This window comes from Vanessa atalanta, chromosome 22 (assembly GCF_905147765.1).
Source record: "Vanessa atalanta chromosome 22, ilVanAtal1.2, whole genome shotgun sequence".
NCBI lineage: Eukaryota > Metazoa > Arthropoda > Insecta > Lepidoptera > Nymphalidae > Vanessa > Vanessa atalanta.
The window spans coordinates 6562636-6623583 of record NC_061892.1 but is presented as its reverse complement, the minus strand read 5'-3'; the positions used below and the strand labels follow the sequence as shown (position 1 = coordinate 6623583).

The 60948-nt window shown below is 32.6% G+C and overlaps 1 protein-coding gene across 1 annotated transcript; it reads left to right on the top strand.

Annotated features, from left to right (window-relative positions):
• The first annotated feature begins 1289 nt into the window (after positions 1 to 1289).
• Positions 1290 to 45317, top strand: LOC125072602. The gene is made up of 8 exons (XM_047683234.1): positions 1290 to 1488; positions 40928 to 41206; positions 41366 to 41549; positions 41636 to 41692; positions 42140 to 42227; positions 42429 to 42551; positions 43742 to 43897; positions 45168 to 45317. Exons 1-8 carry the CDS (start codon positions 1290 to 1292, stop codon positions 45315 to 45317), a joined length of 1236 nt encoding a protein of 411 aa, XP_047539190.1.
• Positions 45318 to 60948: the final 15631 nt, after the last annotated feature.

Below are 60948 nucleotides of genomic sequence, written 5' to 3'. Positions count from 1 at the left end.
CGAAACACCCTCGAGAACATAAAGCTATGAGTTCATCCTTTAATTTTAGTGCAGACTTCAAATCTGCTGCTCCGCTCACGATGTCATCGACAAAGATATCGTTAACAAGAACCTTAGCAGCATTTGGATAATTGTGCCCTTCATCAGAGGCCAGCTGTTGCAAGGTCCGTATTGCGAGATACGGAGAAGAAGAGAGGCCATACGTGACCGTTCGAAGTCTATATTCACGAACCGAATCAAATGATGAATCTCGCCACAAAATTCGCTGATAGTCCCTATCATCTTCGCTTACCAATATTCCTCGAAACATTTGTTTTATGTCCGCTACAAAAACTATCTCATGTAACCTAAACCTCAAAAGAATAGTTTCAATATCCTTCTGAAGCTTAGGCCCCACCAACAAACATTCATTAAGCGACACGCCATTACCCGACTTCGCAGAACCATCGAAGACAACACGTAGTTTAGTCGTTGAACTAGACTCTTTTATAACACAATGATGTGGAATGTAGTTAGGCCTATAACGAACATCCAAATTATTTTTAACCAATTCCATGTGACCCGAATCCAAATAATCCTTCATAAAATTACTATACGCCCTTTTCAATAATTCATTTTTGTTGAACCTTCCTTCCAAAGCTAATAAACGCCGCAAAGCGATATCCCGCGAATTACCTAAGTCCGGTCGATCAGTTTTAAAAGGCAGTCTAATTCTATATCTCCCATTATTTTCACGAGAATGAGTTGAAACAAAATGATCTTCACAGCGCCTCTCCTCCAGACTTAAAAAAGAACCAACAACTGGTTCTGATTCAATCTCCCAGAACCTTTTCAAAATTGAATCGAGGTTTTCATCAGATATAAAATTAGACATAGATACCTTCTGCAGGTTCTTTATATTTTTATTTCTCACCTCTCCCATAACCAACCAACCAAACACACTGTTGATAGCATAGGGACCCCCACACGCACCTACGACACGACCGTCTCTTATGATAGAGGGAAACACCTCAGCGCCCAACAAAATATCAACCTTAGATGGAATATTAAATTTTGAATCGGCAAGCTTTAATGGTTTTAAATGATCCCACTGTTCAATAGGAACATAAACATTAGGTATAAAGTTCGTAATTTTATTTAACACTAAACATGACACAATCTGAGAATTATCATCACTATTCTCAGGTAGTATCTCACACGACACGACACCATTCGCCTTACACACATTAGACATACTGAGACCACACACTGGCACACACACCTGCCGAATCGGTAAGCCTAATCGACGAATGAAACTAGAGGTTACAAACGACGACTGTGAACCGGGATCCAACAACACGCGAGCCATCTCGCAGGAGCCGTCACGTCGCCTCACTCGAACCACGGCAGTGGACAACAAAACTGTTCCCGAGCTCGCACACACAGAGCCTTTAAGGGACACCACAGCCTGTTCTCCGCTGGCATTCACACACTCGCCAGACACTCGCCGTACACCACTTTCGTTTTCACGAACACGAGAACACTCTTTCTCATTCACACTATCTTGCTTAAAGTGCAAGAGTTTATTATGTGACATTACACACTTGTCACATTTAAAGTTTGATTTACACTCAGAGGCAACATGATTACCTGATAAACACAAAAAACACAATTTATTTCGCTTTACCACTTTCGATCTATTATACGGAGACAGATGTAAAAACTTAGGACATTTATACAACTCATGATTAGAATAACACATTACACACTTATTATTATTTTTAAATCCGGTTGTAAAAGAAGAAACATACTTATTCCCGCTACCACTCTTAACACTCAACACCCTACGCATCGAACCTTGACTCGACGCTTCACAAGCACGTATTTGCTTATCTAAAAAATCTAGAAGTTGAACATATGTCGGATATTCGCGATCATTTTCTAAGGACAATTCAAAGCGACGTCTCGACTCACTATCTAATTTTTTTAACACTAAGTGAAGCAACAAAAAACTCCATTCACCGGTAGGAAAACCTAAAGCCTTCAATGCACTTAAATGTTCTACCAAATTATTTCTTAAACGTTTCATACCTTCGACGTCTATGTCACTACGCAACGAAGTTAAATTCAACAATTCATCCATGTATTTATTTGCGATACGACGTTTATCGGAGTATCTTTCTACAAGGGAATTCCAGGCTACAGAAAAATTATCGGATGTTAATGATAAACATTTAATTAAATTGTATGCTTCACCTTTTAAACTTCCACGTAAATATTGAAACTTTTGTATGTCCGATAAACTATTATTACCGATTATGGTAGAATTGAAGAAATCAAAATAACTACACCATTCTGAATACTCACCGGAAAACGTTAACAACGGCAGCTTAGGTAACCTAACACTTGTATTCGGAACACTACACTTTCCACAATCAGATTTACGCTCAGAATTATTATCACTATCACTACGCTCAATAATTGACTTACGCTTTAAGAATTTATTATATTTCGCACGAATGTCGATCACTTTGTCCATAAAATTATCACGGATTTCCTCCTGTTCGGATTCTACAAATAATTTTTGAGATATTAAAGTTGATTCGATTTTAGTCTGTGTTTCTTCAAACTGAGAACGAAGTAAGTCTAAATCACCATAACTCGCGTCGAACTCATCAACTAAATCCGAACTTTCGTAATGCAACATACGGTCTAATTGCTTAACGAGAAATTTTCTATGAAATAATAATTGATTTAAATCCATATTTAACACAATACAATTATTATTTTACAAAACACGAGACTAGCTAAGGAATAAGATTTATATTCAATTCAAACTAAAAAACAAGTTGTCCTAAGTAAAGAAACACAATTATTATGACACTAAATAATATAATACTAAACTTTTGAACTCGACTGCGTTATAACACGACGCGTCCGGTCTATATTGTGCGGTTGCGCATCGACCGACAATATCACAAAATATGAAGGTACTTCGAAAAATAATCGACTAAATTATTTTTATGTAAAATTACACTTTTCTACAATGCAAATAATACGCAATTAATATAAATTACGTAATGTTGTAAAGCGAAATAAAAAATTAACACTATTTTAAATTACACATTAGCTCCTAACGAAAGTATTATCCGTTTCTCCATGGAATGATTTTGAAGTATTAACACGCGATTTAAAACACACAAAATCGCCGATTTACACTAAATTTTAAATCTCAAATTTGGCTACGAAGGACCAAAATGTACGCGCGAGAGAAAAGTGGACTGTATTTTTGGTATAAAAGGGTGTTACCTCAAAACTCTGGGCTCGGTGAAGACACGTTCTTCTTGGGAGCGCTCCCTTGGTCTTCATACACTCGAAGAACACAGCCAAAGGGATGGGTGATATTATAGGAGAAGGATAAGTCCGTTACACAAGCTAATTTCAAAAGCGCGGCGCACTCACATAACACACGTTACCGCGGCTCACACCAGAAGGGAAGAGAGAAAAAAAGTACGTCATACGTCAAATCATTCCATAGACAAAACATAGACGTTTCAACGTACGCATACACCTAAATACGCTACACAATATTATTTTACCTACAAAGTCTAAGAGTCTTTCGTTTCAAGTCTAAGAGTCTTTTGTATATAAAATAATCATCTCGTTACAGTAAAAACTTGCCACAGAAGCGTTCCCAAGTTGCACCGTGGCAGGCGCTTGGATACTAAACTTAACAATTAGACCGTTTTGCTGTTCCCTTTTGCTAGCTATGACAATCTCACTTCGCTGAGCATAAATTAAAATATAATCATATATAATATATTACAAGCGCCCTATTCATTTCATTTATATCAAACTATTAAATTTAAATAATCATTGATTAATTTTTAATTTTTATTGACTTCTTCTTTGGTCTAGTGGATAGCTCATACAGCAGACCTGAGTTTGAACACAGGACCTAGAGGTCCTGTGTTCAAACTCAGGTGAAGCTCGGTGAAAAGTGGGTTTATCAGTAAAAAGAAATTCAATAGAAGCCTGATGTCTGGAAGTTAGCAGAGATAATATTGCTGTGCCTCGGAAAGCACGTAAGGCCTGAGCTCGCTGCGGAGTGCTTACCCCTGTCGTCATCATTATCATGATGAAATAAAAAGTGCATCTGTATTTGCGCGCAAATATGTAATATCAGTTGCTTCGTTGGTTTTACTCAGTTGAGAATGGTCGACGTAACCGAAATCGGTCAGGAGAATACCATGATCTTTTATCGAATAATACTCCTTAATGTCGCAATAAATATGTAACATAATTAATTAAGAATATTTCTAAAATTATATTCCTTTGACATCCATGATTTTTCTTTATTTAAATAAGATTAATATTTAACTCATCACAATGCTTCATTGACAGATGTTTTCTTCAAGAGAACATCCACTCGATAATATGACGAGAAATATAAAAGAGTAAACAGGAAACGATTATTAAAAGTAAAAGGCATTTTTTCAACATATATAAAAGTAAATTGACAATCGTATTAAACTTATCTAGCTCAATTCAAACTTTTACACTCGGAGCGGAAAAGTTGAGTCGCCTCAAATAAAAACAATTCTGTCTGAATTCCACCTGAAATTCAATCAGTTCGAAGATTCGGTTTTGTTTAAAACTTTTAGTTTAGACGAGACGTAAATATTATTTCATTAAAAATAATTAAAACTAGTGGGTCACCCGCGAAACTTCGCGTATATTCAAAAGTTTTTTTTCAAGAATTTCGAAACCTATAACAGGTTTAATGTTGATTTCAGCTCTCTATAAATTCTCACAAAACACTCATCTACATTTATAGCCAAAATGTTGAAACCGTATTCAAATGAAATTTTTAATGTCAAATAGTATATATTATTTTTTTTACAGCCGTAGCACCGCTTTCTAACCGGTCAGTATTTTTTTTCCGCTCACTAAAATTATTTATTTGGTAAATTGTAACAAAATGGTAAATTGCAACCAAGAATCCTCTTTATTTTTCTGCTCATGCTGCACATGCATACTGGAGCCCTTCAAAATGAGACCATTATCGATATTTATGTGCAGCTATCATCCCATAATCACTGGCACAAAAGTCGGCTTACGCTATTAATATATAAGAAGATAAACACGTTACAAAAACCACAACTAGGATAAAACTTTTCCTTGAGGGTAAGACTTTTTAATCATAAGTTTTTTTATTGACTCGTTTTCTTGTTTATCTTTTGGTTGTTTGTCTGATCGATGTTGATTCGGTTGATTGTTATTAGATTGATTCAATTTTAAACTAACTTCCCGGTCCTATAGACTTAAAAATTTAATATTTAATAAGTAGTAAAATTGAAGTAAATAATAAATTTCATACACGAGACAAAAGGCTTAGGCAATATATTTGTTGTTTAGTCGTTCTTAAAGTTAATTGTGTCAACATTGACCATAATGCTAACGATATTTTACTTGGAGGTAGGGCTCTGTGTAAGATGGTCTGAGTAGGTTCCACCACATCAGATATTCCAGTTCCAAACAGCCATAGTAACGTAGTATTGTTGTGTTTTAATTTGAAGCATGAACGAACCAGTATATCTAAATAAACTAGGGTCATAATCTTTGCACCCAAGGTTGGTGGCGCATTGGCGTTGCGAAATATTAGTTGAGCCATTATTTATTGCCAGTGGTGAACACTTACCATCACTATATCATAAAAAAACACTCCCATGCACACATAGATATATGTCGTATATGCACAACGCATCCATATTTTATGTTAAAACGTCATTATAGCTCACTTATGCGAGCTGACTATATCAGAATTTTCGAGTGTAATATTATGTGCATAAAATTCGGAATGAATAATTCCTCATGGGTATAAGTATTAGAGTAATATCGTTTTAATAATATTAAGCGATAGTGCCACCCTGAGTTTATTTTTAATATAGACTTATATACAAATTAAAAAAAAAGGCGATTTAAAAAAAATACTAACGTCATTAATTTTTTTATTGTGTTATACAAAACTGTAGTAAGTAAATACTCCTTTCAGAGTTATAATCATCTGCTGTTTGATTTAATTAAAACAATTGGGACCGGAGATGTACAATACTAACTTGTATGAATACTTTGTTTCTGTTATGTTTCTGAACATGTGTGAAGAACACAAAAAGTGAACCCGTATAGACTTTTGAAATACAAATTTCAGTATGAGTAACTAGACGCTGATTGAGATCATTTAATAATTTGGCAAACTTTCGTTCTTTTTTAGTTTAATTGAATTTAACATTACATTTTCCTACTTTACATCAAGTAGGGTGACGTCAATCTCTTGGAGGCCTTGGGCAGCCAGGATATTAAAACAGTTCCTGGAAGGAAGGGAATAATGATTAAGAATTATAGTTAATTCCAATGGCAGGAGAAGTAAATAAATAAACGACTTTTACCTTGAATCGATATGACGTCATTGGTCGAGGTCATAATAATCCTGTGATTTTCATAAAACGTGGATAAATTTTGTTCCAAAAGTTCGCGAAGTGTTATCGGAATTTTGGAACTAAAATTGGGTTGGATATATGTTAGTTGTCAAGTGAAATAGGGTTGTATTATAAATAAATAATTTATATAATTATATTATTATATATTTAAAAATTGTTTGTATTGCAAAATAAAGCAAATCACATGAAATTTGTAAATTGTAGGTTTGTTCAATTTGACTCATTCTGCCATTGGAATAAACTTTACCTTGATGGTTTTTATGTAGGCTTTAGTTCTTAGAATTAAGTAGTACAAGCAGCGTGGCATTGATTGACGAATAGCTTTAACTTCTAGCCTGAGAAATGTAAATCTTTGAACGAATTTCAAATAAATGAAACGCAAAACTTCATGCCATCGAATCATATGTTAACATTTATACCTTAATACTGACTTTTAATTTGTTTAGTTATTATTAGAGACAGCGATTAAATGGGCCACCTGACGGTAAGTCCCACCCCCCAGTTATATTATGAGATGTAGATACATATAAAATTTTTTTACCATCAATACATACAATGTACACGGAAAGACAAAAGGGCAGATTATGTATTTTATTAAATCACTATTGAAATAAAGGAAAGCATTACAGAATTAAATTTTCGACAAAATATGCTAAAAGTTTCGACATAGTTCCTGTCGTTTGTTTATACAAAAGGCTAGGCAGTTTCCTATGGCTTTGTTCTCGTAATAAAAATATTTTTATTGGAATGAGCGAGTAATCTTAGATTTCCTATATAAATTTCTATCGTGAAACAGGTCACGCTTTTAGGCGCAATAAATGAAAGTAAAATTAAGGTTGAATCTGTTTACGTCAATGTCAATGTGTAATTGTTCATCATGTGAAATTTGTTATATGAATAGATTTTAATAGAAACTTTAATAGTATTGCACGAGAGATAGTCCAGAGGTTAGAATTTGTCACTTTTAACCGAAATTTTCAAGTCTCCATTTGTGTTTATAATCAGAAAATATCGTAAGAAAATCTGTATGAGTTGGATGTAAATCTGCAACTCACGATCCTGTATGTATGTATATATGTATGTATGTATAACCTGCATTGGCATATCATGGTAAATAATCTCCAAAACGTTCTCCTCAAAAGGAGAGGAGGTCTTAACCCAGCAGAGAATTTACAAACTGTTACTATTGCCTTGAACAAGAAGTCAAATTATCTTCAAAACAAATATCAGGAGTTTCACTGTTTACCCATTACGGACAGTCAGTCATTGTAATAGTTACTCTATGTATATAACGAGTTCAATGAATAGGAATAGATAATGCAACAAATACCCTGAAAGTCGCTATTTATGTATATCTGCTGAAATATTTACAAGGTTCGAACCCAGCTTCCGTCGTATACCAGAAATACGTAACGTTGCATAAATTTAAATAACATTAAAATATAACCGCTCCTCTATTATTTCTCTACGCTGTTGTAATGGTTCGAGATAATTTTCATAAATATTATACTTTGGACGAAGATAAATTATACTCGGGGTACACTTCGTTTATAATGAATAATATTATGTGTATTATAAACAAGCGAATCGCTTAGCAGGTAATTTTTTTATTTTTAATTTTATATATTTTTTCACGAAACGTTAGCGCAGTCTCAAAGCAAAAAAACAGGGGAGCAAAGCCCGGAAGAGGTTTCGGAAATAATACGTCAAATGGTTTTAGTGGGTAAGAATCCTATACAACCCGCTTCCGCCACAGAACTCGGCTATCATTACAAGTACAAATAGTTCAAGCGTGCGAACAATTATTCTTTAAAATAAGAATTTAGATAGAATACCTATATTAGATAAAAATCTCAGGTGCGAGAACAGACACGTTATTAAATAAATCTCATTTATAATAAACATTTTTATATAAGCAATTATAATTTTACGGATTAAATTATCAAAATCCCTAAAAATACCTCGGTTATGCAAAATTGAACCATGTCCAACACTACGTGACCTAAATAACGTGACAGAGAGTAATAAAAACACGAGGCAGTAACACGCAGACTTTCGCCGTGTTCTTTTACGTTAATAAATCTTTAAAGTAAGAAATTCCATATTATTTTAGATACCAGATAATTCTCATCGATACTCTGTATCGCTGTGTTCCGGCAACAGGAAGGTCTAGTAATTTTTTACAGACGAATAGTATCTTAGATTTTTCATCCAAGGTTTCTTAGCAATAATTCTGAGGAAAAATAAAAATATATTTTTGTTTAGTGGTCTAAGATTTGGAACGCTAAACGCCTATAGACGTCATAACAATTCAGCTGTGGTTTCTTGTGTGCTGTCCCTGAAAGTGACAATAAATTAAGCAAGTGTAAAATTAGCAGTGCTTGCCGGGATTTGAAGCTGAATTATTCAGTAATGATTCTAATCTAACCACTGCTGAATTTTGGCTCAGTGGAGTGTTGCTTGTTTTATATCGTTAAAATATTGAAGCTTAGCAGCGCTTTGATGATATAAGAATTGGTTTATATTGCTGGTTTTTTTTTGGCAGATATAATGATTTAAGTTTGCGAGTTAAATATCATGTTCTAATGGTCTTGGGCATGAACATAACCTATAGGAAATACCTATATTTCTATGTTGAGTTATGAAGCTCGAGAAAAACTAATAAATGTCACAAGGCACCTTAGGTCACATAGTTAGCAAAACACTTTTGCAGATTAAGGATTGATTTAAAATTCCAATTTTCATAGGCAAATTAGCACTTAACATCAAGGAGCTTATCGGATGTCCACCTTTCTGCTAAAAATACAAGGAATTTGTGCAATGTATTGAGAAAAGACACAATAAATGAACCATTGTTGGGAAAAAATCACCTTCCTTATTAAAAGAAAACCCGTTACACACAGTGCTGTATTTGATGTCCATAAGCTAGATGTCTTACAGAAAAACTATTCTCCCGATATTCAACTTTTCTCTTGACTGTCAGATGAATTGAAAATCAATTTGGAACTTGGAAAATGAATTACAGTCTGTCCAATTTGGACTTTCGATCTCCGTTCAATTGCGAAACATTTTATATTTACTGTGATATTTAAACTAAATCCGTTTTATTTCTTATTAAATGAGTTCCAGCAACGAAATAAGGATTTAAAATTATTTTCCGGTCATGATGCCCAGTTCAGGAGCCACCTACGCGGGATTTGTTATGCACGAGTGTGAGTGTTTGGGAACAGAAGTGCGTTTACTGTTGGCAAATTCGAAATTATATAAAATATTTAAAAAAAAAGGTCCAGAACATCGGAGTATTTGTCCTTACAAACTAACCACGAGGCAGGCAATTATTAGTCAAAGATTAATCCTTAATATAAGGTGATATTTTTATTTAAGAATAATAATATAATCAGACTAGCTAAACCTATGGCTTTACCCGCTCGAAATTTATAAAACACAAACTTCCAACCCCCGTTTTACCTCCTTAGGTACGAAACTCCATCCAGTTTCGTAAAATCCGTTCGTAGCAAATGTACAGACCCTATAAAGGTCTACCTGCCAAATTTCAAGTTTTTAGGTGATAGAGTTTCTGAGATTTCTTGATTAATCAGTTAGTTACTATATATATTTCGTTTCTATATATATAGATTATAAAAAAATGTTAATAGACAACAAAATTGGTATATTAGTAATAATCATTACACTAATCAAATACTCTGACCATGTGTTCATTTGCCGTATAAAAAAGGGATTTGAAAAATGGGACAAGTCGGTCTTTGTCTTCAGCTATGTTCCTATTTACTCGGCAAATATCAGACTACATTTCTTTACAGAGCCATTGTTTAGAGAAAAAGATAAATCTTTAATATGAATGTGGAAATTAATTAACGCATGAATGCAATTCACACAACATACCTAAGGCCTAGAATAGGCGTTGCAATTAAATATTTATGATGAGATAGTTGGGTATTTCACACTTCTGCTCAGTATGTGATTCGTTAATTTAAACGGCCTTAATTGCTGTCTCTATTTCTCCATTGGATTTTTGACATAAGCTACATGAAGTTTTATAATGACCTAAATATTTTTCCGTAATATGGGCCAATCGGGGCCGTCAGCTGCACGCGTTTGTTCTTGCCTGTATAATACATATATTATCGGTTTCATTCCAGTTTATTTGAATCTGACAATCCCTTCAAATTGATTCTGTGTCGATTCACCTTCGCCGGAGCGATTTAATTCCAAGTCACCCGAACTTAAGCTAACGCACACGAACCGCTTTTTCAGATCAAAGGTATGGCGATCAGTTCGGAGTTTAGAATACTGTGTGGATCTAGCTTAAGCCCCATTTAATTTATAACGGGAGATATGGGTTTACTACATTCGTAAATAAATTAATTTTGCTTAACATCTATGTAATAAGTATGAAAATCGTATGTTAAAAACGTATTTCTTTTTTCATAAGTAACAACTAATTCATGATTTTTTCAGCGTCTTTACTATTTACGTTAATAATTCTTAGTTATTTACTAATTAATTTTAAGTGGAAAAACGATAACGACATGGTTTATGTAGAGTTTATTTTATATTTTAATGCATGTAATATTTAACATTTTTACGCCTATCCCCTTAAAAGTGCGTGGAAATTTTCTATACAAAGTTTCGAGCTTGACCGAATTAAGGAGCTTACTGGTGGCTATGAAGAGTTCAATTATCCAGTTCTCAAGTTAAATATTCCAAATCATAATATTGATATTTAAATTACAAATACTTTCCAAGTATCCAGAGTTTCAAATCAATGTCACAAATAGTAATACGTTGAATAGTGACTTTATTAGACACAAGTGAAGCCTATAAAGTAACCATGTAACGAATAAACAGAAACAGACGGTGAATATATCGATGCATGGAAAAACATTATTCTCCCGTTAAGGACAGGGATTTGAAACTTTTTCCTTAATACAACGTACGAGCGGCTTTTCGATGCCGATACGATAATATGTCTTATTTTTTCCAAAATTTCGGCAACAATTCTGCAATGCATGATTGGCATTGAACCCTTCAATTATCACGTATTTAAACTACACATTTCTACATATTAAAAAAGGGTACTTCATAAATTTCCATGACTGAAATCGCTTTAATTAATGGCTAAGAAAATTACGCGTTCTCTTCTGATTCTAATTTTAAAGCATATTTAATTTACTCAGGAATAAACCTTTTAAAAGTATTCTTGAACTGAATCCACTGAAGCTCTTATTTCGTAGATGTAAGACTGATATTCCAATAAGAACTAGTTTTGACCTATCCTGCTATGTAAAACAATAGCGTCCATTAGCCTGAATTCTAGGAAAAAGATAGGAACAATAGTTCTACCAGACAGCACGCAGATTAGTAATTCGATAGTGCACTAGCTTTTTTCTTTGTTATGCTATTTAAAATGACTTCTGACTTCATGACTGATGTATAAATAAAAATACAGTGACAGCTAGTAATGGCATCATCCCCTTCAAGGCAAAGACATCTGAAGAGAAGGTTTCGAGCTGATTCCACTAGGCGCTGTCAGAATTTCATACGAGACAAGAGATTAGTTATAATCACAAATTAAGCATATGAAAATTCAGTGGTGCTTGGTTCGGAGCCGTAATCTTTGGTTTACATCCGTATTCTAAAAGTGATAAAAAAAATAAAATTTTTTGGCTTTCGAATTCAAGCAAGCCTCGCTGAATTTCAAGTGCTAAAGTGCTTAAAATGTGTCTGATCACCATTGTGAAGAAAAAAGACAAGTTTGGGAAACTCTGTGTCATATATGTTTAATCCGCAGTGAAGCAGTGTTTGTCGTAACAGGTCTTTGTCCGACGAGTGGACAGTTACAGGCTGTTAATTACTTTTATTTTAGTTAAATTTATTAGAGGTAGTTCTTCGTGCTTAAATCTTTTATTTATATAAAAAAATATGTCTGTCTCTAATTATTTTTGGTGCTGAAGAGAATTAAAAAGGAACTTTTTCATTCTTGTATTTTGCTTATATAGAAACTTCTTAATAAATTATTTCATTTTCAGTAATAAACATGAATTGAAAATGGCTTGGTTTTTAAGACGGATATTCCGAATTAATATTATTTTAATGTTATTTTATCAGAAAGTGTTTCGTGTTCATTTTTCTTCATTGATATGATTTTGTTAAATTTTTATACTAATCACAATTAGATTAGTCTTATTTTATTAAAAATATTGTGTTATTTTTACTATTAAGTTACAGAAAACTATGAAGAAAAATGAATTACTACGTATTCGCCAGAACACGTACACATCACACGTTAACACATCGATGTTGGTCGATGAAGAAGAGTTACTGCTGAATTTATTGAAATGGAGGTATTTATAACTACAAAATGTATTTTGTAAAAGTGTTTGGCCCTTTTTGAATAAAGTATATCTCTGATTTAAAATTCGATAGACATTTAGAAATTGAATTGAATGATATTTACGAGATAATCGATTTTGTTGAGTTCGTTTCTTAAATGTAATTTGAAATTAGATACTTTTTCGAATTCCTATATTATTAATATTAACAGACAGGGATTTTTACTTGGTCTTTGGGCTTTTTGCATGACCGCCTTGGTAGGTACAGCCCAGTCATGACATATTAAACCTTCAAACAGCAAGATTGTGTTCCGGTAAGAATAGTGAGTGAGCTAGGGTAACTACGGGTATAGCGTTTTTTTCCTAAGGTTGGTTACACATCTACGATGTTAGGGATATTCGTCACTATGGGCGATGGTAACCACATACAATCAAGCCCATGGCCTGCTTGCCAGTATGTATGCATTTAATTAAAAAAAAAAATAAAGATTTCATTTCCATTTGACTTTTCATTATTAATACCTCGGTGTGCTCCAGATTTACATAAAGCCTTTAAAAACTCGTTATCCTGGGATTTACCGACAATGGATTATAAATTTATAAAAAGGTAGCCTTTACGTGACCGTGAGCCGTTACGTAGCATTGACGGATATATTTTTAAAGATAAATAAATAAAGGAACTGAAAAAATTATGTAAATATAATTGTATTAAAGACTAGCGCTGCCCGCAACTTCGTGCGCGTTTGAATTTAGTATAAAAAGTTATTGTTCAGTTCACAGATTTTACTATAACTTATTAATTCTGTTCTAGGCAGCTTTGTTGAAACAGACACCTCAATTTTATTATGTGTAAGTATATATATAGATAATATTTTATTTCTAGTCTTCCAGAGTAGCTAGTGATTTGTTGTCTATGTATATTCTCGTATATAAAAGAGAATGATTGTTTGTTTGCGCTGTGAGAAATATTAACCATTTCTTGCAGCGCTTATTCAAAACTAATGTTTGAAAGTGCAATAAATCGGCAGTTACAGGAAGATTTATACAAACTTTTTAGAGCAATTTCATAATGTTACAATGAGATACTTATTTTGTAGGTTATAAATGAATTTTGAAAAAAATGTTTCGTTATCGAATGAATAATAAATTTCGATTTGTTTTTTCAAGATATTCGAATCGGCTATCTGATGATAAGTAGTCACCATCGAGCATAGACATTATCGCTGTAAGAAATATTAACCATTCCTTACATCGCCAATGCACCACTAACCTCGGGAGCTAAGATGTTATGTCCCTTGTGCCTGTAGTCACACTGGCTAGTTACACCACCAAGTAAAGGTAAAATTTTATATTTGTTTTTCCTTGAATAAATAAATAATTTTTAACATTCTATATGCTTTATAGCTGTTAATAAAAAACCTATGCACTGGGCAAAGCTTGCTTAATTTTGCAAGATATAACTGAGCTCATCATTGGCATCAGAGCGTTCGATTAACTGTGCCATCTTGGCTATTTCCTTTCGTATATTTAATTTATCCTTAGCATTATAATACGGCCAGCAAATAAAGGATAGGAGTTATTAAAGATCTTATCTTGTTCGGATTATAAAGGCGGTCCTCAGGAGATATAAATTTCTATAGTAATATTATTTTGACGTGGGTATTCTACTGACAAGCTTATACAACGATTTTGTCAAACATTTCATGTGAATAATCCTAATATGAATGTAATATTTGCAAATGTTTTTGATTTTATTTGTCGGGTAATTTTAGGCAATTGAAATTTAGGAAAATTTACTCGGCGCTATTTACTACGTGTATGTCATTAACGAATTGTGCTCTTAAAGTTATAAGCATTGTAATTAAATATGTTAATAAGTGTCTTTTGATTTGTCCTCGAGGACTCATTAATTTCCAAGACTATAATTATACAAAGCCTACTCGATTTGACGCGATATCATTGGTCAACATTCAAAAATATCTACGACGTTAATTATGGATTTGTCAAAAAATGTAGTTTTTTATTTTTATTTATGTTTGACACGAATAATTAATATATAAAATATATCGAGTACTTAATTGATTGGAGGTATTTTATCACATGACAACTAAATAGAGATTGCTCAGATTAGATTCAACGTTCATTAATTACTGGCCGAACTCGCCTCTTTGGCAATTTGTTAGTTGTATAAATGTATAAAATAACTTTGCAATGAAAGAGCTGTATTATATCTATAGGCTATGTTATGAATAATTTTTATTTGTACAGAATTCTAAAGGCTTATAAGAAGAAAAGCATCCCTTAAAATGTGTTTTCATAAAATTTTTTGGAACGGAATTGACTATCGAGGGTCTCAAATCCTCACAAATGATGATGTCTTAAGAGGAATCTTAAGGGAGACCAGCCAACCACGTAGGGCGTATTATCGTGCACAAGTCTGTGCGCAAACACAGGTGCTCTCTTTATGCCCGATCTTGGTGTAGCCTCTACACCAACGAGGCAGTCATGAATGTCTATAAATATTAAATTAGTTAATGGAATCGTAGTTTAAAAATATAATGCAAATAACTTAATTAGTAGTGAAACATTAAAAAAAATCGTGAAACTGATGATTTTTTTATATTATCTAAAAAAACCGTATTTCATTATGAATATATGGGTGCACTTCAAGAATGAAGTTAATGTCGATGAAAATATTTAAATAAACGAACGGAACGCACATATAATTTAGTGCTACTAAGTTTAGTATTACGTATGTATTCAGCGACATCGATGACCCACAAACACTTCCAAACTTAAAAAAGGAATGTATAGAATTAATACGCATGAACAGTATAAGCCACAGGCTTGTGACTGGGCTTAAAAATATTTCCAACGAAGTACAAGTATTTTATGTTTACAAATATTAACGGCTACATGCTACAAAGATCAAATGTTTAGACTTCGTTTGAAAATTTCCTTGAACGAACCCTTAAAATGAACTCCTAAGTACCATAAGTATTATCCGGTTTTGACATCATTCGTATAGTCGCGAGAATATAGTAATAAGCGAAGCGGTTTTAAAAAGCGACTTCGATACTTCGTAGTTTTATATTTGAAGTTTGATCATGAAACACTAACAATGATTCTATTAAAGCTAATATTATTGCTTTGATTGTGGGTTTCATTCAAATCGATTTATGGTTTTACTTGAACACGAGTTTGTTTTGAAAATTTACATATTTGAACGTTTATTCTAAAGTTCCAATTTCTAATTCCTAAATCCGTTTCTTTATACAAATCCCTGTGAACTGCTTGTACTCGCAAAAGAGATAATATTTTATTTCTTTCATCCAAAATGTTTATTTCGATTTCGAATTGGGGTGTAGTTATCGGGGTATCCTTTTGAGCATGTAACAAATGTCTGCGTCTGTAGAAACTCGCTTTTCTAAAACGTTTTATCTTTTATATACTGTACAATATTTTCATATTAGTATACGAAATTAGGTTGGTTCTTGTGGGTGTGTGTGTGTCAGCGTCTATAGACGTCTTAACATTATATGTTTAATGATTTTTTTTAATTGGTTGAAGGACGGAAAAATACTCTACCTGATTACCGTTGTCCATAGACATTGGCGCCGTAAGAAATATTAACCATTCCTTACATCACCCGTGCGCCACCAACCTTGGGAACTAAGATGTTATGTCCCTTGTGCCTGTGATTACACTGGCTCACTCACCCTTCTAACCGGAACACAACAGTACAGAGTACTGTTATTTGGCGGTAGAATATCTGATGATAACAAAGCTAGAGCAATATATACACCAAGTGTATATTATTTAAATAGAAATCCTGCATGTCGGACGTCGTGGGAATCGATTTGAAGGAATTAAATGAACTTCGGTCTGGCTCTTGGTAAGGCTAAAATAATGGAATCAGTACTGCGCTTTCAATGTCCTTTACTAGTGTTTATAATCCGCGTACTAAACGGCAAAGGAAATGTTAGGAAACCGTACCGTATCATAAGAAGAATCCTGACATATTTTTATTCTTTTGGCTTAATTTAATAAGAACTCTAATTCCCCGTTATAAAGATTTACTGATAAAATACTATTTAGTAGGGACGACCGAGGTGTCAGGATCGATCGTGCGCTTTTGTTCGTCATTTTAGTTCTGACAATTAATGTTAAGTAAATTAAACGTAACAATAATAATGTTAAATTAAAAAGTAACATACTTTATGTAGGGATCACACAATGTGCCAGCCTCCGCTAAAGCCAGTGATTACGCGAATACCCCACAATTGCAAATGGAAAAACGGTGGTAGAGCAATCTCTTTCAGCTTATTGCTTGTCCGCGCCATTTCCCTCACGCATTTTCTTAAAGTATTCACTCCATTTTGTATTTTCCAGCGACTCGTTGACTTAACTGTGTTTGAGCGACAATTTTTTTTAATATATTAAAAAAAAAGTCTTTAAGAAAAAATGAGATTAATTTTGGTAGGGCTTTGTGCAAGTCCAAACAGCAATCTCAGTATTGTTGTGTTCCGGTTGGAAGGGTAAGTGAGACAGTGTACCTAACTACAGACACTAGGGACATAGCATCTTAGTGCCCAAGGTTGGTGGTGCATTGGCAATGTAAGGAATGGTTTATATCTTATAGTACCATTGCCTATGAGTGGTGGTGACCACTTACTATCAGGTGGCCCATATAAAAATAAATATAAGGCCGTAGATCCTGAAGATCTGGGTTCAAACTCAAAATCAGTAAGAATAGTTATTGGGTTTATCGAACTAGTACGGAGCTTGGACGATGGAAGTGTGTACAATACTGTGCCGTTAGCACGTAAAGTCGTTTGTTCAGCACTCGAACTCTTTCCGGTAGTACACTACCGTTAAGGTTTTGCCGTCTCATCGGATAAAGAGTGAGGGAGTAGAGAGTGCTCTATAATTTTTAGTGAGTTTATGTTTGATAGCACACCTTGGGAATGTAACGATCGCCTCCTGGCTGTTTCTACTCATATACAATTATGTATATAATTAATTTGACGTAAAAAAAAAGTCAGGGTGTTTTCTTTTTCCGAACCGGTGGTAGTGTTTAACTTGACAATCAATAAGAAAGTGTAATACTTCTATATTGAATAAAGGAATTTGAGTTTGAGTTTGAGTTTAATATGTCCTGCGTAGGCTGGTCTCCCTTAACCAGCTTCTGTGACCGAAATCGGTCGGGCGACGTCATCATCATCATCAATATCAAATACAAAAAAATGATGATTATTTAATACTTATTAATCATTCCGCACTAGTATGATTATACGACAGTATGAACTTTTTAATACAAAATTTAATTGTAATTTATACTACTACAATTACTTTACCTTTTATGCGTAATGGTTAACCGACACTTACAACTGGATTAATATTGAGGTTGATACTTTTAATGATATTTTGTGGAATTTCAAGTATTAAAATTGTTAAGTGTAATTACATGCTTGCTCGCACGTTGTAAATGTTAAACCATAAACAATAATAGTTTAATTGTATTTAATATACACAGTTTCTGTTATAATGTGTGTGTTATAACAATTCATAGTTTTTTGAAGTGATAACTTCTTATTTGAGGGTGAACCGCTTCGTTACGTAACGCGTTACGGCGCCAGTCTGTCATCCCTTTTTCTTACGCATACGACAGCCGTAGACAGGCTTCTTCTCTCTCACTCTAACCCACAGCTCAAGCCGTATTTCGGACAGACGTTTTTTTTTAAGTTGTCATTTCTGTAAAACCAGAAGAAAAAGTAATTTACATAAAAGTTAACATTATAACTTACATAATTTATTAGCAATTATTAATACAATCATGAAGATTGATTACATGTTTTAATTTCAGTAGTTTAAGACGAAAAAATAAAACCACGTGTTATAATAATGCTCCAATATCTATATTTTTTAATCCTTCGCAATCATGTAATTATTTTTTAGTGACAGTTCAATCTTTTTTAAAAAAAGGAATATCTGTATTTGCCATTTCATAGATTCAAGTCATTTGTAAAAAATACTTTGGTAAATAAGGCATATTATTCGATACAAGATTATATAGATGATAAAAAAGCGTGGAGTTAATGCTTGTTGATTTCCAGGCAGGAGACATAACATACATACATATATTAATTGTATTTAACTAACTTGACTGTATTTTTAGATGTAGAAAAAGAGTAATTATGAGTTTCTTGCCGGTTCTTCTCGGTAGAATCAACATTCCTAACCGGTGGTAGCTTTACTTTAAATAGTTTATTAAATAACGATTCAAAAGTGCTTATAAAAGCCTACTTGAATAAAGTATATTTTGTTTTTTTGATTTTATGCCAGTCTTAAATGTCATGCCACTATTAAACAACTAATTACAACAATAATTTTATAAGTACATACATAATAATGTAAAATAAGTAGTTTCGATTATAATCATTATATGTAATAATGTGATATAATTAATTACGACATCCTATGACGTATCACCGTATTAGAGGCTAGGGTTACTCGCTAACACTATATAAATAAATAAAATCCGTCCGCAGCTTCGCATGACGATAGGGTGGGAGTCGTCGTTCGCTCGTAATTAGTAGGTATTATAAATTAGCCTATGTCCTAGCTTGAGCTTCAAGCGTTTCATCAAATTCCCTACTCGGTTGTAGGGCTTTGTGCAACCGTCTGGGTAGGTACCACATACTTATCAGATATTCTACCGCCAAGCAGCAGTACTAGTATTGTTGTGTTCTGATTTGAAGGGTAAGTGAGCCAGTGTAACTACAGGTACAACGGACATAGTATCTTAGTTCCTAATGTTAGTGGCGCATTGGGGATGTAAGGAATGGTTAATATTTCTTACAGCGCCAATGTCTATCGGTAGAGGTGACTTACCAACCAATAACACAGAATAAAAAACAAATCAGTTCACTTGTTCAGTGAAAACTTAACAGACAGTTTCTTTCGCATTAAAACATGAGTTTACATTATATTTTGTTAATTATGAAATTTTTAGTTATTATACGAAACGTTTAATTAAAATAATATGTTATTCTATGTTAATAATATTTTCTATACGAATGTGAGTTATCTTTATAAAATATTTAACATTATAAGTGTTTTAATTAAATTGAAAAAATAAATGTTCTTTATAGACAATTTTAAAGAATTCATAAAGTTCTTTCCGTAGATTCTATCTCGACAAACCTCAAAGAAACTGTGTCTTCGTTTTGTCGCCTCCATCTGTTAAGTTTGACTTACTTCCAGTTTTTTGTTTATCTTCAAAACTTTCCTTCTCGAGTTCCTACAGACGGATTTATTGGTTCTATTTTATTCGAAGTAACCGATTTTTTATTCTCGTCAGCATTTTCTTTACCCTATATACTTACAGATATATATGTATATATTTTAAAACATATCAATGTTTCTTATGCATGGTTCTGTCTCGTTGGTGTAGTAGATAGCTTATAGTGTTTGACTGCCTCGTTGGAGCTGTAAATATAAGGCTCCGGGATTCTGGGTGCAAACCCCAGAGCGGCCCTACGGTATACTTACTCACATCGATATTTTTTTATTTATCATTTACTTATTAGTTTTTTAATTAAGGCTCACAAACACTAATGTATATTTTGGCTTGAGTTGTTCAAAGCGTTACTAATTACAGAGTGATGGATTAAAAGTTTAACCAGCTGCGATTTTTTTTTGCAAAAATTCTCTTTGCGGAATATTCGTAATAATGTTTGCTGAAAATTTTAAATCAGATTATGTTAGTGTGAGTTTAAATAAAACTGCATGTGTGTATAGCCTATTAAAATACCCAAAACAGTTTTATGACGTTATTTATTTTTGACATTATGATGTGAACCTGGCTCATTGGCCCTGACAGCAACGGCAGGACGTTAGTCTGTCTCCGCCATTTTCTATTCCTCAGTGTATGCGTATATTTTCTTAGTAAAGATTGTTATATAATTATGAAAAATCTAGACACGCGGTAGCGTGTCAGCCAAGTTCTAGTAACAGAACTGGCGTGCAGCACCGTGTGTAATATTACACGAACCATTTGGAGCCACTTTTGACCTCCTCATAACTCAAAAACTATTTGACATAAATGTGTCAAATTTGGCTCATATATTGAGACTCGCGAGAGACATATGTGTTCCAAATTTCATAAACTCATCTCAAATGGTTATTTAGATATTAACGTTTAAAAATCGTCATTTTTATCACTGACTGACCTATAGATCAAAACTATAACCTACTTCCAGGTGACCTAGAAAGTTGAAATTTGGCATGCAGGTAGATAATTAGGCCAATATAAAGGGAAAAATCTGAAACTGGTAATTTTTTATCATTTTATTATAATTTTTCATTTTATTGGGTCTATAGGAACACTTAGATACTTAGTTCCTGTAATAACTGTAATAAAAAAAATGATGTAAGAACCAGCAATCAAAACTTATAACAGCCGGTCTTAATGTAGATTTTAAGGTCTTCACGTGAATATATAACAAGTTGAATACCACCCTTAAGTTTTTTAAATCCAAATATTTCCGTTTTATTACTTATTAGTATAGCCGACTTTGGTATTTATTACGTTATTAACTAGCATTTAGCGCACATCAATGGTGCAAAATCTATATATATACTTAAAAAAAATAATAATAGGCATTTCGGTACACGGCGCGCGACGTGACGCCGAAGCAGCGGGATAGAAGCGTTGCGATTAAACCTTAACGCGGACGTGTCTGAGCGAATGGCAACCGCGCTCATAAGAATTATTTCAATGCCTTCCGATGGAAGCTGCCTAGTCTATTCGACTGCATATTTTTTGTTTGAGTATACTAGTATACAACAATAAAATAGGTTTCGTGAGACTGTAGTAGAGTATGTATATCGTAAGAGGAATGATTTAAGTTTGTACTCTAGCGCTACAAACGGGGATCTTTATTGCTTGGAAGAACAGTATCGAGCGAGCATGCTGATGTCACCAAAGGACTGGTGAATGGGTCCAATGGAAAAATAGAGAAAGTACATTGAGGACGTCGACAACAGCAATAGCGCACGTAAAATAACAATTCAATTTAAACATAATTTAATTTGCGAACTAGAAGCCAAACCAAGTTACAGATATTAAGTAATGTACGTATATGTTCAAAGGAAACAATTCTCTTTTTGCTTAGCATATTCTACTACTATACACAAATCACAAGGTAGATGGGGTACATCTTATCAATTTAGGTCCAAGTCAAATCAAGACACAAGAGAGCTCTATTGTAGAGTACAACCGTCTGCGCACATTATACCACCCCTACTTGGGCAAATTAAGTATAAACAGAAAAAGCGTAAAAAAGATCCGGACACTGAATGGGCAATTCACTCGAATATTTCAGAGGTACCTACAAGAAAAATAAGAACGTATCAAAAAAAAGACAATTATACCCCGTAAACATAAAAAAATAGAATAGCTTAACAAAAACCATTTGGTATTAAATTTGTTATTAATAAGTACCTACTAATAATTTATATACAAAAAGTAGTGATATCCCATCAAAAACATAAATGTAAAAATGAGAGCCAAGTTAAATATTATGATATATACCTTGGTTGTTGTCTTCAACGACAAAAGAAGTGAGATCTAAATTTGTGCCAAGTTAAATAGTCCTTTCTGAAATTTATTTATAACTACATAAAATATCATTTCTTCTTATAACTTGGGGTAATATATTGTTGCCTAAGGTCTGACTTGGCTAGTTCTCATATACAAATTATATTATAGCCTTCGTAAGTTCAAACCTGTTACAAATGAATTATAAACACAAATTAAGCACGCAAATATTCAATGGTACTTGTCTGGATATGAACTCGCAATATCTGGTTAAGATTCATGTTTTCTAGTGAATGGACCATCGCAGCTCTTAATGTACGTTAATACTAACTAAGCAATACTAAGCTGTCCTCCATTCTTCTTAGATGTTCTGAGTTATAATTTGTTATTCTAAACACAAACTACAATTTGTGTTTATAAACATATAAGAACTAGCCAAGTCAGACCTTAGGCAACAATATATTACCCCAAGTTATAAGAAGAAATGATATTTTATGTAGTTATAAATAAATTTCAGAAAGGACTATTTAACTTGGCACAAATTTAGATCTCACTTCTTTTGTCGTTGAAGACAACAACCAAGGTATATATCATAATATTTAACTTGGCTCTCATTTTTACATTTATGTTTTTGATGGGATAAATTTATTCTATAAGCGAAACTGTTGTTGTTTTATGATTTTATTTATACCACTTACATATTTATTTATCGAGATAAATTAATTTCAAAATATTTTACAACAGTCATCAATTTCGAAATTTCGTTTTGTCGGGGACTCGTGACGTCACATTTTGATGATGAAGCCAGTAACTGTGCACCTCTTGTTTCAAAAGAAAGAGAGTTTTACAAGCAAATAACTTAGAGCAGAAAGAAAGGAAGTAATTAGCAATATATGATTTCGAATATATATATATATATTTTATGGCATTGGTTGGCGGACGAGCATATGGGCCACCTGATGGTAAGTGGTCACCACCGCCCATAGACAAAGGCGCTGTAAGAAATATTAACCATTCCTTACATCACCTATGCGCCACCAACCTTGGGAACTAAGATGTTATGTCCCTTGTGCCTGTGATTACACTGGATCACTCACCCTTCTAACCGGAACACAACAATACAGTGTACTGTTATTCGGCAGTAGAATATCTGATGAGTGGGTGGTACCTACCCAGACGGGCTTGGACAAAGCCCTACCACCAAGAAATAATATTCGCTATTTATTTTCATACTAGTAGGTTTTAATTTAGGTCAGGGCGTTACGGTAGCATTCGAAAGCGTGTACCGTCAACATCTTGGCCAACGGCAAGTCCCACATACCCCCCACTTATAAGTGGGATAAACGCGTAACGCGTTTTTACAGCGAAAAAAAAAATATGTTAATTTAGGTCATATAGTAAGTTCAATAATTAATTATGTTTGATATATAGGTAGTACAAACCTAAATATAAAAATTACACATTTAATTTTACAAAACCCATTAGTTTCCATTTCACAAATATAGTTAGGTCAGACAAACAGCTTCCGAAGAAATTAATATTTTATTAACCATATTCATTCAATTCATGCTATTCGACGCATTCTTGGAAGCATTCCATTGTCATGAATTGTACAGTAGCTTTTATAATAATGATTAATATATATTTATGTCCTCACAGTGTGATTAATTCTTATGACTTATGTAAATACCTTTGGTGCTAACGGTAGGTTTATTTCATTACAGGTAGTTTAATTCTGCAGTTCGACTATGGGTTGATGGAAACACATGTGGCAGATTTTCATAAGACACCTTCCTGTATGACCTTCAACAGCAACCATGAAATGAATTATAAAAACTAATTAAACACTCCAATATTCACTTATTCTAGCCACTGGGCCATTTAGGCATTTCTTATGAAAATAAAATAATAATATTAACTTTTTAATGTAAACACAAAAAATGTCATAACTGTTTGAATCTTTGAATCTACTATTTTGTTTCGTTGACTACTTGTTACTCGATGGTATGAAATTTTGGTCCCAGGGGGAAGATGTAAGTGTATAATTATCACAATTGAGTTCTTAGTCTTGTTTAGTTATTTTTAAGACTATATACAGAGTCCGTTATAGGCCCTCTTACATAACCTATTGCCGTAGTATCAAATATTATATGTAGTATAAACTACTCAAAGACAATTAGATTTAGACAAAAACAATTTTCATTTCTTTAAAATTCCTAACAATTAGAATGGTGTATGTTTTCCGTACAAAGCCATTGAATGGGCGATGATGGTTATTTTCCATTGAGTATCAAGTCGTAGCATTGGTTACAAAATACGCCAAAAAAATATGGCCTATAGTATATATTATTATATATCTTAAATATGTAATTATCTGGCTTAAAGAATATTAGTTACACAAGTTAGTTAATTAGTTCGCATTTGTTAGAAAATACATAAATTGTAACAAAAAATAAAATATGTCTTTTGTCTATTAATTCAGCACAAATATATCTTTGGAGTATTTAAGTCTAAACACAAATTATATTAAATTATCAAAGGCTTAATATACTCTACAACAAGAATATTTATTACAGTATAAAATGTGAGCATCTGCTTAAAAAGTCGCAAATCCTTACTTAAATTCTTCTGTAAGTGATAAGATTTAAATAGCAATTATTTAGGCTTTTATGAGGCAATATATCTATCCCTTTAAGGGTAAAAGGAGTAACGACAGACGAGACAGGCGAGACAATGAATTGATTTTATTGACATAATGAGGGTATTTTCACATTTCGAAGGAAGTGCGATATTAAAAACGGCGGTATACTAAAGCAATTTGATACAAATGTGATAATTATTAGGACCAGAATATTCTAAGAGGATTATGAAAATGAATTATGAACTATGAAAATATTATTATAAAAGGCACAGATTTTTTTTTCTTTTGTGTTTTATACTAATATTAATGCGAAAGTAGCCCTGTGCTGCTGTCTGTCTGTTAAAACAACAAACAGAACCGAATTTGATTAAGATTGGTATGAACCAGCTTGAACTGCAACGAAAGAGGGTACTTTTTATGCCCAACACCTAATGCCCACTATTAAACGACAACATATTCCAAGGTGACCTTCGTCGTCGAGTATGAGATGATATAAAAACCAATTAAGCACATAAAAAATGAACGTGAAATCCTTGAGGTTTACGTGTTCTAGTCACAGAGACAATTCGACTCTCAGTCGAAACTATCAAATACCATAGAATAATATCGAATCTAATACCATTCACTCCATACATCTGAGGCCTCAACATTACTTCGGGAACGAGGGTAAAAACTAATAACAGAATACCCGATAAGTGTGTTAAGTCCTTTAGTTAGATCTCGAATGGTCGTACGTGATCAGAATACCAATGGAACGATGTCTTATCAAAACAGATAGCTTCCTAAAATTTGATTGTGTGAACCGGTCTTTTGTCTCTTCAAGGATTAGGAAGTTGAGAGCTAATAGATTGGAACTAGGAGAATAAATTTGGTATAATTGCGATAAAGTTTCAACATTGTTTGATGAATTATGAAGATAAACCATTGTTCATAATTTGAGCAATAAATGTAAGTCACGTGATAAAATAATATTGAAATATAAGGCTTATCACTTGATGAATTAAAATAAAGATGATAAGAACCGTAGAAATAACAACAGCTTATACTACTACGGTTGTTCTCGGTGTAATTTACATTCTGAACTAGTGATTTATATTAAATTTCATCTTGTAACATGACGATTTTAAACTGAGAATTTGAATAAAGTAAATTTTTATTTTTGAACGCGAAAATGCGTTTAGGCTTTTTTATACACCAATAGAGCAAATTAACGTCGTAATGTTTCGCGTCTAGGACGATATTTCAATTTTTTTTCGATATCTTGTCGTCAACTTTGCATGCATACCATATTATATCTAAACGTGAAAAAAATTAAAAATGTTTTAAGCGTTCTTGTTAACGAGGTATTAATATAATTTTTATTAGTGTTGCATCATCATTGATTAGATGATTAGAATTTTCTATAACATTCACTCAGTTTTAGTGAACAGTTAAGAGGAAACAAATATTAGTCGTACAATAAAGTCTCCAATAAAACAATCTCAGCTTCTGTAATTATTAAGATTTGATCAATCAATTTTTACTCAATGCAAAATCTCACAGCAAATTGTCTGAGAATATGCGTCTGACAGCCAAAAGGGTCTTCGAAAAATTTAATAAAGAACATTTCCGATCGAGAAATAAAAAATCAAATTAGAAATAAGATTTTCACGACATTAAAAGATAATAATAATCTTTCTGTGTCGAGAATGATAAACCATTAATTTGGATTTGTATAAATTAAGTTGGAGGCGCTTTTTAAGAATATCCCAAGTCTCAGAGGGAACAAAGTGATAAAATATTCCTCTTTTAAGCACGAGACAAGCTCAGGAACAATCTCTCTTTTATTGTTCTTATTATCTCGTGAATTTTGTTTATTGCCGCCCTTTGCAGTGTTGAAAAAGTTGGTAAAATTTTTGGGGTGTCTACTTTTGAACGTTTATGTCCAGGCCTCGTCGTTATAAACTAATTTACTTCCATCGTCTGTACTCTTGCTTTTTGGGCCTGATTGGTTTGGAAATCATTTAAAATCTATTTATTATTTTTTTCATGAATTGATAAGATGGTAAAAGAGCCTAGTTTAGAACGCGTGCATCTTAACCGATGATTTCGGGTTCAAGCCCAGGCAGGCACCATTTAATTTTCATGTGCTTAATTTGTGTGTATAATTCATCTCGTGCTCGGCGGTGAAGGAAAATATCGTGAGGAAACCTGCATGTGTCTAATTTTAACGAAATTATGCCACATGTATTTTCCACTAACCAGTATCGGAGCAGCGAGGTGGAATATGCTCCAAACCTTCTCCGAGAGGAGGCCTTAGCCCAGCAGTGGAAAATTTACAGGCTGCTAATGTAAGATGGTAAATGTAATTTATTTTTTTATTATTTGTGTGCTCCTTTTACCAATATCAGAAAAACACTGCCATTCTCAAGTAAATTTTCCATTTGTGAAAGTTTGGAGGGTTGATTAGATGGATATATATTATGTGGCATAATATCAGTGAAATTGGATCCATACAGGTTTCGTTACGATGTTTTCCTCCACTCCCGAGCACGAGATGAATTATAAACAAATAAGCTCATAGAAGTTTGATTGAGGATTTGAAATCGTAATCATTGGATAAAATGGACGTGTTCTTACCACTGGGCCATCTGGCTAAAGAACATGTGTATACTACTAATACATTAGACATAATAAGTGCAATACGCAGTACCTGTTGAAGTGCTTTTTTAAATTTATTTGTAAGCAATTAGAAGACATGTCTCGTTTCCTCTCAGGTCGCCATTAATTAAGTCTAAGCTATTACTTTTTTTATTATAAAATTATCCTGGCCTTATTTCACGACATTAAGAGCTGCAGTGTTATTCTGTAAGAAGTCACTTCGTATCTCGCTCGTGAAATGTTAAAACTGACTCATTATAATGTTGTAATATAGTTTTACTGAATAGCTTTTCTGCTCAAAATTTTAATTGAATTAATTGGATCGTTAGTAACTCTTTGATTTAATATGAGTAATTTTGAGGTATTAATGTAACCAATTTAGCTCACCACCAATTGTTTAAAAGTAGCGTGTAAATGTCACATTGTTAGACAAAATCCTTCGCTTCTGATAATGAAAAGATTTTGTTCCATTTTACTACAATGCTCTTATATGAGTCGGTGAAACACATGTGTCTAAATAGACATACGTACATTTCCTTATGAAGTTTTCCTTCGCTGCTTAGAGTGAGATGAATTAAAGACAACATCATATCAAAATTCACTAGAGCTAAATTTGGTCCCGCTATTTTCGGCTGTGACTTACATGTTACATTACAAGCTTAGTGTAACGTAGTAAAGGTAAGCATCATTGAATTTTGATAATAATCTATACTAATATTATAAATGTAAAAGTAACTCTGTCTGTCTGTCTGTCGTTCTTTCGAATTTGACGAAATTTGGTACGAAGCAAACTTGAACTCCAAGGAAGGACATGGGCTGCTTTTTTTGCCTTACACATGATAATCAAACCCTAAAACGCGAGCGAAGCCCCACAACTAGTCAACAATAAACAGAATAAAAAAGAGCATAAGATACGATAAGTCTTCGTAGAATACAAATAGCAATTTAAGTCAAAATTTGACTGACTTTAACTGAACTTGATAAGTGAAAGTGAATGATTTCAATAAGAATAATCTTGATGTGGTTGATGTTGATCTTGAGAAAGTATAGTTTTGTATTGTTATTATTATCAAATCTTTTATCTTTCTACTATAAATATTAATCTAAAATTAAAAAAGAAAACATAACTAATCTACTGATTTGACATATTTCCAATAATTGTGTTTATTGATAATGATTTTAAATAATATTGTATGTACGTGCAAATTTTATGGGAACTATTGAACGGATTTTAATGAAATTCCACACAGGGATAGCTTCCAAGCTCTGAATATTTTTTTTGAGGCATTTCAAAGGGAGGTCAGGGTATAGTCAAAATCTGTATCTGCATATTCAACGGCCAAACAAACGAAGTTGGGGACGCAGCGGCTTCGGTTAGCATAATCTGCGTTTCATCTGTCATATAAAAATGAATAGACGGTATATAAGAAAATATACTTCCTTACATACATGTATACTATTTGCTAAGTATATATTAAGCCAGAGATGTCTAATGAGATCCCCAAAAAAAAGAAAAAGAAAAAACTGTTGAAGCATTATAAGTATATAAAAAAAAAAACTTATGACAGAAAAAAAAAATGAATGCATGTTTAAAGTTAGTTAAGACAACTGTATTTACATTTATTTTATAAATTCATCCATTCCCATCCACCTAGGACTGGCAAATGGTCAAACTGTTGGTCAGTAACCGGCAACGACCATAAAATTTGTCACTGTAAGAAATATTAACCAACCCCCTACATCGGCAATGCGTTACCAACCAAGGAAACTTTAAGGTCTTTGGTGTCTGTAAAATAATGGTTAACTTACCCTTCAAACTGAAAACTTACTACTCAGACGAGGAAAAAACTTTGCTAACAGCTGATAGATGGGTATCGTCCATCCTCATCTCGGATCGAAGATATTTTGGACGATATATTAGCAAATGAATGCATTATTAAAATTTCCTTCTCATTAACAAATAAACTCAATACGGTATACGAAAAGGTTAAGAAAATAGGTTCAGTTTTATTTTAAGTATAAATTGTCGCCGGCGTACTTACCTCGGCCTAGTTTCTATTCAAGATTTGAAATAGAAATAGGGAATCGTGGCTCGAACATTCTCCTTAAACAGAATAGGTGTTTTCTTATAAAATGGTAATGAGGTTGGTTTCTGTTCTCGCTACGACGGTAACACAATTGTTCTTCTGATGACCTTTTAAAAGGACACTCCACGGTATCTCATTTACAATTTTATCTAAATTTGTTTCAAAAATTTTTACCTTGATTTATGAATTTTATGAAATTATGGACGTTTTTATTAATAAGTTCATATTATATTTTATGCTCCGGCGAAGATACTGAGAATATTATAATAACAGACCGTGAAACGAAGATCCTCCGTCTAATAGAGAAAGTTTGAGATTTTTATTAGCACTAGCTTCAGATGAGACATTAATTAGATTTTTTTTGGACACATATTTGCTTACCTTCACTTTTTTCACAGCTGAGCACGAGATGAATTATAAACACTAACTACACAACAGTTATGTTTACTATAATATCTCTGCTGGGTCATTTTGGCTCTCTGGATTATTTGTACGTACTCTTTCAAGCTACCTCCAAGCAAATGTACATATTTCATAATACATAAGCATGCATCATAAAGTAAGTTCGTAACGATGTTTTCCAGCCGGATTTTGGCAGCGGTGGCTATTTTGATGGGACGTTAAATCCGAAACGACAAGAAAGAGTTCAGGCGCAACCAACCTTACAGGTTTACGTTACAGTTACGTTAAAATATAATAACAAAAACTTATTTTTGGGCTGTTACACCAACGAACTTCCTACACAAAGTACCAGTTTTATTTTAATCTACTGAATAAGCGCTCCAAAAAATCGTATCTGATACAATATAACTCCAATAAATCTTTGATTCACATTTCACTTCTATTTCCAACTGCACGGATTAGGATATACGAGTCTGTCTATTTTTTTAGCATTAGCATTAGCAGCCTGTAAATTTTCCCACTGCTGGGCTATAGGCCTCCTCTCCCTTTGAGGAGAAGGTTTGGAGCATATTCCACCACGCTGCTCCAATGCGGGTTGGCGGAATACACATGTGGCAGAATTTCGTTGAAATTAGACACATGCAGGTTTCCTCACGATGTTTTCCTTCACCGCCGAGCACGAGATGAATTATAAACACAAATTAAGCACATGAAATTTCAGTGGTGCCTGCCTGGGTTTGAACCCGAAATCATCGGTTAAGATGCACGCGTTCTAACCACTGGGCCATCTCGGCTCTGTCTGTCTGAGTCTGTCTATAAATAGCGTAATTAATTCTTTCAACGCTTAAAATTTATTATCCTCTTCATTAGCATGCGTGAGGAGTTTATTTAAAGATTGCACCAATTTTCTGATTCGAATTGTATGAGCAAATGTCTGATATTTCACGTTCAAGCGACACATTACTTAGGAAAAATACTTTTGATTAATTTAAGTTTATACCACTTTGCATCCAATGAGTTGGTATAATATATTAATAACTTCAAGACGTTACCTAACCATCTAATCTACCAGTCTTCACATTACGTAGTATAACAGTTATATCTAAATTTTTTTAATGATGTCGGTAGGCGCACAGGCCCCTGATGGTAAGTGCCCACCACAGCCCATATTAAACATTCTTCAGATCGCCAATGCGCCATCAATCTTGAGAGCTAAGATGTTATGTCCCTTGTTCCTGTAGTTACATTGGCTCACTCACCCTTCAAACCGGAACACAGCATTACTAAGTATTGTTTTTTTGTCGGTAGAATATATGTGTGGGTAGTATCTACCCAGATGGGCTTTCACAAAACTCCCAAGTGAAGAAGTTATATAATAATATGTGATGTAACAGCCTGTTAATTGCCCACTGCTGGGCTAAAGCCTCCTCTCCCTATTGAGGAGAAGGTTTGGAGTTTATTCCACCACGCTGCTCCAATACGGGTCGGTAGATCCACATGTGGAAGACTTTCATTAAAATTAGACATATGCAGCTCGCGTCACAATATTTTCTTCACCGCCGAACTTGAGATGAATTACAAATACAAAATATATGTATTCTTTTGTATTTATGTTGAATTTCTTAAGAAATTTTATTTGGTTTAGCAGTTAGAGTTCCTCGACTGCTTCCAACGGGCTAATTGGCATAGATAAATCACTGTTTCATCTTTGTCCATAGAACAGCCTTACTATTCTAAATGACGTCAATTAAAACGACAAAGACCGGAAAATGTGAATGAAAAGAGATAAAAGACTTGAAAAATGAGGCTGAGTTCATGTAACTGTGACAAAAAATACTTCGTTAGTCAAATAGACCTTAACAAAATGGATTCCCCTTTTTGCTATCATGATCACCGTACATTAGTGATTTCTTATCGTGCAATAGTGTTATCTATAGCTATGGTAACATTAAAAAGAGGAAAATTGCGTTTGTAAACGAAAAGGTCTAACACTAGTGAACCGATTATAATAATTCTGTCATAACTAGAAAATTACGTTACCTAGAAGTAATAAACTTAGGCAATTGCCAAGCTTTGTCACAAATTTAATGGTGAGCACAACTAGTTTAATGATAAAGCAGGAACAAAATTAATGATACATATTTTATGTCAAGGAAATCTTTAATGTGCGATTAATTTTATAAAGGATAAATCAATTAGGGGTGAAGAAAATTGAACTGCTTAATCTTGTTATACAGATATGATTAGTATTTCATTTCCATTCAATCGATTCGAGACAGCAATTAATTAAATTAAAGACGACGACTTCGTATATAAATTGGAATATAATTTAATGATCCTGTTTTATTTCTATGTATTGTAATATTATTTAGCAAATATTAGATTTCTTTCTTAAAACGTAATTATAATTTTCGTACGAGTACCATGAATGGGTTCTTATTATCAAACGGTAAACTTAATCCGCTACGAGATTTTATTATCATTATCGCAAAGTTTTTTTTTAATTTAAATATTCTTGAGAATGACAACCGATAGTATGGTACGGATACAGGTGGTCCATTGGCTAGAATATGTGAATACTAACTAAAGATTGTGGGTTTGAATCCGGGCAAACAAATCATGTGCTTAATTTGTATTTATAATTTATCTTTATTTATTTATTTAATTAAATGTATATTTTGTTTTATATTGTACATGTATTAAGAACGATATAACAAAAACCTTATTGGATTTGTCCGTACAAGACTTATATAATTAAAGCTACACAATAATAACAAAATAAAAATATAAAAGAAACAAAAAGCAGGTACATAGCAAATAAATGATGTTATAATTAGTTGTTTGTGTTTTAATTTCCCATAAAACAGCGATAAGTGGATTGTCTCGGTGACTATACTGTTCAGTGAATATCGCGAAAAAACGTGCATGTGTCTAATTTAACTTAAATTCTACTACAACTGTATCCAACGATCTGCATTAGCTCAGTGACGTGGGAGCAGTTCCAAAACTTACAATAGGAAGAGGTGGCTTGACTAGGAGGCTTGAGAGGAGGAGAGCTTAACACAGCAGTGGACAATTTACAGGCTCATACTTTACTTTATGTAAATTAGTTGATGCTATTCATTGCTAATGGTTTCATAAGTTGATTCAACTGTTGAATAGTCATAAATAAGGTACATTTATTGACAACGAAACGCAAGTGGGGAATTGGCGCGTATCGACTGTCTGGCTTCGTTTGTTCAAGACAATAAATGGAACATGTCATGTCACCAATTCAATTAGGTACATTATCACACACATTGTGGGAACAACAAGTACTAAGACATTGACTTGGTTAACAGTAGATTTACGTAACTGTATCGATTGTATATGACAATATTGATACATTTAGCATTTTGCAATGGAAAGAGGATACAAATTAACCTTAGTTTTAAATAATATTATTCACTACAAACTATTTTTGATTACTACGTCTTATTTATTAAACAACGTCATAAATAAATAATTAAAAGTCAACCAATGATATCTTGTTTATTTATTTTGTTTGTTATGACTATTTTTTTGTGTCCGCTCCTTTTACAGTTGAAATACATACAGTCAAACAATCTTAGATTTCTATTATAAATTAAATTAATGCTAAGTATGTCATTGGAAACGACTTACGGCTAAAATACAGGGTCGGCCGTTAGTTTAGACGCTTGTTATAAGTTCGCCATTTATAGAAATACTTTTTACATCAACATTTCGTTTTAGCTTTTTAAATCTGTAATACCTTCAAAAAAATTAATTTAAATTACACGCTGTAAAGGGCCATATTGGTCTATATTATAAAATCTCTTTCTCTTGATTCAATCTATCTATTAAAAAAAAATCGCATCAAAATCCGTTCTGTAATTTTAAAGATCTAAGCATACATAGGGACAGACGACGGTAAGCGACTTTGTTTTATACTTACATAGTATAAAACAATGATGACACATTTTTAGTATCAATAAAGATTATGATATTATTTTTTTGATACCAACGACATCAAGCGAGATGAACAATATTTCTAGTAATGATTACAATCTCGTGCTTGATGAAGAAAGGGGGGAAACGAGTTTAGTAACATTCTGCAACATTTGTATCCTAACCATATTGAAGTATAAAGGTGTAGTAACCTTCAAACCAATCTATTTCTCCTTATTATCCAGAAAACGTCGTTTATATTCTACTTTTGTTTTTTATATTCTCAAATATTATAGTAAAGTTGAGCGAATTTATTAATCTATTTTTATAAATCTTCAATTAGATTTATATGTCTAGACGCATAAATAAAAATGCCAATGGTTTTTATTATTCGAAGACAATTAGGGACATTTCTTATTTTACTTTGGAAACTTTCTTTCTTGAAATGGACATTTAACTGGTGTAGGATTTCTTTAGCTTTTTTACTTAATGCTTTCAACCATAAATTACCGATTGCCGATTTTTACACGATTGCATAGTCACACAAGAATATGTAATATATTTAAAATATTAATGAAATATGTAAGTCATATATATGTGGTAAAATATGTGGTAAATATATATACCTAAATAACAACGTTTTCATTCATTTAATTAGCACTTTATATTACCACATATTTATGAATTACATAATTTAATTTCTTATATATCTCTTAATTTTCACGATTGATGTTCAATGGTATCGATCAAACGATTTTTTTTTGATCGAGGTGATACATGAGCTTAAACTGCCCAGTGGTTGAAAGGGTCAAACCCAGACTGAATTTGAATTTCCATATGATTAATTTTTGTTTATAATTTATCTTTCACTCGGTTTTTGAGGAAAAACTTCGAGATGAAACCCGCACGTTTCGGATGAAAATCTTTCAAAAAAGTTCTTAAGAGGAAATGTGGCTTAAAATAAAATGAGATTGTTTCTTTTATATATACTACTCTCTCATTTACTAATACTTTCTCATTTCTTATTGAACTTGGTGATGACGTCACAACGTGACATCCTGACTGATTTCGGCCACGGCGCTAATTTAAGGGAGATCAGCCAACTATACAGAACATATAATAGTGCACAAACACAGGTGTACATCACACACATCAATTCTGACACGACCAGAAAGAGTTCAGGCGCAGGACCAGGGCTTTACATGCTGACCTATGTACGGAAATAGACAAACTTCAAACTTCCAGACTTCTTGTTACTGAGAGTTTTTCGATATTAAAACCCAATATTTTTTATCGTGACGGTTTATATATATTTAACCACTAGACCAACAAGGCAGGCAACGAGTATAGAACTTATTGCCTTTATAAACTGAAGGATATAAGAACAGATATGTGGCTTCCCCGACTTGCTTACTTAGGTTCAAGTGATAGTGTCACTGAAGATTAGAGACCAGATTTAGTGCTTAGTGCTTGGACGCTATTTATGTCTAGCAAAAGGGAGAGATAATTTTTTGCTGTTTGTTATTGCGGTACGGAACGAAATGTTCTGCTATATGGTTTTAGTCTTCGTTCGGAAGTGATAAACCTTTGTCTCTTTACAATCTGTTAAAAAATTAAATCTTAAAATAATTTGTATAATGTTGCCTAATTTATTTTATGTACTTATGTTAGCTTTAAGCAAACTTCGATTTAACCTATTTTCAGTGTTTTTTTCTGTATTGTGTAATTATAAAATATATCACAATCAGCTTACGTGTTACAATTTGTGAATGTTGTGAACATTTTATGTCTCTCTAATCTAGAACTAATAGCACCACATAGAGAGATATATTAGGATTTTTTTCATCTAAAATAAAAAGTAGGAGAATCAATATTAGGATTATCTTTATCTAAAATAAAAAGTCCGGCGCAAAACAAACTATCCGATAGCCAGACGTATTGAAAAATAAATAAAATAACTATTATTTTTATTTACAAACGCGAGGAAAACTAATACCAAGAATTCTCCTTCAATAATTGTGTAATTATTATCAGTGGAAACTTAGCTGATGTATGTATTATTGTATACTATTATTATTATTACGCTATAGGTGTCATCTCGTTGTTTGTTTGCATTAGCATTAGCAGCCTGTAAATTTTCCCACTGCTGGGCTATAGGCCTCCTCTCCCTTTGAGGAGAAGGTTTGAAGCATATTCCACCACGCTGCTCCAATGCGGGTTGGCGGAATACACATGTGGCAGAATTTCGTTAAAATTAGATACATGCAGGTTTCCTCACGATGTTTTCCTTGACCGCCGAGCACGAGATGAATTATAAACACAAATTAAGCACATGAAAATTCAGTGGTGCCTGCCCCGAAACCCCGAAACCATCGGTTCCATTGAACCCGAAATCATCGGTTAAGATGCACGCTCTCGGCTCGGCTCTTGTTTGTTTGACTAAAATAAAATAAAATATTATTGAACTCTAACATCTACTGAATGACCTTAAAGTTGAATGTTTGTATGGAATTCATCAATTTTGAAAGTCGAATAATGAAAGCTAGAGTTAATGCTTCTGTGTGATCAGATGTATCAGTGTTTCTGAAAACTCATTTCCTTGAGAGGGTTCAAGTGGAGAAAAAAATATTTTAGCTATTTTCAAATCGAAAATCGGTGTTTGTGCTTTGGATTTTTAATAAAATTTAGCTAAACCGGCGTTTTTAAATATTCAAGATAGATATAAAAGTTTACATGAAAGTTCGTAAATATGTACGTTTAAGTACTGAGGCTTTTTAGTCAATATTTTCTTACCTAAACATAAAATAACGATACGAAGTGAAAAATTAAGTGATGGTTTTGGTAATATAAAACAGGCCTGTTTAATCTAGAGCAACAATGAGACTGACAAAGCTCGGCAAATCTAGTTGGCAAAATATTATCTCAATAAATATTGGACAACACCATTACATACATTACTCTGATCCCAATGTAAGTAGCTAAAGCACTTATGTTATGGAAAATCAGAAGTAACGACGGTACCACAAACACCCAGACCCAAGGCAACAAAGAAAACTAATGAACCTTTTCTACATCGACTCGCCGGGAATCGAACCCGGGACCTCGGAGTGGCGTACCCATGAAAACCGGTGTACATACTACTCCACCACGGAGGTCGTATCTTATGAGTCATATGACTTAATTGGTAGAACATGTGGATTTTATCAGAAGAATGCTAGTTCAAACATAGGTAAGCACCGCTGCGTACGTTTTGGTAAAATTTTTCTATCTCGCTATGGGCAATGTTGATGGATTTGTAATTTAATTTTAACTAACTTTCTGATGAGTTACGAGTACTTACTAAAACGATAAATCTATAAAATTTGTCGTAAAATTAAGTGAACATGAAATGTATGATAATTGTTATTCGAGTATAAAAAGGAGGTATTAATGTTTTTTCTAGCAATTCCCAATCACTCACACACATACAGGTTTGTCGTATGATAAGATGAGGTTATATGCATGTATTTGTACGTCAAATACAATTGATAGAATATAAAAATACGTCAAAAACAGATAGACACTCCACGAATGAAATAAACGACTAAATTCAATAGCAGTTTCTTTGTGCATGATATGTTATCAATTTAATTTTAAATTCTGCATGAATTCACTTCGTATCCCACTCCTGAAAATTTGTAAACTGTCTAACGGTGACACGCTATATTAATACACATTTATCTCTTATCGTAAATATCTTGTGTCATTTTTTGACAATTCTCAATCGTGTTCGAAGGTGAATTCCGAATTTGGTCTTATATGATAGCTCTAACTGTTATTGTATTTTTTTAGTATAATTACATTAATACGTATATAATTTTCCATAAAATGTTACGATTACGATGATAACGAAAACTTAATTTTAAATTCAAATTAAAAATAAACTTAATTTGAACCGGTTATTTCTGGTTTTGTATCGTATTCTTATACGTTACAATGGTTACAGATTGTAAAGGAGATAGCGGAAAGTGTATTGACGCTCAACCGTGAAATTGAGAGTCGACTTAAAGGCACAAATCTTACGTCTGTCCTTCGGCTGCCTTGGAGTCTGATATCTATTTAGTACTATAAGACAAAAAAATACAGGATATTTAAAAAAAAACTGTGAAAATAATGATGTAATATTTTGACTACATTCAAAGTAAGGAAATTATGATGAATCAGTAGTCTATCTATGTGAATCTTAATACGGTATTACGGGGTCGAATCCGGAAAAGCACTACAGAAATGTTATTTATTTGCGTAGATTTTTATTTGGGAATCAGGAAGGATTTCTAACTATACTAAACAATGCTTGCAGAAGTTTAAAATAAACTGAGAGATTCTTTTAAGTACTTGATATAAAAATATTATGATAATTTAAGTATCATTCCTTAACGCGGTTTCGAAATTAATTACAAAACTTCTTCATTAAAATTAAAAAGAACGCTTTGATAATTAAAACCTTGCATTAAATTCGACAATCATACAAATATTTAAAGTTTTGTTGAAACATTGAAAATTCTATTTTATCCTCTAAAGTTGGAGGAGCTGGTTAAAATTCATGAAGTAATTTTTCCATGACACCGGAAAAAATACTGGCGAATAAATTTATATAGTCTTTTTGAATTTTTTAAAGTGCACTTCGTGGAAGTGAATCTGTACGGATGCAAACAAGAAAGGTGTCCGAGTATTGTTGCTTACTTAAAGTATAATGTAATTATACTGAATTAAGGTATAATTTTTATTTATTAACAATAATATTAAAATCACGCTTGTCACGTCAATATTGTAAGTAATTGATTAATAATTTGTAATAATATTTATTTAATTATTTTATATTTCGAATCAATTATAATTTATGTCTATTGAAATGGGACGTTACTTTTGTGCGAGCCGAGATGGCCCAGTGGTTAGAACGCGTGAATCTTAACTTGATTTCGGGTTCAAACCCAGGCAGGCACCACTGAAATTTCATGTGCTTAATTTGTGTTTATAATTTATCTCGTGCTAGGCGGTGAAGGAAAACATCGTGAGGAAACCTGCATGTGTCTAATTTCAACGAAATTCTGCCACATGTGTATTCTGCCAACCCGCATTGGAGCAGCGTGGTGGAATATGCTCCAAACCTTCTCCTCAAAGGGAGAGGAGGCCTTTATCCCAGCAGTGGGACATTTACGGGCTGCTACTACTACTACTGTTACTTTTGATAATCGACTTGTGGCGTAACCTAAGATTATTATATCTGTGAAAAGGATTGTTAGTTTTGGCGCGCTCATATATATGAAGGTTAGGTGTGACTTTTTTTATAAATGATTAAAGTAATTTAAACTATAGAGAGGCGTTTTATTAGAATAGTTTTAATTAAAAGGAGGCGAAACTACGGAGCGCAGTAGGTACATATACATATACTAATATTATCAAATTTTAGCATAAGTTTTATGTATATTACAAGAAAAACCTCTCGTCATTTATAAGTAAAGATTTTTTTAATAAAACATTTAGGACTTATAATAATAATGAAGTATATGCACTGATATATAAAAAAAAAAAATAATCATACCTGCATTAGTTTTCCGTGTTGTCCGTGCCTTATATTTTTTTGGATTTTCGCTATTTTAAAAATCCGTTTCCAGGCACCTTCAAAATAAAGATATAGAATTATTGGTAATAATATTTTTATTGGGCTCTACGACGACGACCTCTGCCTGTCTAAATGTTGTGTACCAGTGGAGTTCCAAGAGATTCGTTTAATATTTGCTACTTTGACATTTATAATTAATTTCTTTTCATCTGAGTATTAAATTAAACGTCTGACGGAGAGTAATTTTGTCTGTTGAAAGTTGAAGCTTCGTTCCTATTCTCCTAGATTATTGTCTTTCATTTTTTTAATGGCTTTTAGTTTTGCCAACAGGGCACAGATTATTTTGCCAATGTCACGTAGGACGAAGAAGATACGTAGGTGATTGGCTGGCAAGGCAGAACGAACAAATTAATTGAAGATATGCAATAATGATTATGAATAATATAAATTTATTTGTTAATCCTTCCTATCTTATCCTAGAAATATACAATCAATATAAATAATATATCAATAAATGAATAATGAGATCAATTCTAAAAAGTTTTTATAATACTTTAGAATATTATCCAAATATTATTTTATTCCAAATTATGTCTATGTCCATGTTATCTTGGACCTTGAAGTAGTTGTGTATAAACCTTCATTAAAAGTATAACATCTCGCCTTATTGCCTAAACGGGTGACGGGACTGCTTAATTTTATCTTAGATAATCGGAATTGCGATTAATCGGGAAAATGCTGCTAGCATTCTTGTCAAAATTCCAAGCGGTCAAGATTTGTATAGTAACTTTATTTAATTTTCTATTTATTTATAGTAGTAAGGGCTTAATTTTAATAATGCTTATATAAAATCATTAAGTATGGCATGTTTATTCGTTGCGTTGCGTTAAAGTGCTCAATTCAATTCTTAGTTTAATGTCTTTTAGTTGTGCGGGGCACAGATTATTATGCCAATGTCACGTAGGATGGAGAAGACACGAATTTATATTCTCTAGTATTTAAGAATAATTTTGACAGGAGTCAATATGACAGCTAATTCGCAGAATATATTTTGGACCGAATTTTGATTTTATACTGACTTTGTGTAAATAGTTTTCGAATACAAAGCTGTTTTAGATAAGCTTTCATATAAATGTTTATGTAAAATAGTACCTTATGAATAATTTAACAGAAATAAACGTAGTCGAGAAAAATCCAAGTCTTAAACAAAATGAAAAAGAAGAAATACGTATTGATATTGAAGGAAGTCCTCAAGACTTAAATGCTAATAAAGAAATTGTCAAAGATATTACTGATGACGGTGAAGTAAAAGACACAGATCAAACTAGTATTCATATAGAAAAAGAATTAAGGGAAAAATGCGAACAAAAACTTGAAGAAAAATGTACTCCATTTGAATATGTTGGTGCAGAAAGAAAACCACCAGCTATATGGGTGCAGTATAATCAAGGTAAAAGGGCAATTCTGGAACAGACTTAAACCATTAAGGAAAACGTAGCCGATAATTTTCTTTAAGCATTTGCTTTTTCCTACAAATAGCTTAAAAAATCTTACACAATACTAAGTAGCACTTTTAAAGTATATAACTTATGTGGAGTTGCCATTTTAGCTTATGGTCAAGGCCAAGGATATGGCCAAATTCCGCAGCAGCAATTTGGTGGTGGTCAACATTACGGCGGTGCCCCGATGGATTACGATCCCCAGTCCCGAAATTATTTCGTTAAATTCGTTTTCACCATATTGATGGTGATGTTATTAATAACTGCTGCTATCGGGATATTCATTAACGCTACGTGAGCATAATTAATTATCTCTATATTTTTTCATTAATTGCATTACAACTTTGATTTACATTTGAAATTGTGTTGCGTATTTACAGACCAAGCGTGAAGGAATATTATGAAATGAATGGTTTATTATTGATGATTTTTTCAATGTAAGTAAATTTTATTCTAGTTCTTTATTTCTAATGGGTACCAAAATTGCTATAATTGAGATTAAGAATGATACTACGTCTCCCTGAGGAAATTTTCAAATATATCTGAAACTTATGCAGTCTCAACTTCTCAGACTATAAAACAAAAGGTTGATCTCACGAAACATGATAATGAAGCTAAAGCGAATAGTACAAAATCAAAGACGGATGCATGTTCCTCGTTGAGCGTAACGTCGTAATTTTTTGTTAATACGTTAAAATACTGTCAATTTAATCATAAATTATTGACGTATTTATTGACCTCTTCTGTTAATATTTCATGTATACATAATCTACAACGCCTGGACTATAACAGAGACCAATGTCTTTGTATAACAGTGTGACACTTATGGCTAGTTACTGAAATAGACTACATTAAACATTACAACCTTTGCATTATTTTTATAGAATTGTTTTGGTTGCAATGAACTGCGTAATGGCGTGTTCAGCGTGTTCTAGAGTACCACCTTGTAACTTCATATCGCTTTTCATAGTTGTAAGTTGAATTTGTTTCTGATAATTTAATAAATATTATATAATTTTAAAATTGAATTAATAAATTATTCATACTTCAATACTACATGTATGTATTTAATACCAGACTTGTGTTAATTGCGAACACTTGGCCTAAAATCTTTGACATTTTACACCGTAATTTTAAAACCCTTATATATAGGTTATATTTGCTATTTTTCAGGTTTTAGCGATGAGCAATCTGGTGGGAGCTATTACTTGTCGATACAGAACTCACATTTTGATATTTGCACTCTTAGCAACAGTGGTTACAGTAGCAGTTTGTATTCTCTTAGCTTCCTCTAACGTAAGTTTTAACTCAGAGCCAGCGTTGATTGTATATTTAACAACGGATCTAAAATAATGTATTAATCATTATTAACCCGAGAGAATCCTGTAAGGATTTGGGACAAATCTTAAGAAATACTTCTAATAAGTACTGCTTGCTTAGTATTATTAAAATTATTTTCATATATCTCGTTTGAATCTTTAACAGCTTAGACTGGGCGATTATTTATATTGGATTAATCTCCATTTGTAATTAATTGTTAGATTATATTTTATGCGGTACTTTGTGAGTTTTAGAAGGTAAGACAGATCTCTAAGGTATTCGTAATGAATAAATAATGAAGAGCTTGGTGAGTTAAATTTAAATCTTTAGTCATAACAGGAGGCGAGCCAGACGGTCAAAACGACCAGTAAGGGTAGATTACGAAACTTTAATTTATTTTGTTACTAGCGACCCGCCTCGGCAACGCACGGGGCGATACTAAATATACTACAGAATGTCTTCATATACAACGTTCATAGCATTTTTGTCGTTGTCAAACCTATGTCCTGTATGTGCTATGTCCTGTATTTTAAAACTGTAATATCTTCGAAAATATTCATTTAAATTACTTACAGAACCGTTTTGGTCTATATTAAATGCACAATGTATTTAAGGTACATAATTAGATAGGGATTAATGCTGTATTGTAATAATTATAATTAAATAATTAATCTTAAAATAGCTTCTCTAAGCCATTATTTCTCGTTAAAAGTAAAGGATAAAAAATGGTTATTGTGGGTTATCTCTAAGAGATAGACATAATTATGTCATCGTATATTTTTAAAGACCTTTTTAAGGTATACAATACTGTAGTACATTATTTTGATCTTAATATCTCATAGGGTTCAGTCAGCGTTTGCAATGTAAGCGCGTGCATCTTAACCGATGATTTCGGGTTCAAACCCAGGCAGGCACCACTGAATTTTCATGTGCTTAATTTGTGTTTATAATTAATCTCGTGCTCGTCGGTGAAGGAAAACATCGTGAGGAAACCTGCATGTGTCTAATTTCAACGAAATTCTGCCACATGTGTATTCCACCAACCCGCATTGGTGCAGCGTGTTGGAATATGGTCCAAACCTTCTCAAAGGGAGAGGAGGCCTTAGCCCAGCAGTGGGAAATTTACAGGCTGTTAATGTAATGTAATGTAAAATATTAATTTTCAGTTCGATTTTACGAAATGGTACCTCTATGTTGTGGCAATAGCTGTCGCGTTCGTTGCTATATCTATGATGGTGTCTATAGCTATGTTAGTTATGCAAATTCGATACAAGCCTTTACAAATCGTATTGCTGTTTGTAGGAGGGATGATAAATGTCGTGGTAAGTTTGAAAATGTCATTATTTAATCGATACTATTGAATAAAGACGAAGAGTACGTTTGTTTGTAAGCGTTAATCTCAAGCTCAAGTACTGATTTAGAAAATCTTATAGATAGCCTTATGTAAACATATCTATTTTATTACTAATCACTTTTTAAATTAAATCAAATAAGATCGCGTACAATTAATGAGATATGTTAGTTTTTACTAATATTACTTTAATATATAATTATATATTAACTTTTTTTTTCTTCGATGTTATGAAGATGACGTATTCTTTATGTAAGAGCCGAGATGGCCCAGTGGTTAGAACGCGTGCATCTTAACCGATGATTTCGGGTTCAAACCCAGGCAGGCACCACTGAAATTTCATGTGCTTAATTTGTGTTTATAATTCATCTCCTGCTCGGCGGTGAAGGAAAACATCGTGTGGAAACCTGCATGTGTCTAATTTCAACGAAATTCTGCCACATGTGTATTCCGCCAACCCGTATTGGAGCAGCGTGGTGGAATATGCTCCAAACCTTCTCCTCAAAGGGAGAGGAGGCCTTTATCCCAGCAGTGGGACATTAAGGGCTGCTAATGTATTCTTTATGTAATTGGATTTATAAAATAATTACAAATATTCACTACTTCTGCGTAGTTAAAAATAGTATTTAATCACATGCATATAATTAATTACAATTAAAATAATAATAATGAACTTTTTAATAGTAAAGTTGTAATAAATATATTTATGATAAATGTATTTTTTTTTAATTTTCAATATTATTACAACACTCACTCACAAATTAAAACACACTAATTTAAATTTATAATTAAATAAACATTGTACAATAAAATACGGTGTGGAGTTGACTATTTCGCTTTTGACGCACGTAATAATTCCTTCTCATCGTTTTCTCACGAAAAGAAGTACAACTTTAAAAATCATACTTCCGTTTCTTCTATCCATTTGTGGCGTGTGTGTCAATACAAACTTTCATAAGTGATCTTATATAATAGAGACCTCCGTGGTCGAATAGTATGTACACCGGTTTTCATGGGTCCGCCACTCCGAGGTCCCGGATTCGATTCCCGGCCGAGTCGATGTAGAAAACGTTCATTAGTTTTCTATATTGTCTTGGGTTGTGTTTATGGTTCCGTCGTCACTTCTGATTTCCATAACACAAGTGCTTTACCTACTTACATTGGGATCAGAGTGATGTTTTGATGTTGTCCAATATTTATTTATTTATAATAGCGTCTTATTTTTTAATTTTGTTTCACAGATTCTGGTCATGGAACTGCAAATGATATTAGGCGGTAGAGCTATAGAAATGGGCGAGGACGATTACGCGTTGGCAGCTTATCTATTGTATTCGTCAATTGTTGATATATTCTTGAAAATCGTGCAAATTATGGGACTATTCGATGAGTGACAGTGAAAATTTATATGAAAACTTTATTTATTATTAAATATTTTAATGTATTTATTTCTTTTATTTAAAATATGTGATTACTTTTGTTCGAAAAAAAGGATCTTCTTTTATTAAGTAATCAGTTTTAGTAAACAAATGAATGTAATTTTGTCTTAGTTTATTTCAAAATTTTCTTTGATTTGTTCTTACTTTCTTCACGTTGTTTAGTTAAATTTAAATTAACCTCATATTGGTGTCCCTTTCATTATGAACACATGAACATTTTTAAAATATTATATAAATTAATTTTAATTTTCCATTATATTCTGAGACAGACAGACTGTATTTATTAGATATGAGAACATTAGCATTACATTAGCAGCCTGTAAATTTCCCACTGCTGGGCTACGACCTCCCTTTGAGGAGAAGGTTTGGAGCATATTCCACCACGCTGCTCCAATGCAGGTGGAATACGCATGAGAACGTTTACACATAAAGCTAAAATCATTAGTCCCTCCATATATCAATGTGAATGTTAATAAATTAATATTCTCAGATGTTAGCGAGTAACCTCCACGGTGTTGTGTCATACGATGTCATCATTAATTATACATATCACATAATTATTACCTGTAATTATTATAACCGAAATTATTTATTTTAAATTACTATATATAAAATTATGATTGTAATTAATCATTTAATAATTTGTTAAACTTTAATATTATTTTGTGTGGCATAATGTTTAAGACTGGCACAAATACTTTTTTTTTTTTATAGTTGTAGTGGATAGGCGTTTGTCTTCCATCTCACCTGATGGAAAGTGTAGATGAAGACGAAGGTGGTACACGCCCATCCAAAAGAAACCTGTTATATTTCTTTTTTTTTTTTTTAAATCGGTCTGTCACTAGAAATTATGAAATGATTGCGAGGTATTGAGAAATATATTGGTTGGAGAATTATTATCAAGCTTGAATTTATTTTGTCATCCTGATCTACTGAAATTACACGGATTTATATTTGAACTTTGCTTATTACTAATACATGTGCATCGATAGTCGGGATAACAAACATACGCAATGCTGCTGTTTATATATTATGCAAGTACACGAGGAATAAATTTATGAAGGCAAAGCTCGCCAACAAATGTTGCCAGTAACGTGCAGAACAAAACGTTTCACAAAGAGCCAATTATGAATTAAATATTATTTTGTTTCTATAATTTTATTACTCTTGATTATTATTAATTTTAGGAGCTCAAAAATGTTTTAGAAATTGTAATTATTTTCTGAAATTAATCGATGCATTCAGTTTTATGGAAATTCATTTCAAACATAACACACAAAAAACCCTTTCGACTGCGCGGTACTCGTGAAAACTCATCAGCTTGTAATGAAAACATCCCCGTTCATATCAAAAGAGCTGCTAATTTCGAAAGACCGAACAATAAGGGTTCTTTACGGTACTGCGACGATCTGAAAAATGCTGTAGCTGTCAATATTTTCATAAATTATAGCGAATGACATCGTTTATTTTGTTTTGCGTTCCAACATTTTGTATACAACGAAAGTTATTTTTATATGATGATGTTGGAATGATCTTCTCCTGACCGATTTCGAGTACCACGGCCATTCTAAAGGAATACCAAACAACTGTGCAAATGTGTGTGCATAAATATTGGTGTATTCCCTTTTCCCTCACAAGTAATTAATTTGATTTTTTTTACAAAGAATGTTCGAAAGTCTCCAATAATTGAGCTATTTAACACCAATCTAAGGCTTAAGGGTGGGAGCAGTGACGTTTAACGCGTGTAAAACCGCGCGAAGCAGCTCTGTTAGTGCAATGTAAAGTTATCATCCTTCATTTCGTACCTGTATGTAATTAGCTTTATAGCAATAAATGAAATTGTTCATAGTTTCCTAAAGTTCATTCCGACGATCATCCATCCATTCAAATGTCGTAACAGTGTAGTGTACCCTTAAAAAAAACCTAATCATTTCGTAAAAGGTCCCATTTGACAAAGTGGCTGCTGCGGCCGCGATTCAATTTCCTCACACATATTTCATAAAGAACTCAAGATTTCGTATAACTTTTACATTCGTTGAGATTTATTAACTTCGGCTTCTCTTTGTATTGTTTTGTTGTGTCGTTCGAATGAGACTTTTTATGAACAAATATGTTTTGATATAATGTTATTCTAATTTTGTTTTCGCTCGAGTTCAATGAACTCAAAATATGAACTGTTTATTGTAAAGATATTATTTTACTATTTTTAATTCATTTTTGTCTCTTATTTTCATTGTTAGAGCGTAAAATGATTGAGATGCTGCAAGCGGAGTAGAACTAATTATACGTGAGCGAGTCGCAAGAAATGGCTCGTTTATAAAAAGGCAAGAAAACGATTTGGAAGATTATTTTATTAAGGAAACGTTGATGAAATTCCTAAAATATTACTTTCGAAAGTATTAATCAAAACATGTCTTTAAGATGTATGTTACATAATATAGACAGCGTCCTGTCATTGCTTTAAAAAGTATTTAATGAGATTCAATTAAAAATAAGAAAAAAATGGCAAGAAATTTTACTGGTTATTTTTATTCATTTATTTACATAAGTAAATAAATGTTAATAATTATAATATAAAAATCGATATAAAGTTAATCAAATCGAATAAATAAAATCGAATAAAGCATATTACATTTTATTTTCATTAGATATTGAATATTTTGTAACGAATAATCATAAAATATATTTCGGTTAGAACACCGTACGGATAAGATTGATTGGTTTTATTTCAAAGCTAACGATATTTTGTGGAGTACTATCGATCATTCCGGTGTTACGGTCCATGTCATCGCTTTCCGAGATGTCTTCATAGACATATCGAATATTTACTTTATACAGATGTTCGTACAGTGTTCGAAATTCAAACATAATCATTATTTAAAAATTTAAAAATACATATATGAATTCACGTAGTTCGACAATTTTTTACAATGACAACACTAAAGTTGGTCAATAGTTTTTAAATAAAAAAAAAAACAGTTGATAATTACATTTGGTAGTGAATATTAAGCCACATGTAAATATAGTATTTAGCTAATAATAATAAATTATTATAGTCATACTTATTTTCTAACCTCATGTATATAAACCTCTCTATGTAGCATTTGCTTTTTACGTCAATACATTATTATTATTTATATATAGATAGCTATATTACATTCTATATTGAATAAAGATTTTTGACTTGACTTTGACTATATAACAACAGAGCTGAGATGGCCCAGTGGTTAGAACGCGTGCATCTTAACCGATGATTTCGGGTTCAAAACCCAGGCAGGAACCACTGAATTATCATGTGCTTAATTTGTGTTGATAATTCATCTCGTGCTCGGCGGTGAAGGAAAACATCGTGTGGAAACCTGCATGTGTCTAATTTCAACGAAATTCTGCCACATGTCCGCCAACCCGCATTGGAGCAGCGTTGTGGAATATGCTCCAAACCTTCTCCTCAAAGGGAAAGGAGGCCTTTAGCCCAGCAGAGGGAAATTTGCAGGCTGCTTATGCTATGCTTATGCTAGATAGCTATATTTCAATCTAAAGTGTGTTCCATTACGGGATGTATAATGCAATGAACATTACGATCAAGAATATAAAATAATAAATGCAATTATAATATTACAACTGTGATGTGTTTTAATTAATCATTAAAAATATTTTATAATTATAGACAGACTATCGTAGACAGTCATATGTATGTTTATAGCATTTAAAAAATACAATTTTAAAGTATTTTTTTTCTATAACACATTTAAGCGGACGAGCAAATGGACTACTTGGTGGTATACGGTTACCGTCGCCCCTAGACATGAGTAAGGAATGTTTATCATTCTGTAAATTGCCATTGCGCTACCAACTTTGGGAGCTAAGATGTTATGTCCCTTGAGTCTGTAGTTACACTAGTTTCGTCCTTCAAACCGGAACATAATAATACTAAGTATTGCTGTTTGATAGTGAAGTATTGGATGACTGGGTGACAGCCAAACAAAATCCAATTACCAACTAAAGTTTGCTATAATAATAATAATGGAATGAGTAGCCGAAGTTCATACATGAATTATATTTTTGAAAAAAGAATTTTTTATTGAAGTAATAAATATATTTAATTAAAAAAAAATATTGTAACCAATATTACGTTAAATAATAAGCAAAATTTTACTCTGCAGTTAATAAGTTTATGATGGTTGATTTAATATAAATATTTGGAGGACCTGTATTGTTTTTAAATACGTTCTATAGCTATGGCATTTAAATTAGCAGACTAAGTATTGGAATTGTAGTTAGAATTCCTATGAATTCTTAGATAATGCAATACGTCTCTCAGCCTTGGCTTGGATACAATTTCTCCAACAAACGTCTGACAAGAGTTCTTAAGAATAAAACGTCGTACGGCAATTACTGCGTGAAAAACGTAGTAACCACATAAAGGCCAATTAGAAAAATTCTAAGACTTTTCTCAAGGAAGGCTTTTCTATATGGTACTCAATTTTACACCAATTAGCTCCTAATGATCCCAGAACACAACACGTAGAAAGCGTTGTTGTTTCAAAGAATAAACTCATCAAAAGTAAGTAGTGAAAAATGCAAACGTACAGCCGGGTCACGTATCAAAGCGTTTGAATGTTCCAGACGTTTTTTGTTGACGCTTGCAGACGTACTCGAATAATAGCTGGTTTTTACTCTCGAGAATTCGAATAACTGGCTTTTTATGTACCATGCTTTGATGGAGTCGAACGAAGAGCGCGTTTTAGTTAGACACGGTAGAACTACTGGCAAGAATAAAAAAACTACTGGCAGGAATTTGTTACGCGAACAATTCCCAGCTACATACGTATGGGTAGTACTGGACTAGCCGGTAACTAAATATAATTTGGTATATACTCTGTGGTTTGATACGAATAAGATATATCATGTTATATGTATTTAATTTAGTTATAGCAAACTTGTTTTTTTTAATAGACACAGAAGAGAAGGAAATATTAAATTACGAAAAATGAAATGCAGTTAAGTCATGTATGTCATCAACTTTTTCAGCGATTTATTTTAATTTGATTGACAGTCAGTTTAGTCCATTTTACGATTATAGTTTAAGTTATTAATTATCCGGGGAAGAACAGTCATAGCTTGTAAAATAAGCAGCCTGAAGTGGCAGGGTTGGATCATAGATATGTCTAAAGACCGAAGTCACTTAGAGTTGACGAGTTGACCACAGATCGGCAAACATATTGTACCCCACATCTCAGCTGAAAGTGACGGGAACCATTGGATACTAAAAGCGTAGAACCGTAGCTTTGGCGCTCCTTAGGAGAGGCCTATGTGCAGCACTGGATGACAATTAAAAATATTGACGCAGCAAAAACGCATCAAAGTAACAACACATTTGATTCAATGATCTAAATGTAACAATAATCTGATACGATCTAATGGCAGTTTAGATTGATCAGTTATAAAATAAAGTCCATTATATATTAATTGTTATGAACATAGAAATTATGTATTATTATTTTTTATCTGTGCTCTCGTCGAACGACATATACAAAATATTTCGCTGAATTCGTTTTTCATCACGTATTATTTACTGCTCCCTCCGAAATTAATTTTGAAACGCGATCCGTCATAATTCCAAACAAATTTTTAGTCGGAACAGCTCGCTTTTTATCCAGAACAGTTCTTACTGAGCACGTTCTGAAATTTTTCCTTTCCGGATTCCAGACGGCGTCTGTAAAATTGATACTTTTTAAAACGAATTTCATAAGTGTGAAATGCTCAAGAATGTGTTAGTACACTATATTTCTATGGAGTATATTTGAAGAATGCTACAAATAAGGTTTTATTAAATTTGCAGCTTACTTAATTTTCAGTTAAATTCTAGGCATTTTAGTATAAATAAGTAAAAAATTATATCATGAATCGTTTTGATAGTTTTATAATAACAATCGTGATCGTTATAAATGCTTCTCTCTAAATAGAGATTAGTTCAAATTTTTATTGAATATACAAAATTATCCCAAATAGCAACATATTAGAATCAGGAGCTATTATTGAACGTAATAAATAGTTACGCTATCTCGGTACTTACATATTATTTCAGCATATTTAACTGGTTCTAATGCAAACACAGCCTTCAACGTATCATTAACACTACTCTAACTGCTCACCAAAAACGACACCTAGATCTTGCGTTCAAAGAAACAAATCACATTTAATCTAACTTCTGCCTGCAGAGCCCTTAGCAAACAGATTATAAACAACTACACGACCAAGTGGCCGCTATTATATACCAACATCTTGAAACACCCACTCATCAGATATTGTTCCGTCAAACAACAATTTTGTTGTGTTCTAGTTTGAAGGTTAAGTGACCCAGTGTAACTAACGACGCAAGGGACCTAACATTAGTGGTGCATGATTAGTGGTGCAATGGCGATGTAAGTGATGGTATGGTCTTTGGCCATACCCTCAGGTGGCGCAATTTGTCGGTCTGCCAACCTATATCATAAAAAAGAACACAGATATGATTCATCACCACTTTTACCGAGATTTTAAGTTGATGTTAATTTACGCAAGTGTAAAAAATATATGAATAGTTGAGGAATACATACTTTACAAAATTAAAAAATAAATTATAAATTACAGAATAGAATATTTAAAAAAAATCTTCAAATAAGTATAAGTACTTGTCGGATTCACAAAGATTTTTTGAAAAATATTCGACGTTTTCATAGCATCATATAACCAAACAACTGTAACAAGAGAGCAAACATACTCCAAATATTTGAGTTTACGTTGCCTCTTGAGCCCTCTTTACTTATCCCGCCAATGTAAGCCTGTGAACCAGTGAATGCGATAGCGAAATAGTGATGCTAGAAGAATTAAATATATGATTTATGATTACAAACTTGGGCTACAAAAGGAATGACTGAAAGACAATTGCATGTGGCGGAGATGAGAATGCTGAGAGGAATGTTGGTGTTACACGAATGGATAGAGTAAGGAATGAGTACATAAGAGGAAGTTTGAAAGTGGCACCGGTAACCGATAAGCTATCTGGAAACCGGCTGTCTTGGTATGGGCATGTTATGCGGAGGAGTGAGAAAGGTTTTGAGAATGGATGTGGATGGATATAGAGGTATGGGACGACCAAAGAAACGATGGATGGATTGTGTGAAAGACGATATGGATAGAAATAATGTTACTTCTGAGATGAAGTCCGACAGAGAAGTATGGAAGAGGACATGCTGCGACGACCACAAGTAAAACTGGAATAAGGGCAGGAGGATGATGATGAGTTATGATTACAAATATTTTCATTGCGATGTAATCGTTCACCAATCATTAATATAAAATAATCGGTAGCGCCTGTATACAGACGTGAATTTATATTGAGTAGTTATAAAATTATTTTATTTATTTATAATAACGATGGGAATACATAAGTAACTCTGTTTGTCTGCCAGTCTGTTACCTTTTTACTTTCAAATCACTGAACCGAATTTGATAACATTTATTATGAACCAAGTTTGAAACTCAAGGAGGACATGGACTACTATTTTATACCTAATACCTAGTTATAAATTATTAAATTAATTAATTGTTAATAAGCCTGGACAAACCAATATAAATTTAAAAAAAAAACCGAGAATTTCTTCATAATTCTTATTATACCATAATCTTATTAGTATAATATGAAGTAATTGACATAAACAAGGGTGTTGAGAGAGTATGACGGCATAAAATAGCGTCATGCTGTTTGCTATCACGGCACATAAGTCACTTGTACTTCCGAGGGGCACCAATAAATAACAACTTCCAAAAAAACGGTTTTAAAAATGGTTCTGTGTGTATTATTATCCTTTAACGCATTTTAATTTGTTCGTGACGCCGCTGTACAACGCTAAAAGTGCAGTGGTTAGCCATCTTAACATATTATCCCTAACCCTTCATTGACCGCTGCCTTTTTGAATACACAATATTTTTGGGATTAAAAGCTCAAGTGACTTTTCGATATGTTTGACAGGGCTGTATGAGATTTTAAGGTTTTAATTTACAAGTAATTTGCTATACTTTTTTCATGATACAAGTAGGCTATCTCATTTCCAAGGTAAGTATATAATCCATTCCTTACAACTGTAAGAAATATTATCCATTCCTTACATCGCCAATGCACCACCTACCTTTAGGAACTAGGATGTTATGTCCCTTGTGCCTGTAGTTACACTGGCTCACTCACTGCTGTTTGGCGGTAGAATATCTGATGGGTTTACCCTGCACATTTATGTTCAAAATATAATTTATATTACATTTAATTAACAAAGTGTAAGCTTAACAGTTTTGTAATCTTACAGTTAAAAAAAGACTAAAAATATGATGAAGAATATTGAAATTATTAACAAAAGTTTTCGTCAGCTTGACTCGCGTTGTGATCATCACTCTTAAGCATCAATGTATGTCCATTCTTGGAGTTCAAGTTTGCTTGATATAAAATGTAATCAAATGCAGTTCAGTAGTTGGGACATGGAAGAGCAACAGATAGACAGATTTACTTTCGCATTTATAATATTAGTATAGATCAATGGAAATGATGATTTCTCCCGTTTAATTGTTACTGTAATAATCGTAACAGTATAAAATTCTAAAGTTTATTTGTTTTATTAACCTGACTGACGAAAATTTAATACTCATAATTAATTTAGACCGTTTTATGACGTGAAGAAAATAAATGGAACGTAAAACGATTCAATCGGGATTGAATTAATTAAAAATGCATTAAGCTTTGATAACGTACGAAGCGAAAGTTGGATCGGAACCGCGTCTTATAGTAATGAGTTGTGTCAGGGATGTTTAGTTAAATAATCTTGTGTCTTCTTCTTTCAAATGTTATATCGATGAAGTCGAAAAGAGTCAAATCAATATTTAATTAAATACCCCTAAACAATTTCTACGTAAAGTATTTTTCTTCTAAGTAAGCTAAATATAAAATATAATAAAATCGAGTTATTTTTTTGTGATAACAGAGAAGATGTTATTATCTTTATACTATATATGTACCAATCTTAAGGAATTGTCAACCGTGCAGCATAGTATACAAGTGAGTGCACAAACATATATATGTTCTAACTATTTTGCTTACTCTCATAGCCTGACGGAAAATGGCGGGAGTGTAAGTAACTGTCAAATTCGAAACTCTGGTCAGCTATTGATATTTACAATCAGAAAACCTCACTTACTTTTTGTTGGATTTATTTGGGGCTTGATCACAGGATTTGCAGTCTTATAAGTTTATAAATATTAGACCAACGAAGAAGTCACAGTCTGATAAAAAATACTCATAAATCACAAAAGAGGTCCTAGTTTTAAACGTCACGTTTTGCAATATTAGAACATATTTAACAACTTTTGACACAACTTTTTTTATTTATTTTTCTGCATAGGTAGCAAGTAGCATGACCTGAGCACCTGATGGTAAGTGACTATTAAAATAAATATTACTAGACTAATTAAAAAGGTTTAAAGCCGCTTTTATTTCCAAAATATTTAAAACTTGGCTTACTCGTAAGTTCAGTTATCATGACGTTTTATATTGCACATTAAGTAGGGAACATTGATTAAGTATTATAAATATTAAGCGGTAGTTAAAACTATAAAAATTTTAGAGATATAAAAATGTAGGTATTTTTATATAGAGTTCTTTTATATTAAGCCTGTAATTTGCGCGTTTTGTGATCGACTTCCCATCCGTATGTTTTACAATTTTTGTAACCGTCAATGTCAGCCGCATAGCCATAATATTAATGACCTACCTAATTAATTTTAAGATTCAGGTGTTCAAATGAAAATTAATGTATTTATTTACTGACGATATCACCTGATCACTAATTAGCCAACAATACTTTTCTCATCAAGAATAATTACAATATAATAAAATTAGATAAGTTGATTTAAGTTTAAAGACGGAGGCGGTCGATTGTTTTGAAAATTGGATGGAGTCTTCGGTCAAGTCCTCGCTGCTGTCTATCAAAGTGTTTGGTTAGTTTCCGATTCTGCTGATATTACCACCAAAGTACCATCCAATCCAGTTGTAATTAACCTTCGTGTCTGTAGATCTCAGAAAGCTTTAAGGACAAATCATTTCCCCTGACATTTGATATGAATTCAATTCAATTCGTAATTTAATGGCTTTTAGTTGTGCCACAGGGCACAGATTATTTCGCCAATGTCACATAGGATGGAGAAGACACGAATGAGATTGATCGGTACGGTTAAGATAACAAACTCAATTAAATTTTAAAGCCAAATATAGCAGTAGTATTTCCTTCTTAATCCTTAACCTAGAACGACAAAAACATTAAGAGTTTATTTGATATATGAAATAAATATTGAAATAATACCGTCCACTTAATATTCTTAGTAAAGGTACTTTTCAATCACTTTTTCATCGACACAAAATATATAATTATATTATTTAAAAATAGCTTCGTAGATTCCATGTAATTGACAAAGTGAAGGGTTTCGTAAAACCATAAAAGTTTTTCCGGGAATACACGTATATAAATAATGTTATATTACATACATTAGCAGCCTGTAAATTTCCCACTGTGGGGCTAAGGCCTCTTCTCTCTTTGAAGAGAAGGTTTGGAGAATATTCCACCACGCTGCTCCAATGCGGTTTGGTGGAATACACATGTGGGAGAATTTCGTTGAAATTAGACACATGCAGGTTTCGACTTACGATGTTTTCCTTCACCGCCGAGCACGAGATGAAATAATGTTAATATCAGGAATTAGATTAAGTTTGTTGCATATATAAACTGAATAGCAGTATTTATCCAAGAAATGTTGAACTAAATTCCAAGAAAATTGATTTGAATGACCATTCAGATAAATCAAATAAAATACATATATTACGTCGTTATTTTAAACATTGATCGTGAAAGAGTCTCACTGAATTTCTTTAGCCAAACTTTTCAGGGTGTTTCTATATTAAATATTATTTTGACGTCAACCTTGATTGATATGAACGATCTTGACAAATAAATCATTAATAAGATATTTAACAAGAAACATTAAATAAATCAATTATTTTTTTTATGCTGACTGTTATTATAATTCTATTATTTTGCTATCCCTGTTATTTGTTGTTCTCATGTATACTTTAGTTCAAGAAAATCTGTTCACTCTGTGTTTATTCTTAAGATATAAATAATTAAAGATTTAATTTTTGCCTCCTGAAGTAAATACAATAGACTTTTTTCAAAGATAAACTTTGACTATTGAACTGGACAAACGAAACGTTACAAGCGATTAAGTATAAAACGAGGCAATATTAATGTTTAGTATTTAATGGACTTAAATTTATTTTACCTTACGTTATAATATTTAGAAGCTTTTGAAGTTTTCGATCTAAATACAAAATATTGAAATAATTTGCTTTTTATTGCAAGATTTTGTCGGTAAATAATGAATGATCTCCATAAGTTTTAAAATATTTTTCCATCAAATATTAATTATTGCATTTCGTAATAGTTTATTTTGGATACAATCAAAAGTGTCGGTAGTTAAATGCCTACTTTAATAAAGTATATATTTTATTTAATATCTAAATTAGACATATAGATAACTAATAAAATTAAAACTTTGCTATCCTTATTTATAAAACCAAGGGTAACATATTTATAAATAAAGTGATATCATTAAAATCCATTGACATCATAAATTTCATAAAGTAGCTCAAATAAATTACGAAATATCTCATTTAAATCCAGCTTGATATTTTTTCCATTAACCCCCAATTATATTTTGGTAGGGAAACATTGCCCAAGTGTAGACAGAAACAGGAACAGCCTGTTAAGCTATCCATTGACCAGCGAAATAAAAATATAATCTCTAGATTACAGTTCTAGAAGTACAAAGTTAAAATGGTGATTATACTTCCCGGTATTAAGAAAGATGCCAGCTCATATAAATAGTATCTTATAACAAAGACACGGTCAGCTCGTCTGTGGAGATACATTAAAAAAAAAAATGTGCAAAGAGCGCTACGGATCGTGTTGCGGAGCAATAAGAGTAAAAAATAAATAAAGCAGTTAACAAAAGTCAATAAATCTTGTCTTTGCTGATGATTGTAATTTGTGATAGCTACATAAATAAGCCTTTTGACGTAATAAATTTCATTTATTTGCACGTTAAAAGTTCCTCTCTTTTGGGAAAAGTATTTTATTCATATGATAAATAAGCCAATCTTGTTAAGAAATCGGGTAGGATATCTGATGAGTTATTTATTAATAAACGATGAGACGCATATTTTAGATCCCTAACAGAAAAAAAGACTATTGAAAAAATTTACATAAAAAATGTGTATGTGTGTGTAGGTACTGTAGTAGTGTGTAGATGCTTTTGTACAATTATTGTATGACATACAGATGTATCATGTTTATATTTGTGTTTATATATTTCTTACAACTATTATTATATAATAATACTTATGCATTTAATCGAATTATACTATGTATAAAGTATAGGTATAATTATGTTTTTCTAAACTAGTTCAAAGATTAATTGTATGAAAATGGTGGAAGAGAATACCGCCCGTTTTTTTGGGAAGAATCGATATCTAGATTTCACATTCAACTTTATTACTGTAATATGGAGGTTGAAAAGTAAAAAATAAGACGCCACGTTTGTGCAGGAAACATGTGACTGACCTTGCCTTAAAATCTCTACTTATATATTTTTAATTTTATATCTTATTTCCGTGATTTTTACTGTAAAAAATATTTATTATACATTGGTTTAGAATATGTTTCAAAATTTGCCGCACGTATTTTGTTTAAATAAAAGAAAATTTTGATGAAAATGTATTTTATTCATATCAAATACGTATTCCAAAAGCACAAAGCGATCGACAGAGAAAGTCTAATTTCGATCTATATGCGGAGATTCTGCAATAATCATTCATCAAGAAATTTCAATATCTGAAAAGGAGGAAAATTTGAAATTCCAAATCGGTCCGATGTAATATTAAGATTAAAATTAGCCTCTTTGTGAACACCATGAATATTACATTGGCGCATCTATTCAAAGGGGACGATTTGCACATACTTAATGTGTCAAAGTGTCTTTATTCAAGGATTTCATGAAGGTTCTAGTTGAATACAGAATTGCTTAAATTAATTATTTTTTATCATTCAACTGTTTCTCAGTGGAGGTATTGTCCAATTTCGTAGACGGCCTAGTCTTTCTGCGTCCCACGCAACTGACAAACGCACTGAGTAAACTTCAGCGTATGTTGCGTGGTGTCCCGGTTAACGTCACAGTGAAAGCAAATCTGTCTATCACAGGTATTCCTTAAAGGCGTAACTGTCCATTACCTGTCTACGATGGATGTCAAATCAATTAGCAATACACAAAACGGATAATCTCTGCACCTAATAGTCCAATAATTAATACATATTTTAGTTTTATTAGTTTCATTTTTTTTTCATTTTCATTTTATCATTTCATTTTACAACTTTGGTTCGTGTTGTATTTTTCAGTTATTAAGGTAAAACGATCTTAATTAAATTATATAATTTTATATTAACTGTGATTCTTAATGTTTTAAATAAGCTTTTTCTGGAAATCGATATAATTGGAAGCCACTTTGTACAATAGAAAAAAATAGCAAACTTTTATAAAATTCATCAGATTTTCAGACTTTTGAACACTTTTGAGATATTTTTTATTGATTTAGAATAAAATAATTTCATGAAATAATATATTATCGTACTGAATATTTATTGAACGAAGTATTTTTGGGAATAATTTTTACGTACTTCTTAAAATAACAAATAGAAAAAAATAACAATAATATGAGCTCAAATTTGTCGCTCAATTGGCCGAGACACCTTGTCAACCACGGACCTCTTCTTAAGGGTAAATTCAAAAACTATCTACTAAATTCGTATTTTTATATGAATGTATTGTAATTTGTGTATGCGTGTATAGCGAGTCGATAGGTGAATTTATTATAAGCTATTTTATTCACCTAAATCAATCATGCACCAGTGTGTGGTGGGATTTTAACGTTCTTGTTGTTAAACATATTCAACATGTAACAATTTTCGTTTTATAGGCATACGGGTAACGTTGACGTTCAGAGGTTGCCGATGTAAGACAAATTAAAAATTCCCTACATAGCATATTCCTTATGCCTGTAGTTACACTGGTTCACTCTCCCTTCAAATCGGGACTTAAAATACTTATTGCTGTTTGGTGGTAGAATATCTGATGTGTGGGTGGTACCTATCGGCGAGCTTGTACCAAACCACCAAGTAAGTTTGTACTATTTGTTAAATCATTCCCATCAGTCCTATCGGAATTTGTATCACAAACTGGATTGTTTATACTATAATTAATTTTATTGTCGTTTCACCCTTTGCTTAGTAATGAGCTGCAAACTGAATTACAATCAATGAATTGGATGCTCGTATCATGTTTGATTGCAATGACGTCAGTTTAGATTGAATGAATTATAATTGAACAATTTGAAATAACAGAACATAATGTTGAGTTCAATTTTATTTAGCAGAATTATATCATAATGAATGGGCGTATGAGTGTACATTTACTATTATTAGTATGTATGCGTGAGTGCATATGTGTATAATCGATACTTAAAATATTCCTAGGTGTAATGATCGGTAATCCATAATGAGTCTACGTTGGTTTAGTTAGCGGCTTACAAACTACTGAGTTTGTGATACTGGGTTTGTTTGCGATTGACGGATCGGTGTCCAGTCCATTTATGAGATTCAGGGAATTAATCGTCCACCGTTGATTGCGCACACACTTGTGCAGTGGTCTAAAACACTGATACAAGGCGTATAATGCAGATTTCCTACAAAAAAATACTAAAACTAAAACTATAAGATATAACTTTTTTAATGTAAGTAGGCGGACGGGCTAATGCCACCCACCCGGCCACTGGCCACCTGCGCTATAAGAAATATTAACAATTCGTTATATCAGCAATTGCTGTTTGGCGCTAGGACATAAGAGTGTACTGTGTATCTGAGTAGCTAGCCAGTCGTTGAATATGGCACTAAATTAAATGTTAAGCAATATTGAAAAAAATATGTTACATTGTAGTAGTCGCTGCTACTGTTCAGTGGTAAACGGGTCACGGTTAAAAAGCGCGCGGTTCGTATTCTTTAGTTTCTATACAGTAGATAAGTTTAAATGTATAAAGTTAGCTCGAAAATTCCTTGCCGACTTCAGTAACTAATTTAAATTTCGATGAATTTAAAAGTGCATAATATTTCGATCTTTGTAACGAAGTTGTTTTATGCGACTTACCATAGAGTGTACTTGAAGAAATCGTCACGTAAGGGAAAAGCGTTATCCACCCAGTTAATGTCCCTCCAGGCGACCTTTCCCCCTCCATCTCTTTCTCTTCTATTGTATACGGTTTTATATAAAACTAGCTGTGCTCGCGACTTCGTGCGCGATGTTTGAATTAAAAGTTATTTGGATATTGTAGCGTGATTTAATTTTTATTATATTTATATATAATTCTAAAATAAATAGCCTAAGTTACTCCTTATTACATTCG

Coding starts and splice junctions, on each gene's coding strand:
- LOC125072602 (XM_047683234.1), top strand. CDS start 1,290: ATGAAACTAGAGGTTACAAACGACGACTGTGAACCGGGATCCAACAAC. Junction 1,489..40,927: donor ACACTCGCCAGACACTCGCC/GTACACCACTTT, acceptor ATAATTTAACAG/AAATAAACGTAGTCGAGAAA. Junction 42,552..43,741: donor TTCTCTTAGCTTCCTCTAAC/GTAAGTTTTAAC, acceptor ATTAATTTTCAG/TTCGATTTTACGAAATGGTA.